The sequence below is a fragment of the Amaranthus tricolor genome, chromosome 12 (genome assembly GCF_026212465.1).
Source record: "Amaranthus tricolor cultivar Red isolate AtriRed21 chromosome 12, ASM2621246v1, whole genome shotgun sequence".
Classification (NCBI taxonomy): domain Eukaryota; kingdom Viridiplantae; phylum Streptophyta; class Magnoliopsida; order Caryophyllales; family Amaranthaceae; genus Amaranthus; species Amaranthus tricolor.
The window spans coordinates 13,657,899-13,729,987 of record NC_080058.1 but is presented as its reverse complement, the minus strand read 5'-3'; the positions used below and the strand labels follow the sequence as shown (position 1 = coordinate 13,729,987).

The 72,089-nt window shown below is 32.8% G+C and overlaps 5 protein-coding genes across 5 annotated transcripts; all 5 read right to left on the bottom strand.

The window, feature by feature from the left end:
* Nucleotides 1–15,345: 15,345 nt before the first annotated feature.
* On the bottom strand, nt 15,346–16,622 carry LOC130828806 (syntaxin-123-like). Its single transcript, XM_057694811.1, has one exon. The coding sequence runs from the start codon at nt 16,396–16,398 to the stop codon at nt 15,481–15,483; it is 918 nt and encodes a 305-aa protein (XP_057550794.1). The 5' UTR covers nt 16,399–16,622; the 3' UTR covers nt 15,346–15,480.
* A 5,376-nt stretch (nt 16,623–21,998) lies between these two features.
* On the bottom strand, nt 21,999–40,759 carry LOC130828805 (DNA repair protein recA homolog 1, chloroplastic). The gene is made up of 13 exons (XM_057694810.1): nt 40,408–40,759; nt 37,523–37,614; nt 37,211–37,286; nt 35,774–35,836; nt 35,532–35,661; nt 32,097–32,182; nt 31,737–31,862; nt 30,908–31,012; nt 30,757–30,813; nt 27,938–28,000; nt 27,756–27,832; nt 27,469–27,541; nt 21,999–22,429 (listed from the first exon to the last, which is right to left on the bottom strand). Exons 1-13 carry the CDS (start codon nt 40,606–40,608, stop codon nt 22,322–22,324), a joined length of 1,257 nt encoding a protein of 418 aa, XP_057550793.1. The 5' UTR covers nt 40,609–40,759; the 3' UTR covers nt 21,999–22,321.
* Nucleotides 40,760–50,232: 9,473 nt separating this feature from the next.
* LOC130828804 (uncharacterized) lies at nt 50,233–53,525 on the bottom strand. The gene is made up of 2 exons (XM_057694809.1): nt 52,058–53,525; nt 50,233–51,600 (listed from the first exon to the last, which is right to left on the bottom strand). The coding sequence occupies exon 2, from the start codon at nt 51,501–51,503 to the stop codon at nt 50,568–50,570; it is 936 nt and encodes a 311-aa protein (XP_057550792.1). The 5' UTR covers nt 51,504–51,600; nt 52,058–53,525; the 3' UTR covers nt 50,233–50,567.
* A 4,930-nt stretch (nt 53,526–58,455) lies between these two features.
* Nucleotides 58,456–60,656, bottom strand: LOC130828803 (uncharacterized). The gene is made up of 2 exons (XM_057694808.1): nt 60,213–60,656; nt 58,456–59,794 (listed from the first exon to the last, which is right to left on the bottom strand). Exon 2 carries the CDS (start codon nt 59,694–59,696, stop codon nt 58,764–58,766), a length of 933 nt encoding a protein of 310 aa, XP_057550791.1. The 5' UTR covers nt 59,697–59,794; nt 60,213–60,656; the 3' UTR covers nt 58,456–58,763.
* Nucleotides 60,130–61,819, bottom strand: LOC130828600 (uncharacterized). Its single transcript, XM_057694564.1, has 4 exons — nt 61,726–61,819; nt 61,532–61,653; nt 60,917–61,462; nt 60,130–60,144 (listed from the first exon to the last, which is right to left on the bottom strand). The coding sequence occupies exons 1-4, from the start codon at nt 61,817–61,819 to the stop codon at nt 60,130–60,132; spliced, it is 777 nt and encodes a 258-aa protein (XP_057550547.1).
* Nucleotides 61,820–72,089: the final 10,270 nt, after the last annotated feature.

The window sequence follows — 72,089 nt, the reverse complement described above, 5'->3', positions numbered from 1 at the left end:
AAAAAGCATCCTTGGTATAGGTGATGTTGAGGATGAGGAAGAATATGAAGCTTTTGAAGACTCCCCTCCCTTTATCAATCCAAAATCAGTGGATCAAGATGATGTAGATGTTGGTTATATGCGTGTAGATCACACGGAAGGAATACATTTGAATTAAGTGATTCACAAGGTATGAATTTAAAGCTTTTTAAAGTTTTTTTGGCACTTGGTTTGTTTTGCATGAAACTTTGCACATAACACTATTTGTTATATATTATTGTGTTGAACGTATTAGAATTGTAAATCATAGTCATATTCTTAATATTACTTAGCTTATGTTCTAATATATTTCTATTTATACTCTTTCAGCTACTGATATACAATGCATCTATTCAGAGAAGAAATTGTCTCCGAGATTGAGACCTCAGATAATGAGCATCGTAGTTATGACAGCGAAGAGGACCAAATTGTGAGATACGAGCGTATGGCTGAAGACGCTCCACCGATTGACAATGATTTTGAGACTGAAGACGCCCCACCAATGGATGCTCCCACTACCAATAAGAAAAGAAAAGGACGAGGTCCTACGAAAAACCTCAAAGTCACAGAACCCATGCATTTGGAATACAATGTATTGGGTCAACCCTGCGGAAAATGGCGTAGGCAATATGGAAAACAAGTGGGTCTATGTATCCGCAAGCTTTCCATATTGCACGCATGGAACGAGGTTCTAGAGGGTTTGAAGAACTCTCTATGGAATGATACTGTGGTAAGCAACTTTACTATTTTTACTCATTTAGTTTCATTTTAAAATTAATTTGATTGACAGTAATAAATATAAATTTTTTTTGTAGAATCTTTTCCACATCGAGAGCGATGAGGACTAGAAGAATGTGTTTCTTTCAGCTGTTGCTGAAAGATTCAGAGATTTCAAATCCAAGCTAGTAATTGGTTGGATTACGAAGAGGCGTGGCCGTACGACCAAAAAGGTCAAAACGGGAAACGAAGGTGGAGAGCAATCACCTTCGAAGATGCCCTACGAAATATGGGGTCACATATCGAAGAGGGATTGGGAGGCCTTTGTTGCCAAAAGAACAACTCCCATAGAAGTTGTAAGTATTTCATATTATATTATAGTTTACCAATTTGAATTTACTTCTTTTGATTCAGTCATTAAACTAATACATGACATTTGATTTCTATTGATTAATTAGGAAAAGCGTGGTAAAGCTTCTGATTCTGCAAGCAAAAGGAAGTTTTACCATCGCTTGGGCCAGAAAACGTATGATGAGGTCCGAAAAGAGTGAGTGGATGCGGGTTTATACCCCAATCAAAGTTCATCCACGCCCTCATCTACGACTACCTCCGCATCCGTGTATACTCCTGCTGGAGATCGGGTGCGTGATTGGTATTGCGGGTTTCATTCCCGAGATGCAAGTGGTAAATTTACCATTAATGATCCGGGAATGAAGAAGGTTGCTGATGCTGTGGTCAGTTTTGAAATTATTAAGTATATTCTTGATTTGTTTTGTATTCTTTGGCTTTGATGTACTTATACTAATTGCTATATATGTCACTTTTTTATTTGAACAGATGTGCTGGAAGGAAAAAGAGGCAATGTTGAAGCATTGCATATGGTCTTAGGGAAAGACCACTGTGGGCGGGTAGTCAGAAAAGGAGGTGTCCGCGTGGGGTTACAGAAGGCATTCGGCAAAGAGTGTGTTGCTACTCAATCCTGAATGGCGCTGCGGGATGAAGTAGCAACCCTCCGAGCGGAGATTACGAAGGACGTTCTCGCCAAGCTGGCCGCCGTGTTGCAGAAGATGGGAGCACCCATTGTTGACTTGGCAAACCTGATTGTCGAGGATCAGGAAAGTCAACATGGGGATCCTAACGCTTCGGTCGAGCCAACACCTGAGCCCATTACCCCCGTAGCACCTCAGCTCATTACTAATACCCCTGAAGAGGAAAACCCCACACCGGAGAACATAAACTCCATTGCTCAAAATCCAGAGCCAACTCCAGAGCCAGTGCTACAGGTACATAGTTTCTAAATATATAAGCACTTATTAATTTAAACTGCAACGCGTTTTAATATTTTATTATGATTCTTATTTTACTAAACGACACAATTTTCAGGAGGCGACTCCTTGTTCTCTTTTGCTGCCTCAGTTAGGTGTTGCTAGTGATGGCGACTTAACTGTGGTTGCATATGGTGTGGCCCAGTCAAACAAAGAGGGCCAAACAGTGCATTCAATGCCTGTTACAAGTGGCCACATCAGTGTGGCCGTGGAAACTATTGTAAAGGGGTTTGAAGATTTCTCACTCCCGGTTCCAATGCCAGCATGGAGCCTTGAGAAACTCTCACACGCTCTAGGTAGTTTCATCACATGGACATATGCTTGGGTCCGATTCACTAACATGGTAAGAGTCATTTGTATCTTATTTTTTTATATTTTTTTAATTGCATGCTCACACTAATTTAATTGTATAAATTGAAATAGCAAAAGAGTCCAAAGAGATCTTGGAGAGAGGTAGGTTCCTCAGCAAAGGTGTCGACTGGGTCAAAGTCGATGCCAAGCACTCCAATTTTGACTGATGAGGAGCTAAAAGATCTCTCTCAAGATTGCAAATGGCTGCATTATTGTGCATTTCGCATAAGTGAGGAGGACCCACTCATTCTGAACCTGTTGAAGGAGCAATACTGCTTTTTAGAGAGCCCGTTTGTAATTATTGGTCCTAGTGACATCGGACAATTTTTGAAAGGAGAGATGTTGAACGTAGCTCTTTTCCATGTCTACATGAGGTGATGTTCATTATCTTACAAGTTAGGCATTGTTGTTTAATTGTTTTAATAACCGAATTACTAACAAAATTTTCTTATTTGTGAGTTTAGTGCGGCTTACGAGGAGCTAAATTCTTGCAAACCTCCAATAAAAATTGGATGGTTTTGTCCTGAGTCGATTTCGGGTAGTAAATTTGTAAATGATCCAGATGACGTCAGAGCATACATTCAGACTGCTTTGACTAATTCCCTTGCATCTAAACACACGTTCATTCTGGCTCCATATATGGAAGAGTAAGTTTTATTTTTGAAATTGAACTTATCTTTTGATTTTTAAAGCACCTAATCTCTAATTTGTTGATTTTAAATTTGTGTTTGTAGTTTGCATTGGATACTTTAGGTCATATGTCCTTTAACGAACACTGTGCACGTCTTCGACTCATTACAAAAACCTCAAAGCCCGCCTCGCAACACAAAATTAAAAGCGTTGTTGAATGCGTACGTAATATTAATTATTTTACCAATTTTATTTAATTAAGTGTTATATAGATATATAAATAGTATTACTTTTCCCATGCGTTTCAGCACAATGAAAAAAGTGCGTGGACAAATGGGATCTACATCCAGAGCCACATTTCCAAAATGGACAGCAATAAAGGTACACAAATTCGATTTTATGCGTTTTTAACCGTTTTTAACACTTTTGCGCATAAAGTAGCTCAAACTTGGTTTTGATGCGAAACCGGGGCTTATTAAGGCCTTGGTTATGCAAGGATTAATGTTGTGCGGAAGCTTTGATTAATGACAGAGACAAAAACTACAAATGATCATGAAAAGAACACAAAACAACCACAAACACTTAGACAATTCTGATCTAGCAAACTGTCGAGCAGCCCTCCTTCAGCTCAGCTTCTAGGAGTCCACGGGGATTGTTAGAATGGTTTTAGGACCTTGATAGCTAGATCCAAGTACCAAGAATCCATTTCCACTTTAGCCTAGGTCCTGGATGCATAGGTTTGGTCTCTACGTGTCGTGCAAGGTGGTCTGGTCACTAGTTTGCTGCTGTGTCGTGAGGTCTGTATGCAGTCTTGTGTGGGCTCCTTTGGTATCTTCATTTCATACAACCACATTTGTATCAGATTTGCACGAAACTTGGCACACAACACTCTTTGGTATATATTATTGTGTAGAAGTGGATAGAATTGAAAATCATAGTCATATGCTAGAAATTACGTATTAAGTTGCAATTTTATGCGTTTTTAACCGTTTTTGGCACTTTCGCGCGTAAAGTAGCTCAAACTTGGTTTTGATGCGAAACCGGGGCTGATTAAGGCCTTGGTTATGCAAGGATTAATGTTGTGCGGAAGCTTTGATTAATGACACAGACAAAAACTACAAATGATCATGAAAAGAACACGAAACAACCACAAACACTTAGACAATTCTAATCTAGCAAACTGTCGAGCAGCCCTCCTTCAGCTCAGCTTCTAGGAGTCCACGGGGATTGTTAGAATGGTTTTAGGACCTTGATAGCTAGATCCAAATACCAAGATTCCATTTCCACTTTAGCTTAGGTCCTAGATGCATAGGTTTAGTCTCCACGTGTCGTGCAAGGTGGTCTGGTCACTAGTTTGTTGCTGTGTCGTGAGGTCTGTATGCAGCCTTGTGTGGGCTCCTTTGGTATCTTCATTTCATACAACCACATTTGTATCAGATTTGCACGAAACTTGGCACACAACACTCTTTGGTATATATTATTGTGTTGAAGTGGATAGAATTGAAAATCATAGTCATATGCTAGAAATTACGTGTTAAGTTGCGATTTTATGCGTTTTTAACCGTTTTTGTCAATTTCGCGCGTAAAGTAGCTCAAACTTGGTTTGTTATGCACGAAACTTGGCACACAAAACTATTTTGTATATATTATTGTGTTGAAGTGGTTAGAATTGAAAATCATAGTCATATGCAAGAAATTACGTGTTAAGTTGCGATTTTAAGCGTTTTTAAGCGTTTTTGTCAATTTCGCGCGTAAAGTAGCTCAAACTTGGTTTGTTATGCACGAAACTTGGCACACAACACTATTTGGTATACATTATTGTGTTGAAGTGGTTAGAATTGAAAATCATAGTCATATGCTAGAAATTACGTGTTAAGTTGCGATTTTATGCGTTTTTAACCGTTTTTGGCACTTTCGCGCGTAAAGTAGCTCAAACTTGGTTGGTTTTGCACGAAACTTGGCACACAACACTATTTAGTATATATTATTGTGTTGAAGTGGTTAGAATTGAAAATCGTAGTCATATGCTAGAAATTACGTGTTAAGTTGCGATTTTATGCGTTTTTAACCGTTTTTGACACTAACATCTATTTTCTCTTAGTGCTTTCAACAACCTTCTTCTTCCGTTGAATGCGGCTACTACTCGCTGAAGTACATGGACGATATTATAAAATCCGTGAAGGAGTTTGGAGTCGAAAATATAGATGCCGTAAGTATTTGTTACGTTCTTAAATAATTATTGGTAAAATCTAATGTTTATATATTAATCTTTTATTTTTATATTAAATTATAGGCTTTAAACGACATTCCGAGGGAAACACGCCCTTTAAGAAGTGGAGAGATGCGCGAATTAAAAGACAAGATTGCCGCGTATCTTGCTAATATTTGTCCTTGATAAATTGTAATTAGTATAGATTATTTTTTAGGACTTTAATGTATATTATATATATATATATATATATATATATATATATATATATATATATATAAATACATACATATATATATATATATATATATATATATATATATATATATATATATATATATATATATATATATATATATAAATACATACATATATATATACATATATATATATATATATATATATATATATATATATATATATATATATATATATATATATATATATATATATATATATATATATATATATATATATATATATATATATATATATATATGTACGTACATAATATTATATTATATATATGAGCGAGAGTTTATTATTACAAAAAGATTATTGTTGATTATCATTGGATTAATCACTGTTATTACATTGTATTATTATTGGATTATTATAAGGATGAAACGAAAAAAGAAAAAAAATAGAAGTATTTGCTGCGGTCAGAGGCAAAACCGCAGCAAATAATGCCCTCCTTATTTGCTGCGGTTTTGCCTCTGACTGCAGCAAATACCCCTTCTTATTTGCTGCGGTTTTGCCTCTGACCACTGCAAATACCCCTTCTTATTTGCTGCGGTTTTGCCTCTGGCCGCAGCAAATAATGCCCTTTTTTGCTGCGGTTTTGAACCGCAGCATTTAAAGTAAGACATTTGTTGCTATCACTACCGCAGCAAAAAATGGCCAAAAAACCGCAGCAAACGAGGTTTTTTCCACTATTGTAAGCTTTGGTCACAGAAGATAAAGTTGAGTTGAGTTTACCTTCAAAATTGACCAAAGCTGAGCCAACTTTGAAAGATGTTTCAAAGATCTGAAAACAAAATCAAAAGCCAAAATGACTTTTCTACCTGATCAAGAGAAAGTTGACTCGACTAGCTTTGTTTCGAGAGCATTTGTTCTTAACTCTTTTTTTAGTTCATGTTAGTATTAGTAGGTATGTAAATACCCCTACTACACTTGATCAGGGTGGTTATTTACTTACTTATTATTCTCTCTCCCTCTCAAAATTTATTCCTCTTTGACCCTTTTTCTTTCTCTTCTCTAACTCTCTTTGAAATCACATTGTGCCTCTCTATTAAAGCTTTAGGAAAGCTTGTTCTTAATGTCAATGGAACACCTAGGTTAGGAAGGATGTAGCCCACATTAGTTGAGTGTCAGTTAGTGTGTGTGTGTGTGTGAATTGATTAACTGTTATTTAATTCTTACAATTGTCCATCTCTTATATTAGCGTTTTCAATCTTGAAATTTTCCAAATCAATCGAAAATCTAATTATTGATCCTAGAGGCACTATTATGTGTTCTAGTTGACTTAAGACATTCGGAAACAACAATTGATATCAAAGCTATAGGTTCTAAATGATTATGTTTGAGTGCTTTATTGGGTACTTGGGTTAAAAATGGTATCCATGGAGTTGGATATTGATAATGATGAGTGATACCAAATATATGACTTTTTGAAAAACTCTCAAAATTAAAGGCATTAATCACCTAAGAAGGAGTGCATAAAGCTTTGAATGTGATTTTCAAGATGCCAATGTAAAATGCAATTGCAAGATAAAGGATATTGATTTAAAGTTTCATTGTGCAAATCAAATTGTGCATCTCAGATGAAGTATTGAGAAATGTTGCCAGGGAAGGCTATTCAATTATAGCTTATTTAGTTATTGTTGAATAGTTTTGATGTACTTGCATTATGTTGATTTGATTCTTAATGTAGAGGAGTTGATCATGTCATGTGTTCTTTTTGTATTATGGTGTAGAGTTTTGATCGATGAATAAATTATCATTTAAAACACAAGACATGAATGTGATTTTTTTGGGGATATGATTAATGATATTAATTCTTGTGGTGATGCCAAAACCAATGATATGTCAAAATCTATGGGTTTTAACAAGGATAAGACTTGCTATTATTGCAATTTGATGGAACATGAAACAAGAGCGGCAATCCCGAAACATCATTAACATTTAATAATAATGTAATACAAAAATATGCGGAAGTCTCAAAATGTCGAACTGTTAAAAACTTAAAATCATAAAAACTAAAACTGTTTAAAACAAAAGTAAAATATTACATCTGATAAGAAATATTGTTTGCTCAAAATGAAAAAAAACATCATCATCAAGTCATCGATAAAGGTACAAAAAGCAGCTAAGCTCTCGATAAATAGTAATTGCTGTGGCCTGAATCGAAACCTGAAACTAAATCATGCAAAATGTTGCCATCCATGATACGGATGACGATCGAATCGGTCAGCGCTTAACGCCGAGCATAACTTCCTATCCAGCTCAAAATAAATATGCTACATTTACAAAATAATAATTTAAGTACGAACTTATAATTAATTGACACCACCGTATACTTTTACTATATTCTTATTCTGTTCCATACTTTTAAGTCATTAAAATACCATTATCAATCCTGATAGAAGTACTTTACTGCCACTTATACGATTCCGTAATCATAGCACTTAAGTAAGTTCATTTGGATAATACTCATAACCGTACCATGCATCATAGCATCAACACTAATCAAGTTTATCACTGATCAACAAGCACATCAATATGACACCTGATATATATAAGGGTCTGGTTAGGTGAGGACCGTAGTCCTAAACCCTAACTGTGGTGGGAGTCGTCACCCCTCTAATACAATTTATGCTCAAGCTCTACAGGATAGGTAGCTAGCTCCCTATCTTACACCGCATTTTACGTGCCGGCCAACACGGGGCCCGGGATTTTACATGTCGGTCCATGGTTCGATATTACCTTACTATCAAGGTCAATCAATATTCATTCACACAAGCACATTACAATTTTATTACTACAATTTGACTTTGACTTTGACTTTGATTAACTTAGGTGATAACCTCTTTTATTTAATAAAATTCTTAATCATAACGTAAAATTAACCTTTATGTCTTTATACATTCATTATTAAATTTTAACACATTAAATTTTATTTATAACTTTATTTTTAATAGTTTGCTAAATTCAGACTAATAACTTAATATTCTATTAATAGTCTTCAAATTAATACATTCAACAAGTAACTACTAAAATTTAGTTCTCTTTAAATAAGTTCCCAAAATCAACATTTTTTAACTTTACAATAAATAAAACTTTATTCTCTTCAAAAAAAAAATCAAATATTCTAATTAAAATTCAAGTTAAAATTGCATCATTTGGATAAGTTTCCAAAATTCTACAAGTTCACCAAAAAATAATATTTCAAGTTTAGAAAAATAAGTAAACTTATTAGGTTTGCAAAAATCAATATTCTAGCTATAAAACAAATAAAACTTACAATTTCACAAAAATCAATATTTCTAGTTTTAAAACAAGTCAAACTTATAGTTTTCACAAAAGTCAATATTTCTAATTATAAAACAAGTAAAACTTGTAATCTCACAAAATCAATATTTTACAGATAGTTTGAGCGGCAAGTGTACTAAAAATACTTTTACATCATTTTACATAAATTTTGGTCAAATAGTTAGCAAATAAAATATTTTGTACTAAATAGTGATTAAAAGTTACTTTTTTTTATTTATGAAATCTCATATATTCAAGAAAAACACTTCAATATTTAATAACTTATAAAAATTTCTCAAAAATATCTTTTTAAATTGTTATTTTATTACCATCGCAAAAATAGCTTGTAATAATTTAAAATGGTAAATCAAACCCTTTTTTTTATGATATTGGTCGAATGGTCTATGAGTATTTTGGGGCCTTTTCACATAAAAAACGACTTAATATAATTTATCATACTAAATCCTAGATTTAAATAATTAGCATAACCACTTAAAAAATATTCTTAATATAACCATACTTAATAAAAAAATACGTTCATAAAATAACTTACTACCTTATAAACTAGTTTGAAGGCTAACATAAACATATTAATAAAAATTCTAACATAAAAAAATCTTTAATATAATAACATTCCTAATGTAACACATAACTCATAAACATACTAGCACTAGTTTATAACATAAATAATACTTAATATCACTAAAATATAATTTTGCACCCAACTTCCTAAACTTATTCAAAGATTATTAAATTAACGTACTAAAAATACTTTTAGCATACACATACTTAATATAATCTTAATCATAATTTCATTAAACTAACTTCCTACTATAACATATCAACATATTTCATCCTTTGCATATTATAAAGTAAATATAATGTAAAATTCCACAAAAAGAATAGGGTAAGAAGTTATACCATACTAACAACAAGGATTAGTACTAAGTACTAATTTGGAAAATAATATGAAATAAGACCCTCCAAGATAGATAATAATGCTCCAAAGATAATTAATCCAAAATCCTAAAATAATGATGATCTTCTAAGCTCCCAAAATAAATAAATTCAAACTTCAAAAATAATGATGTATTAAGTACCTAAAGTAATAACCCAATAATGTTCTGAAAATGATGATGATTTAAGCCAAATAAAGAGTGTTCTAAGCTCCATCTTCTTGAATTTCTTCAACTAATAAAATAAAGGTTTTAAGATAGTAAGATTTTAATGAAGTGAAAATATAAGAAGGAATGTTAGAAAGATTTGATGATGGTGGTGTAAATGATCTCATGGCTAAGGGGTATTTATAATGGGTTTGGGCAACTTTGTAGTTCATTAAATTGTATGAAAAAGAGTGTTAGAAGTATAGAAGAAGGTTAACTTGTGTAAGTGATTTAGAGTGTGTAAGTGAATATGTAAGAGTTGGAGTGTGTAAGCGAATTTGTAAGAGTTTGGAGTGTAGAAGGTTAGCTCGTGTAAGGAAATGGTGATAGCTTGTGTAAGTGATGAACATCATGGGTTACTATGGAAAGGATTTTGATTCATTAAATTTATGTTCTAGTATGTACAAGTGAATATACTTTTAAATAATGAGTAAATTTGATCATGAAAATATGTAGTTTACTTAGAAAATTTTGCTTAAACTATACTTAAAGTTTATAATAAAAATACTACTCATTTTTATGTATAAAATAATTAAATCAAAGTTATAAGGTTAAAATAATAAGTAGTGATATTAGTTTAAGGAAGAAAGGTAAAATGTAACGTTTTACAAAACCGTGAATATAATAATAAAATTTTACTTTTCGTAATATAAAATAATAAATAATACTTTAGTCCTTACAAAAAGATTTTAAACAAAATAATATTTTAAAGTTGAATATTTGAAAGAAATTACAAAATCGAAAAAGGTTTAGGAATTAAAGATGGTTTGAAATGGATAACCAAAGGATCCATAAATTTGAATTGAAAATTCAGAATAATTAATTGGAAGATTAAGATTAAGAGTTTTGAGTCTGTTATATAATACATCAAGAAGGTTTATTGGAAATGAAAGGAAGTGTGTTCTAACAAGAAGGGTTGCATGTAGGATACTACATTCGGTTCTAGTAAATTTAACCATGTTCATAATAATGATGATGTGCGTAAGCTTGTGGCTACTCATGGGTATAACGGAAATATTGTTTAGATTCAAGATTTAGAGTGATATTATTACATGACTCTTAATAGAGACTTTTTTTCTATGAAAAAATAGGTGGATGATGGGAGTGTTACCATGGGTGATGTTAAATCAATGGTGTTGGGAGTGTCTACATTGAATTTTGTGATGGGATGATTTGATAATTGAATGATGTAAGGCTTGTTCTAGGTATTTGAAGATGAGTCACTTTTATTTAGGTATTTCTTTGGATTTGGATGGGTGTAGGTATAGTTGTATAGGTGGAGTGATAAAGATCGTGAGGCTCTCTTGTAATGTTAATGGGACACATGATTGCGAGGTTGTATGTTATAAAAGGCTCAATGATTACCGGCTCGACAAAACTCTCCTCCAGTACAATGTTTGATTATGATACCAAATTTTTGGTTTTTAGGCTTTGTCACATAGGTGAATATGAAATGTTTGGGTTGAGCAAGTTAAGTATGTTTGACGGTTGGAAGCTAAGAAATCTCTCACTTTACTAGCATAGGGATTTTGGTAAGCATAGGAGGATAAGCTTCAAGGTCAAAGTACATAACACAAGGGGATATTTTTTTATATACATTAGGACATATAGCATCCATCTTGGTAGATATCTTTTGGTGGACGTAACTTCTTGCTCATTTTCATTGAAGATTACTTAAGATAAATTGGTGTTACTTCATTAAAACGAAAGGATAAAGTAACTAGTGCAGACCATGTTTGAGAGAATAATAGATATAAGCGTCCAGACATTGGGGATCGATAATGGGCTTGAGTTTGTTGAAAAAGAATTTCTCAATGTATGCTCCAAAGATGAGATTATTATGCATCATAATTGTATAAGTAGGCCGCATTTAAGTGGGGTGGTTGAGAGGATAAACTAGACATTGTTGGTATTGAAGCAAACAAAGTTAGAATATCTTTTTGAGCCAAGCTGATTTCCACGACGTGTTACTTGGTCTAATGTTCTTCACACCCGCACTTAACCTCAAGTGCCTCAAGAGTTATAGTTTAACTAGTATAGAATCCCGTGCAATGCACAGAGTTTAGTATAAAGACATACTAAAATTACTTTAGATGACAATATAACTTACTAAAATACTCTTTTTTTAAGAAAAATACGCAAATACTATATTTTTTAATAAAATAATTACTTTAGATGACAATATAACTTACTAAAATTTTTAATCTAATTTAGCTCTTAAATTTTACTAAAAGATATTTTTGATGGTTTTCTAAAATTCAATAAAATAAGATAAACTAACTATTTATGAATGAATTGAGTTTGTTTTAAGTCAATTCAAATTAATTTATTTGTTTTAATTTTAACCTAATTCAAACAACATTTAATAATATAAATGAACATATTTTTTAAAAATAATTTCTTACTTACGTATAAAATATTTTTTTTTCAAATAAGTAATTTCTTAAAGATTGTTATTTTGGTATAAAGAATTGATGTAATGACATCTTTTAAATACTTATCTTAATTTAAAATTTTTTAGGGAAAATAACTTTCCACGCAATCAATTATGGCCTTAGGAAATAAATACATTTGGTAAGACTCTATGAAGTTGTCAATTGCTATTTTCCATCTCTTTTTATTAATATTCATGATTACGATGATTATTTAAATCAATATGTTTTTCAAAAATAATTTCTTACTTACGTGTAAAATATTTTTTTTGAAACAGTTAATCTCTTCAAGACTCTTATTTAGATATAAAAATTAATGTAAAATATGTTTAAATACTTAATTTAACTTTAAATTTATTTAGGAAAATATATTATTGTAATGCATTCAATCAATTATAGTCCTATTGAATTAATACTTCTATATTTGGCAAAACTCTAAAAAAAGTCCATGAGTTATTTTCCGGTTCTTTTATTAGCATTTATGGTTTGTTAGTTTGTTTATTCTATTTAAATATTTGTTATCCGACATATATACATATGAGTAAAAGGAGAAACTTAAACCTTGAGCTTGAAATGCATTTTCATGGGCTTTTCGATGGAATGTTAAGAGTTGTTGGATGCGTTGTGAGATACCTAAAAGTATTTTAACTTCTATAGATGCTATATTAGAATTATCATCAATGCTCGGACTTTTTAGTTGTTTTTATCACTAAAAATGTAGATTGAACACGGGGTTCTTATGAGGAGTGGAGCCTCTTAGAGCTTCGAAAGCTCCTAGAATTGAGAATGATATATATCAACAAAAGGAAATCATCGTCCTCTAATGTGCAGTAGTCCTAGAGGTGAAAAAGTACAAAGAAGTTTTTAATTACGTGGTCTTTGCACTAACATTGCAAGTGAAGTAGAACAAATGAATGATCCCGACTCATACAATGAAACAATGGGTTCGATAGGTGAAAGATTAATTGCTTGGAGCTATGAGGTAAGAGAAGAAGTCTGTTAATGGCTATAAATCTTAGTCTATTATGAAGGCGACAGAAAACAAATGGGTTTGTTGGGTTTTTATGGGTCTTCAAGAAGAAGGAATGATTATTAAAATATTATGGCCCTATCTATAAAGCTCAAGTAGTTGCAAACAATTGTTCTAAAGTTGAAGGCTTTATCCTCTATGAGATACTCTCTTCAGTGGTGATGCTTTCTTCAATTAGAGGCCTCCTAGTTTTTTGGTGTGATGGTGGACTTGTTCTCTCCATGGGATTTGGGGGTCTATATATACACAAAGCAATCAAAAGATTTGAGATAGTGAGTAAGGAAGATCTTGTGTGTAGCTTGAAAAAGGTTCTTTATGGGTTTAAGCAATCATCAAGACTTTGGTATAAAAGTTAATTGGTAACTTTGTTGTTTCAGATGGTTTTGCACAAAGGTCTTACGGTGGTTGGGACTACATGAAGGGTTTTTGTGCATCTTGTTTTATCTCATGCAGCTGGTTGCGTGTAGTGTGTTTTGCTGAGGTGGAGGCTTTGATAACGATTTTTTTGAAGTTTTTCGATATGAATAATCTTGATGAGGCGTCCAAAGATTTGCAGCCACTTACAAAGCAAAAGTACAACGTTCTATGCACATGTTGCGGGTAGTATGAGGCACTTCATGGTGCGTATTGAGTTTCATCTTTATTCAAATTATGAGCATGGTAAGTATGTTTTGGCTAATGCAGGAAAATTACATTGGGATGTGGTGCTGTATTTTTTTGAGGTACTTAATGGGTGCTTGAAGTATCCTATTTGAAGTTTTGTGACTCGATTTATGGCATTGATTTAGAGAATTGCCTTCAGATTTCATATTTACTTTGGGTAATATAATGTATAGTTGGCTATCTTCTTTGCAAGATATTAAAACCATGTAATGTTTGAAGCGATTTTTCTATGGCCATTGTGGAGCCTTAAAGAAGCAAAGTGTTTAACGGTTTCATAGGGATTTGATATCAAGTCTAGATTTGACATGTTTACTTTGTAAAAGCTAAAGAGTGATTCATTTGATTGTTTGGACAACAAATACATTGAAATAAAAAAAATCTCTTCATTTAGTATGATTTTGAGATAAAGTTGTTGAATTTGGTGAAGAAAGTCCTGGAAGACAATTCGTTATGTATGATGATCAAGACTTTACCAACCAATAAGTTCAAGCTATGTGCTGACTTGGTTTGGCTTCCCTTTTGTGATTGTTAATGTTCTTGAAGAGTAGTGTTGGACATGAATAATGAGAAACGCTTTAAGAAGGTGTGCATGTGATTCGCACAATAAAGGAGAATGTGAGTTTCTCGAGAAGAATTCAATTGTAAATAAATTAAAAAACCGTTGACACCACCCATAGCATACCTACAAAATCCACGCATGAGAAAATACATTTAGCAAGGAAACATACGTTCAAAGTAGAGATGTTTAACATGGTAGGTCACATTGGGTTGGGTCACATTTTTATGGGTCACTAGCGGGTTGGGTCATTTATGGGCCTTGGTGTAAAAAGCCGGGCCGGGTCGGATAATTATATGAATTAATTGGGAAATTTTTTTACCACTTTTATTTATATTATTATATGATATTATTATATACATAGGTGGGCTGACCCAACGAGCCTTACAGTAGAATAAAAAAACTATTATATGAACTTATAAAATGCGGATCAAAGTGAGTCGGGTTTAAATGGACTTCACCCGCCCCGACCCGTTTAATTTGACATGACCCGGCCCATTTAATTTTTGACCCGACTCGCCCCGACCCTGCTCGTTGAACGCCTCTATTTCGAAGTCAATTAAAATGGATTAAATTTTCACGAACTTTAAAGTCAATTAAAGGTCATTATATCATTACAAATACAGTTCAAATTTATCAATTGAAAACGAACTACACTCACTGGAAAGATTTTTTTTTTTTTTTTTTTTCGAAAGAAACTGGAAAGATATTATAGATTAACATTGTAAGATACATCACAAAACTAGTGAAAAAAAGAATCACATCCTAATACTCTCAAGTAAAAAGGATTCACTTGAATATTTGAAAGAAACCTCAAAAATGATCTCCTACTCAAGCTTGATAAACAAAATGCGACTAATGGGGCACTATAAGAGTTGTATACAAGATGGGAAACACAATTACAATAACAAGAACAATTGCAAGAATCAGGGCAATACAAGTCCATTTTCGAGTATTCTTCTGGTGATCCTTGGCAGTTACAAGCTCACTAACACCTAAGCTCACGAACGAACGAGCCCTATTCACATTGCTGGCTATATCATTAAGCTGCTGTCCTTGAGCTTCCACAAGTGCAGCCATATCCAAAAAAACTTGATGTAACTCCAGCAAATTCCTCTCAATTTCCTTAATCGCGTCATGCCTTTCTTGTATCTCCTTCACCGTATCCATAATCTGACCTCGCCCTTGTTCTTGTATCGCCTTTTGTAAAAACAATTCGCTTTCTCCACTCGAGATCAATTTCTCAATAGTTTCCTCATCTGCCTTTTCCCCTGTTACTGTGAAATACCTTCTTTCGACAGTTTCTTTATACTCATCCGACATTTTTCCTCTTAGTTTTTGGAACCCATCCATGACGTCCTTAAGCTTCTGGCCTAAACCACTGACTACTGATGTACGTGTGCGATCAGCAGAAGACCCTGGGCCACACCCTGGGAGCCTCCTATGAGCCACATTCGACTTGTTGAGAGATTCAAGCTTGGTTTTAATGACCTTGGCTCGCTTCAAAACTTGCTCCACATCGGTATCCATTAATGCTCGTGTTTCTTTTACTGCCTTTGCATTTGTCGCAACCTTGCATTGTTCATTCGATTCTTGGAGCCTTTTGTAGAGCTTTTCTACCTCGGCCATGATTTTCTTGATAACATCCACCTCTTCGAAGAACTTGTCGAGGTTTGGTGTAGTCTGATTATTCCCTGCTTCCAAATCATCATGGTGTGCTTGGTCCTTGAGGTTTGCATACCTCTTAAACGAGCTCGAAAATAAGTCGTTCATCGCCTTTGTGTTATATTACTCGATCGATAGATCGTACGTTTTTTGGTTTTGGAATTGGAATGCTGAAGGACTTAAAGAAAGGAAAGTTCAGGTATTAATGGGGAGCTCGTTGTGTTTGTAGAATCTAAGGATCATGGAGATATTCCTCTACAATTAATCCATTTGACTCCCTCAATACATAATATGATCATAAATTATCCAATAATGTCATGTTACTTAGATGACATTCACTCCTTTTTATTCTTTTCATTTGTTAGTTGATAATGATGTGAATGTTGATATCTGTTGACTAATTTCAAATGCTTGGGATTTATAATTTTTTCTTGGAAAATTTCATATGGTCACTTGAGTTTTCGATTTTTTCCCGTGATAGATAAACTTTTTCTAATCCACATGGTAATCTTGCGATTTCAACTTTTTTCATGTAGTAGATAAAAAGTTAAGTTTTTTGTTAAATTAATTACTTTTTTCGAACAAATCTTTGAAAAATATGTCTATAAGGGTGATCTTAACATCTATTTTTATGAAAAGTTCATTATGATGGTTAATAATGACGTAAATTTAACAAAAAATCCCAACATTTTGCCAATTAAGTAGAAAACTTAAAAGCTTAGAGAGACTACACGAATTTAAAAAAAAACGTTTGTCTACCATATAAAAAAGTTAAAAATTAGGGTCACCAGATAAAATTATCTTTTTTATAATTTGGGGTATGTCAGAAATTCCCGACAAAAGAAAATTAATCTTTGATGTACATAGTGAAACTTGCAATGCATTTAAAAAAGTGAAAAAAAAGGTAAAAAGCTCTAAATCATTTTACTTTTTCAATTTGGATTCTTGGTTGTTTGAATTGGTAAAAATATAAGACGTATATTTCCCCGAGTGGTCACCTACCAAACAGACAATGTAATATCAACTAAGAAATCTTAATTGATGAAGGATGACATGGAAACCACTACGTATTGAGGCAAGTCTAGATTGACAATTTTTTTGTGTTTGTGGTCAGCCATTAACTTTTATTATTTGCCAAAAAATACTACGAGTTTTTTCCAATTAATCCGAGGTAATGATAATCAAACCAGATTTATGGTTTTAATTATTGTGGACTTGGACTTCATCTGAATTTCAGAAAGGATTTGTATCAATCATATATATATATATATATATATCACTATTATTAAGGTTTTTCGTAATTCACAGCTTAAAATGATTAATAAATGTATTTTTTTTTTCAAAACTTAATAGACGAAGTCAAATAAATTTTTATTTACGTAGACATTAAAACTTTAAAAAAACAGATATAATAAATAATCAGTTATTCAAATTACACATTAATACATATTTGTAGGATCACATCATTCTTTAATCTTATTCTATCGATTTCAATTATATCTCTTCCATGATCCTAGGTAAAGTCTTGATCGTAACAACCTTAATAGCAATAGAGTAGTTCACTAATAAAGTATTAATAAAGTGGGACTTTACTAAATTCTTTTAACAAAACCACGCTAGACTATTGTTTCTATTTTTATTTCTAAAAAGAATTAATCTTATAAAACTTTTATTTGAACATGAAGATTGAAATAATTGTCGTGTTATTATCATTAATAGCTAACAAATTATTTATTCTATCAAAATAGCTAAAAAATACATACACAAGATTATAGTTCCACCAAATATCTAACAAATTATTTTACAATAATATTTATTCTATCACACCCTCATTTTCGTATTGGGTGGTTTGTACACGTCAAGACTGTCTCAAAAATTGTCAAAGGGAGTAGGGGAAGCTATTTCAGTAAAAATATCAGTAGTTTGGTATCTTGACACAATATGAAAAACACAAATTTCACCACGTTTAAATTGTAGATATTTATAGATACTTAAATGCAGAATAAATAACGACAATTATTAAAAGTTTAAACATCTATACCCAAGAAAACATGGATTATTAAATATGAATCAAAAAGTGTGTAAAGAAATAATAAGTATTGATGCCTGACTTGTACAATTTTGTATAGAACGTACTTCCTCCGTTCCGAAATACTTGCTACATTTTGTTTTGGGCACTATTCATCGTTCAAGCTTATTTTGTATATTGTGGCTAATATGTATGTAAAAATATAGTCAAGTGGGATCTTTTTCGAATCGTCTAATCGTATACTTTCATAATATTAACTTTTTATAATTTTTAAAAGTATATAAGTCAACATATAAAATGAACAAAATAGCACATTAGATTGCGTAAAAAGTCAAATGTAACAATTATAATGAAACGGAGGAAGTATACTACAAAGTACTATTATCTTAATGATTAATTAGCATCAAAATAGATACCTCTAGTTAGTATACTTAATTCCGAATCAATATTGTGCTAGTACCGAGAAAACATGGAACGAAAAAAGCACAAAACTCACGTTGCCTTTTCTTTTTATTTTTCTCAGTCAATTATCCTATTACTGACTACTACGTCTTATTATTAAAAAAAAGTCAAAAATTCATTTAGAAAACCCTTTTCGAATAAACTCTAATGTCATTTATTGAGGGTAATTGAATCTTTGCCTTGATTATATATACCTGATCAATAATTGATCCTTAATTTATTTTGTGTGATCTTTTAGGATTATACAGTACTTTATGTGGCATAATTTCATTGGTCTAAAACCATACCTTATTCTCTAGCAGGTATCATTTGTACATTAAATGTATAATTTATACCTCTATATTAAACATAATGTATTTTATGTATTTTTAGTAAATAAGATGACAATACTAGAATTCATTATGTCTGATGATATCATATTTTACCATTATAGCTACTCCTTATATACTAACACCAATGAAAACATCCTTAATTGCTGCGGTTTTTTGGCCACTATATGCTGCGGTTTTGACCCTAAGCATTGGTGATGGCAGCGGATTGGCTTTTATTAAATGGTGCGATTCAAAACCGCAGCACAAAAATACATTATATGTTGTGATACTAAGGGAACCACAGCATATAGTATGTTTTTTTCAAATTCAAAAAACTACACTACATGTTGTGGTTCCCATAGAACGCGGTTCCTATAGAACCGCAACATGTAGGTAGTATTGTTTATTTTATTTTATGTTATTTTTTGCTTTTTTTCGTTTTATTAATAATCCAATGCATAATATTTATTTCTAATATACACAATTGCAATCACCAAATAATCACCATAAATTCATCACTAATATATTCCCTATCATTATAATAAACATATATATATATATATATATATATATATATATATATATATATATATATATATACATATATATATATATACACACACACACACACTTATTAAAATCTAACAATAATTTAATTATATATAAACACATAAATTAGATAGATACACAACCACATTGCTCTTCAATTCACGCATTTACTCTTTTGTCAAAGTGCATGTTTGCCTTGAAGTGTCATCTAAAACCTAAATGTTATATGAAATAATTAAAAAAAGTCTATATAATAATACATATACATTAGATTTTATAAATTGTTACTACAAAATTCTTTCATTTTCTTTTTGAGTTTGAACTAATTTTATTTAAGTTACAAATTAGCTCAGAACGTATGGTCATACTTTAATTTTTAGTTCTCACTTACAAGTGGCCCATAACAAGATAGAATGACTTATTTAATTTTGTAAACAAACGTTTGTACATTAAAATGTTGAATCGGTATATGACGTTCTTATACTTTATTTATGTTATGTAGACTATTTTGGTAAATCCGTACGAACTAAATAAAGATCGTCTTCCAGTATCTAAGACATAAAGCAGGATCTGCTTTCAAGACCTTGTCTACTAATGACTAAAAGTATCTCATTACCGGTGCATTTGAACTATGCACATCCTTATTAGTGTCATCCCCGTCCTTAATTTTTTCGAAAAAACTGATTAATGTCATCTAAATATACAACAACATGTTTAGTCTCACATACGTGCAGCAAAAAGGTGCAATGTAATACATGAGAACTTTGATGACTATAACTACATCTTTCAAACACATAATCTCCTAAATCTACTTTATAATTATGCTCTCGTTAAAGAATTGACAAAAGCAAGATGTGATATGTTATAAGATGGTGGTATGATGCAGCGGAAACGTAACAATCACGAAATCCTGCTCATATTTAGATAGTCCTTTGGTGCTTATCTTATCATGGCTTGTTGATTTGCTATTTGTACATCCATCCTTTTAAATAGGATATAAAAAAGCTACTACCGCAACCAAGGTAGTATTTGAAACACGAATTTGGCTTTCAACTCCTACTGATAGTTGATTATGCTTGATCAATGTTGTTGTTATATTATGAATGGACTTTCTTTTCTCCTAAACAAATTAAGCATGTATTGTTCTCCAACAATGTTCATAATCAGCAACTTTGCAGCAGCTAACTATATAATTCCATTGCGTATACCTAAAAATCTCTCCTTGCTTGGTTTTTATCATCGCATAATCTATTGACCATGTTCTTATCATTATTTGACATGTGTCATACACATAACAAATGTCTAATGCCTGAAAATATTATAGATAGCTAGGAATAATCCTTCATCTCTATCACTCAAAATTACATTAGGAGTTTAATACCCCCAAGCAAATCTTGAAACCTCTCCATCAACCAAGATTAAGAGACTTTAACCTCATATAAGTAATCTCACATGGTGGTGAATTCTTGTTGTTGGTCTTGTATGAAGTGTTGATCATGACAACATGAGGCCATGTATGCAAAAACTTAACAAATGTATTAGTCAGTTGTGCACCAGCATCCGTCTAAAACATGTACTTATGCTTAGTATATAAATATAAACAATGTTGTATTAAAGACTTACCATCTATCGCTTCCAGTTTGATACCCTCCCTCACTTCCAGTTTGATAGCCCCCCTCAGGTAGTGTATATTATCCATGCTAGCATAAAATTCAAAATAATTTTATCTGATGGAGGTCAAAAAAAGGCATATTGCCTATCAATCTCACTAAATTGTCTGATTTGATCTTGAATGTCATTTGAAAGTCTATTTATTTTATTACGATCCTCCAAAAAACTATAAAGGGTGGTCGTGTCTTGAATTATCACCAACACACACTTTTACCTTACAAGGTTGTTTGTCAGGTTTACGGCAATATCCAATAATCATTAACAAACAACCACATACCCTAGTTTTTGTTTCTAGTAGACCCATATTCTCTAAGTCTGCAAGTGTCCTCCAAACCTACCATATTAATGACAATGTGAATCAATACTAATTGTGAATGAGCTTGTTTTTTGTTCGTAAGAAGCTCGATTGAAATGAATCTAATGGGATTAACTATCTCATTAGCAAAAGCATACAATTTATCTACTGATTTAAAGTGCCAATTTATAAGATACTACTAAGAATAATCTACTTCATCATCGCTAGTTAGCTCAAGATTTTTGAAATCAAATTCGTCTTCCATATTGCTTTGATATTGAGATGGCTTAAGTTAATTTAGAGAGAAGTTGAAGAGATTACCAAAATCATACAACAGTTCTACCTAACACTCAATTGCCAAACAGATCCCAAGTCACTGATGTAGACGTAATTGAAGAAAAAGCAGGATTTAATTTAAAAGGATTTAGCTTAAAAGTAAGAAAAATAAATAAATTTCATATTACAAGAAAAAAGCACTGCAGATACACACCAAAAACTACACACATCCTACTTCATCTAATTCCATTAAATTTCCTAGTCAAAAAGGATGAATTAATTATCTATCTCAGCTTGTTCATAGTTCGCACTGGAAACAGGGCACCAAGTTGCACGGCCATTACAGGAGTGGAATTTGATTCTCCAAACCTTGCAGTCCACCAATTCAAGTTTGATTCAATAACGTTTCAAAATTGCCCAGAGGTTGTTGGTTTTGTTTCATTGCACCTCTTCAAAAAATTCTTCTTCTTGTTCTGGCAATGTTGGGTATCTTGTATTATGAGGACTAGCTTGCGTAATCCCTTCAGCCATCAAGGGCCTCACTGCCTGCAATTTTTTAACTTACAAAGCTTAATTATCCAAGTAACGCCAAATTCAAAGACAAACCACCAACACCAAGATAACAATGCTCATACATATAACCACAACTCTAAAACTTAGTGTAGTATTATGTCTAGTGATCATAAAAACTTCAGCTTGCTAATAGATCCTTTATCTCTTTGATTTTTCTATAATAGCATAAAGTTGTTTTATTAATTTGTAGTGAAAGAACAAGACAAGATACTAATAGATTGAAAAAACATGCGGACTAGATGAGAACATAAAACGAGTTCGTTGAAGAGATTAAGAAAATATGTGTGGAAAAATAGAAAATTAAAAAGAATGGCTCAATATAAAGTGTAGCAAAACCAATGAAACAAATGGAGCTAGTTATTCATATAGTAAATTCAATAATAATCGACTGTAACACTTCCCTATTTCAAGAAAATCATCCAGAAACTTCGGTTTACAGTCGATTATAACGGTAAAATTCGATAAGCAAAGTGACGGTACTCACGAAATGGTTAGCAAATATCACATGAAAAATAATACATGGTCCTAAACAAGAATCTTTGAGTCTTACCATATGTAGGCAATCTTCTCAATATATGGCTACTAAAATATTTGGCAGTCTTCTCAAATCAAATACTAGAATTTAGAAGAAAAAAAAAACTATATTTTTATGTATAGCGATAATCCTAGATATTTAATCTTTCATATACTCCTCCATCCTAATTTAGATAACAATTTAGTTAACGCGTTTCAATCTTAGAAACTATTCAATATTTATACTCGAAGACTAATAATAGCATGCTATTTCATCTCACTTAATTCTTAAAAACATTATGGTACAATTTATGTTAGATTTTTCATAACAGATAATTTCGATATTTTGAACTCTGTAATTTGAATTTTTATATAATTAAATGTATTAAACTATTTACGCTTCTTATTTATGTGAATTTACAAATGATGTTTGCAATCAAATGGTCAATAAGAAGCAATATCTATGTTACTATAAGAGTAAAATTGTGCATATTTAATCCCCCCAAACCCGACTTTAAATGGATTCACTTGGCATTGGGGTAATGGCACCCTATTATATAATTTAAGATATTAATGGCCAAATTTAAAATTTAGCAAAGTGCAGACTCTAATTTTGACAGAACAAGTATTGGAAATTCATCATACAAATAAGTCATGAAATGACCAAGCATTAAGTTTATGTTATGCAGAAGGTAGTTTCAAATTATGAATGGTCAAAATTTTACTAGGTAACTTTTTTATGTTATAGGTACATTTGGTAGTAAGATTGTAATTAGTTATAAGTGGGTATTAGTGATAGCTTAGTAGTTAGTACTATAAAAGGGGTATAAGGGTGTATAGATTTTATGAAATATAATGAAATAAAACAATCTTCTTCTCCTCTTCTAAATTTCTTCTCTTCTCCTTCTCTTTCCTATTCACATGGTTGCTTGAGATTCAACAACCATAACATTGGTATTGGAGTCATTCTTTCCTTGGCACTAATAGCAATATTATTTCTCTTCTATTCTTCTAATTGAAATTACCCATAATTTTTCCATTGTCAAATCTTGCACACAACTTGTTTGTGAAAATACATTACCATGTTCCTTTTGAGTTCTTGGTGTTTTTCCCCAAACTAGAGAGTTCTTTTAGTGGTTGCAAAGATGAGAAGTGAAGAGTTTTACAAAATCATACAATTTGAAGAACCAATTATCCCACAACTTGAAGAAGCCAAACAAAAGAAGGTTATTCAATCTTTTAAAAAACTTTTGAAAAATGATTGTTTTGATAGTTGGGATAAAAGATTGTGTGAATGGAGTAATGAACCAATTCCTGATCATAATTGCCAACATAATAGTGATAATTGGGGATTTATTGTAGTATATGACGAAGGAAATGATTATGTGATTGCATTAGAGATGTTCGATAACATGCTTGATGTAAATACCATACAAGAATTAGCAACGTGTAATTTAAAAATTGACACACGAGAATCTTTAAATGTTGATCACATGAATTCATGTGTAAAAAGTAAGTTGGGTTCTAAAGGCTTTGTTCATATGGATGGTGATTTGGTTAATTGTGTGATTGATGACATGAGTGAACATGATTTAGTTAAAAATCATGAATGTTTTGTGAAAATTGAACCAGAAAATTTATTTTCAACATGTGGGGATATTCTTGAAGTTCATTCAATTGAAAGTTCTATTCTCCAAACTAAGAATCTGCTAAGAGAAAGTCATCAATGAGGTACTTTGTCAAGAGTACAATCAAGATCCAAGAAGGTTAAAAGAAGTTGAGATGTACGAGAAAAAGAGAAAAGTTTGGGCAGAATATACTAAAGTAGTGCTTGACCCACCTTAGTTGTTAAAAATCAAAAAACCGAAGATTTCTATGCATGTTTTTAGTTTTATTCATGAAGTGATGAATAAGTACAATAAAGATGCCTTGTTACTTGATCATTATCAACAATCCGAGTCTCAAAATCACAATGTTACTCTTAAAATTCAAGCAAGTGTTGGGGAAAATGGAAGTACTGTAGCACAATTTTCAACGCAAATGATGTTGCTTGGTCATTTATTGGCAAAGAAGATTCGACTAATAATGAGTTTCAAATCTGGTGCTCAAACTAATTTGGCATGGAATCAGAAATTACCGATATTGATCTTACTTCATTTCTCACTATTTTGGGCATTTTTTATAGTGTTTAGTTTTAGTTAAAAATTATCTTGTATTTTTGTTTAGATTTCTTAACATAGACTTGAGGACAAATCTTTTAAAGGGGGAAAGTATGTTATAGGTACATTTGGTTGTAAGATTGTAATTAGATATTAGTGATAGGCTTAGTAGTTAGTACTATAAAAGGGTTATAAGGGTGTATTAGATTTTATGAAATATAATGAAATAAAACAATAATGTTATAGTTGTTAAATCTCAAGCAACCATGTGAATAGAAAAAGAAAGGGAGAAGAGAAAAAATTTAGAAGAGGAGAAAAAGATTGTTTTATTTCATTATATTTCATAAAATCTAATACACCCTTATACCCCTTTTATAGTACTAACTAAAATACTATCACTAATACCCGATTATAACTAATTACAATCTTACTACCAAATGTACCTATAACATTTTAGTTGTAGTGATTATATCACTTACATTATATTTGGGAAGGAAATGAAGGAAAAGAAAGGGGAGGGAAATAGAGGGATAGTATTTCTTTCATTTGGATACCAGTTGAGAAGGAAGGGAAAAGGAAGGTTGGGGATTGAAAGGAAGAACTCCGTCACATTTTTAACAAAATAAATCCTTCCAACATAGGAAAGATTTGAAAAGAAAACGCGCCAATTTCCTCGACTTCCCCTCCATTTCCCTTCCCTTCCTTTTCTTTCCTTTCAAAAATTTTATCCAAAAATAGAAAGTAGAACAAAAAGAGGTAAATGAAGTAGCGAACCTAAAAACATGGACAAATATTGGTCATCTCAAAATACAATCGCAAGATGAAATTGTTGGGTCATAGAATCATAGAATTAGATAAAGATCCCAAGACTCATGTTTTTACGAAGTAGGATGGTTAGAACCCAAAAGTGTTAAGATGATACATATCAACCACTTGTTTTGATATTGTAGGATCGTCAATCAGAATCGTGATCTTACAAACCATGGTAAACACTCAACATCTTTAAGCATTTGTCGTGTTCAAATGTAACAAGTTTTTTAAACTCAGATGTCAATAGGCAGTCCATATCGTCCTACATGTCTAATAGCATTTTATCTCAAATGAAATATGATCAACTTGAAAGTGAGTTTTCTAGAATATGGAATCTTAATATTATAGACCTCTCATAAAAGCTTCAACATTACATCCTACATTGCTACTCTATTGATCAGTCCTCTAAGGGCACTTGGTCACATAATATTTTGGTTAGAGCTCTCCATTTGAGCTAGCCGTACTATTCCTATGATTTACATCTTGGTCAATACCTTCGTTCTCGTGTAAAATTGATAAGGTACTTAAAAATCTCACTTGGAAAGAGCTCCTTCATGTATAGTTTTACAACGCCTCTTACCGGCCAAAATAATATTTTATATACTTTGTCTTACTTCAACATAGTTTAAAACTTTTTGATACTAACGAATAGCTCCAGACCTTTGCAACAAATAAGAGTGGATGTGAGTCTCATTACCATACTCCAAATAGCTTTTATGTGTGTCTTGAAGGTGTCACATTAGAGCTTGATTTTTTGTGTGTCTTGATTAAGTAGCCTAAGATCCCGTAGGAGATAAGTGTGTCTTGTTTTAGTTGTTCTTATGTTAAAATCAATTTGAGTCACCTATTCATGATCAAAACTCAACCTAATTTAAAACCTTTACCTTTTATGAAGTGTTTACATGAAAAAAAAAATCTAGCTCCGGTGCTCCTCCATCAAGATACTGTTACATCATTCATTTCAGTCTAGTTCTAGTTACTCATGAGAACACATGTGGTTGTCATCATTTTTAATTCACTCCATATGAGTTCTCTTTGGCCTGCCTTGGACAGTTTTACCCTTTGAAATATCTACATTACACTTTTCAGTTTTCATCACGATGCATCAATGGTTGGCACTTGGCGATGCACATGTCCGGAGCAACATAGCCAATTCTCCTGTATATCATCCATATTATCTGCAATTACAACCTTTTTCGGACATCCTCTTTTGGACCCTTGAGTGAAAACCTAAATTTTGTGTTTTCTTGAGCGCTTTCTAAGCATTATGAGTTAACAAGGGGCCTCCTTCAACTAGTCAGCCATACATGGATTTATATAGGCCTCTTTGTAAAGATCAAAAAAAAAATGCGAGAAGCTTTGCAGCTATGGAGGATATAAATACACACACACGAGGAAAGTTCTTAAACATGTATATCAGCTGACGATCATAGAAAGTGGAAAACATGAAGAAAAAAAATTGAAAAAAAAAACCAAAAAAAAAAAAAAAAAAAAAACAAGAAACGCACTGAAAAAAGATAAGTGACAAACCTGCTCAATCTCAGCAGACAACTGAGAGTTCTCCCTCAAGTATTGTAATGCTCTGTCTCTTCCTTGTCCTAACCTATAAAATGAATGATCAATAGGTAAAAAAAGTCATTATTCATCCATAATTCAGAATTAGGCACCTCACAATTCAATAAGCACCCCAAATTTTTCATCCTATAATATATTCCATTTCTACAGACAAGGACAAAGGAAAAAGCATGCAAAAGCTAATGTGCATACAAATGAAACCCAATTTTAGAACCACATGGCTGCGTAGTGAAATGATGTACCTTTGATCCTTGTAGCTATACCATGAACCCTTCTTTATAACAACATTAAACATTTCTGCACAATCCAAAATGCAACCCTGGATATGTAAGAAAAGAAAGCAAGAGTTTTTAGAAAAAATAAATAAATAAAGTGCATGCCTTAGTAACACAAATAACATTCTGCAGTTAATCACAATACTCACCAATTTACTTACACCCTCCCCAAATATAATCTCAAACTCAGCTTGTTTGTACGGCCTTGACACCTGCAAATAATTAATAGATGATCAAAAGAATTTTTTTTCCCAATGTCTTGCGGGGTAAAACATCAGAGTTACTTGAACCAGAAACTAGAGAAGATCCAAGCCCATTAATATCAAGATAATAGATGCACATCAGACTAACTTAGTAAAAGCAAAGAACAAAGTCTCTCAAAGAAAGAAATATACGGAGGTTTGATTGAGTTGGAGTGCTACATGAATTTTACATAGTAAAGAACCACATAAAGAGGTGAAAAAAGACAAACTTGTCACCTTTTCCTTTTTTCAATATAATTCTAAAAGTAGTGCATGAATTACAGTTAACCAAATAGATAAGACGACCAACAAAAAGAGATTTTAAGTGAAAAACTCAACGACACAAGAACATAAAAGAAAAAAAAGGGGGAGGAAGATTATGAAAAGGTAAACAAATATACATAATTTATGGCATAATTAGCATGAATACTTGTCACTGTATTGCTCAGTGGTAAACTATACGATTCAACCTTAGACCTCTACAAAGCAAGTTCCTCAAAACCTTCTTGTTCATTGTAAAAATACAACCATCATTCACCACTAATGAGGTGCTATCAAGTGGTTAAGAGGAAGAACAAATGTTTAGTTATGAGTTTCACTAAATGCCATGCAGCCAAGTTTTTACTCATTTTTACAATTGTCATTAAGTTGCTTCCACTGATCAGGAATTGGGGTGAAAATGAACACAACCTAAACTCTCTAATAAAAAAGAGTTGTTTCTTATTGATCCTTGATTACAAACAATTCTCCAACTTCACATAAAAAAGGTACACATAATATAATGAAGCACTATATTAAAATGTTTATGATTTGGTCAAGTCAAGTTTTAAAAAAAAAAAAAAAAAAAAAAAATTCTATCCTTTCAGCTAAATCAACAAACTCCAAGATTCCTTGGCCTCTAATCCAAATCATAATGCTACTCTAATTTGGATTCATCTAAACAAGGTTATCTAAATTGGATTCTACTTTGGATCGATGAGGGGTCGTATCATTGAATCGTTGGATCGGATCGTAGACCTACGAATTAATTGTAATTTAAAAAAAAGTATATAATGTATATATGTTAAAATTAATTCATATTGTGAGATTAAGAAATCTAGATATGAAAAATAAATTAATTATAATAATGTTGAATTATAAAGATAATAATAGGTATAACATATTCATTGACATTAATACATTAGTAATTAAGTTATTATATTCTTCAAATGTATAGGATAATAATAATAAATAATAAATATATAAAAATAGATAAGAATTTAATATTTTATGCTTATGATTATCAATGTTATTACATTGTAATCATATTTTGCTTACTTAATACAAGTTCAAAAGGAAAAAAGAAACAAAAAAAAAAGCAAAAAAAAGTTGTTTGTAGAAACCGCGGATCCTGGGGGATCCTATATCGATTTTGACAGGTCATGTTCCTATTTTGACTCTGACTTAGTCTATGCTTGCCTCGAATCTATGATCGAATTAGATTGTTTCGGGATTTCAAGATCCTAAGAGTGTACAATCCTACGATCCGGTTTACGATTCCAACAACTATGCATCTAAACTTACATATAGCACCCAATTTGTATACGCAGTAGTATATTAGTAGGGAGAGACCATAAGTGCAAAAGAAAAAAGGATTTGAAGAAAAGGTTCATCACTTGTGGAAATGAAGGAAGATATTTATCAACTAATTTATAAAAGGAAGGAGAAGGGTCAAGTATCCTAGACCTTGATAGTTTTCTTTCTCTTAATTTTTGATTTTTTATATAACATCAAAGAACCACCACCCCCCCCTCCCCCCAATATTACAAATTGGTTTACGTGCCTCCAGGACACAATAAAAGCCAAACGACAATGCATCTCTCACCTTGTAAGAGTTAGCTTAAGAAATGCAACTCAACACCCTCGCAAATGGATGGCTATGTTGAATAAACAATCACCTTTTGACACTTTGACCTTCTGGAAACAATCGCTCACAGAAGACGCCACGTTTGGGGAGAGGGGTGGGGGATATTAAATAGCAACCATAGTTATCAGAATCCCGATTCTGATCTACGATTCTACGATCTTACGATCCAAAAATAGGCGAACGATCCAGATCGTAGTTAGGATCTTAATGTGATAGAATCGTGCGGTCCTATTTAGCTCAAGAATTTAGGTGGTAGGATCATAACACGATTCTACGATCCTACGATCTAACAATCCGATCCTATATGAGTAGTTTCAAACGTAAAATACTTTCATATGATACAAATTTCACTTACATATAAATATATATTTAAAATAATTATATCAATACCTTTATAAATTTCAAGCTTTTCTTGATTTGTTGTTTAAAAATGATTATTAAAAGTATCTTTCTTTCAAAACTTAATAGATGAAGTCAAATAAGTTTTTACTTACACCTTAAAACATAAAAAGAGAACAAATGTAATTGAAAATAAGTAATTCAAAGCACATTAATGCATATTTGAAGGATCACACGATCCTACGATCCGATTCTACCAATTTTGATCCTGCCCCCTCAATGATCTTAGGTAGAATCGCGATCCTAATAACTTTGATAGCAACACAAAAAGTTTTGTGGTGTTTGCAATTTATTACTTTATTCTCCTCCATCCTGAAAATATTAACACTTGATAAATTTGTTTCCTCTTGACTTCGATTATATTCCCTTTTATTGAATAATTTTCGATTTATATAGCTTATCATAGACATTAGCATCTTACTTTACTCTTTTGCACTCTAACACGGACCCGCAATCCAATATCTTCATCACCTTTAACCTGTAAAAGGAATATGTAAGAAAGGTTATTTTCTTGTCAACAATCAACATTAGATAAAAACATAGTCGAAAGGACATAGATGTGAGATTCTTACAGATTTAACTTTCCCAATAGGACGTATCTCAAGGCGTAGTGATGCAAAAAATTTCAAAGCAATCCCTCCACTAGTGACTTCAGGATTTCCATAATACACGCCAATCTTCAAAATTTGGAAGAAAGTATCACTAAATTAGCAAGAGAAAGCTGGGAAAATCAACCACAATAGCACATGCAAAAAAATAACATCATATTATGCACAATGTTACAACCATCGGAGGATCCATAAAGGTTATTGTGGTGGAAGTGTAACCTAAAGGATTGTATAAGGATCAAATCCTGAAACTTTACCTGGTGATGCAAATTAATAGCAAAGACTATTTCCATCAGGCCATAGATCAGAAACAAACAAATTCAGGAAAAAAAAAGGATAGAATACAATTTTATGAGAAAATGATTACCCAATTATCCGACCCATAAGCTTTTAATTGACTATTACACCCAAAAAGTATTCATTGTGCTAAATCAAAGGGTAATTTATAAAAATCAAAGAAAAAGAAAAACTCAATCCATTAAAATAAATGATTTATTTCCTACGGTAACCATTCAATGGGAAATAAAAAAGTTTCTACAGGAATCATTTAAGTACTCCCTCTGCTGATAAGTTGGTTCCATTCTCCTTCTTGAGAAGTCTTCGTAAGTTTTTGTCCCATAGGTATTCTTGGTAAAGTAGCCAATCAGCCCACCTCATTTCTCTCCTTCCCAAATGCTTGCCCCACCTTCTTTATCTCTATCTCTCACCTTCCCCATGATATAGTAAAATATGTAGTTGAGCAAAAACTAGGAAATAGGAGTAAGTAGTAACAAAACACTTTCATATTGTATACCTTATGTCTTATCTGATTCAGAAACATGAGAGTACAGCCAGCCTTCGACGCATTTCCAGACATTTTACGTAAAGCTTGGCTCATTAGACGTGCTTGCAAGCCCATTTGCTGCATTCCAATCTCGCCCTATACAGTAGCATGATAATGAGTCAGCAATTTGTCAATTCCATGTTCTGTAGTTTAGTCAGACACATAAGAGATCATGGCATTACCCCAATGCGATTAACTCTCTCCCACCTAGGTGGAGTTTTAGGGAATCAGAAGTACCACCTTACACTTGTTAATCATATCAAAATGATTGTTTGCATACGACTCTATCAGAAACAAGGGCAACAAAAAAACAAATAAATAAATGGTGACCTCTATCTCGGCCCGAGGGGTAAGAGCAGATACAGAATCTATACATATCAGATCTACTGCACCAGATCTACACATGCGATCTGCAACTGCAACAAAGAAAAGTCAATCATTGACATGAGAAATGAACCAAAAAATATATAACCTATATACATTCGCGATATTACAGAAACACATATCAAAGACCAAAACATTCAGAACATATCTTAAGATAGATAAAGATAGAAGAGTAATAAGTTTACGACAAGATGCCATTTATACAAGGAAACGAAGGGACTCGCAGATTTCCCCAATCCAACAATATCCAAAAGTAAAACCATAATGAATCATGTCAATGTAGTGGCATAAAGAGACTCTTGCTAAACCTTTATGAATCATATACTAGAAAAAAAATAAAAATAAAAAAAAAATCTTCGTAGACAACCCATTATAAAGAACTGGGCACGTAAAGCTCTCAAAAACTATCGGCACGTAAAGCTCTCAAAAACTATCTAGCCAAGTACATGAAAAGATAGCATATAAACAACTGCATCAAGAAGGATCTTCTTACCTATCTAAGCCTAATTAAATATACACCTCCATAGAAGAGCTGGTCAAACCATGCTTCCATACCTATTAGTTTTCCAATAGTGTTCTACAAATTGCATCCACAATGACTATGAAATAGGCATAGATTTCAGTGGGGAATAAATATTATGAGTGTATTGGCATGAGAAAAAAGAGTTGGAGACAACTCTATCAATAATCTAGAACTCAACACTTAGAGCACTCAAGCAATTAACTTCCAACTCAGCACCTTTCTTCTTTTCAAACTTGTAAAGCGCTAAGGTTTTGGAAACTCTGCGTTCATTCTTTGGACATCTAGCCTAATAAAATCCACTATTTTATGCTGCCCAAAACGCTCACTTCCCCACTCCTATTGTCATTGAATATGCTTCACCTCTTAAGATTTGGAACACCTTAAGGCTTGTCTTTCATTTCATTTGTTATTGCAGCTACAATAGTGTTAACACCATTGTAGGAGGATTTTCCAACTTAGGAGCATGTGGTTCAAAAAATTCCAATATTAATAATGGTTTTACAACTTGTAAATGAAAATAACAAAAGTCCTCAAAATGGGTTTATAAACGCAAACGAAGGTGGGTTTGGTTGATTCCAAGACTTATGCTTTCAAGGAGAGAGAGAGAGAGAAGAAGGGAGGGATACATTGAGGACCAGTAGTTCCAATGCAACAAGTTGCTTTGTTTTCCCGGAAAATCTATTCCTCCCCCAAGACCTCTCTGTTATCTATAATATGTTCTTTACAGTGATGTAGAACAAATTCCAGCAGATTATTGATAATACGCAAACTATTGTGTTAGTTGATTGATAATTAACATGTCCCTCCAACTTCCATAGAACATATAACATGTCAATTTTCATCTAAGACTCTTCATAACTGGCCATGTCATATTTTCATTTTAATTGGCTAGAAGACATTATCACCTTGGCAATACTAGCAAGATTTTACCCACCTCTTCCTTATTCGTATAAGCAGGAATATAAATGCTTTGTTTCCTTGTCAGGATTTAAATGACAGGGGATACTCAAAAGAACTTGTAATCTGCATTATCACTTTTGTAGACCAACAAAACTACAACGCCACCAAGCTTAGTATTATTATCATTCAAGTTGCAGGCCATAGACTAATAGTTTATAAATGGAGATTGACGTAAAGAAGCATTGTGGATAATATTCTCACCCAAAAGGCCTGAATATATTTTTAAACAACATGATACCGAAAAATAACAATGTTCTATCTTTGGACCACATACTAAGCAGCAGTGCATCAAGTGGAGACTTCTACTATTTCTCCCTACCTTATCCCCAAAGATCCCTAATAAACTTCTCATGTCTCTCTGTGCCACACTCACTCAGATCTCAAAAGGTGTAAACACCAATAAGAAGACTCTCAAAAACTACAATATGCCACATGGATATGTTTTCTCCGTTGTCTTCTGTAATATATCCCCCACCTATTACATATTAACTACCCTCAACATCAGATTCAGGTCTTTTCTTTCTAGCTCTAAACCACTCAATAAGTGTATCCATAATAACTTTCCCATTAGCGTGAATGAAGAAACTGATTCCTCAAGTAAAGACTTACATATTGATTCCATATCCATAGAATTTCATTTTCCAGAATTTTTGGGTGTTTGCATACCATCTTAAAGTATCTAGATGATAAAATGATAAAACCGCTCGAGTAAAGATAATTATTACAGCTACAGACGACAAAATATCCCCAAAAAAAGGGAAAGAAAAATCATAGATTATTGCAATTATGTTGTAGTATAAGTATAGCAGAAATATAACCTCCATGGGTTTGCTGAAAGACTTAAATTAAAACAAAGAACATCGACCTTCCCAAATTAAGTTTTTGGTATAGTCTGAAATTATAAGAGCTTTATCCCAGGAAAAAAAATACCAACATATTGCAAAATTGCATCACACCACAGCCATTGTTCTTTATCTTAATAAGACCGATACATGAATCCAGCAGAAGATTCATGTAAATGGCAAGCTAGTCCACACCGCTTTAAATAGTTCATCAACTCCATATCCCCAATGCTCAAGAAATGGATCAATTGCATTAAGAAACTCCTTTCTTAATACCAAAAGTCACATAATATCCTTCAATGCAGTAACATGGCTTCAATCTACACAACCAGGTAATGCATAGCAGAGAGAGCACCAAACCTCAACAAATGTCGAGGCTATTGCAAAACATTAAAAGCTCTAAATAGTGGCTGCATCACCGTCGTATTGTAAAGGTTTTTGAGTTTACCACAACCGAGCCGCATTGACGCCGACATCATTTGTATTGGCCGTGAAATCCGTTTCTCGACCATTACCGCAAATGAAAACGTATTTTTGCACTATGAATCTAATGGACAAAACTCAAGGACAATTATCACTTGAAAGAATCCTAAGGAAAGCAACTTCTTATACGAAGGAATCTATGGTAACCAAGTTGGAATAGGACACTTTCCCTTCCTTAAGAATGCAAACTGAATAAAACAACAATTTTGCCATAGCTTGGGTATTACTAGAAACAAAAACCAAAACAATTCATTAATTTTACGATTTTTAAATATGTTAACAAGAAATTGGACTTAATGACGCTCTATCACGCACGTTCTCTCAGTTCAAATTCTTGTATTTTACTTTTTCACAGACAAATAACTTAATATACGCAAGAATTTTAGGAAGTAGAAAATCAGGGTAAGATGTTGGCTAGATTTGAAAATCAATACAAATTACTAAAGAAAATCATTCAGCATTTTCTAAGCATGAGAAACAAACTTATAAGCATATTCTGAACACATTCATAGTCTTAGCCAAAACAAGTAAAATAGAGTGGCGATTTGACGATTAGCGATATAATTTTCTTACTCTCTAATGCCATTTCCCCATTATCCGGTTGGCAAACAATTAAATTCTCTACATCCACTCCCAGAGATTTTGAATATGCTGCATCAAATGCATGTTCTGCATCAACAAGCATTGCATTTCCTCCCAATTGCTGAATATAAACAAAAAACAAAATTTTATAATATTCTCAATATGAAAGTAACTAGTGTACTTCCCACAAGTTAAAATCTGAAATTGAAAATGATTAGACACTCGTAAACAACCTGGATTTCTGCAATTGCATGTAAAGCAAGAGTTGTCTTCCCACTACTTTCTGGTCCATATATCTGGGAAACATTCCAATAATGTTAAAAGGATTCCAGTATACAAATAATAGTCTCTTGCTCTCAGTTTCTTAGTTTCATGCATTCTTCCTTGCCACATGTTGGACTCCACATAAACTAAAACAAATGTATAATTCTGAAAAATATGTTTCGATAATGAAACAAGAATGACAGAATAATGAGTAAGAAAACATTATTGAAATATTAAAATGTCCTTTCTTAGTATAGCCCATTTAGAAGAGTTTAAATTGTTACTGAGGAATCAGGATGGAGATACTTCTAAATTGGGTTTTGAGAGCTGCTTTCATCAAAATGTTCTTATAAATCTAAAAACAACAATGTCGAAGCCTTAATCCCAACATATGGGGTTGCGCACATTTAACAAAACAATTAATCTGACAGATCATCAATTACAAAAATTATACTTTATTCGAACCCTATATTATAATAATCTACAACTAAGAAAATTAATTTCAATGATCCACCATACACTATTCCTCCTACAACCATTCCAATCAATTGTCATATACTGCTGCAAATCGCAACTCTTCATGTTAATTCTTCACTCCTACTATCAAGGCCTGCCTATTCCTCTTTCTAAACTCCTCAAAGTTTTAACTATTCACTTTTAACTAATGGATTTTTAGATCTTATTTGACATAAACAGCTTTTTCTATCAAGACCCTTTCTTATGCTATCAATTTGTGTTACATAATCTCCACTTGTTTATGAATTATAAAATGGGAAAAGTTATTTAGTTAAATTACAACATACAAGTATTTGATAATTTGAAAATTTAGATATAGAGTGTGAATTAAAATTTTGAAATTTGCTTTGCTACCCTTGCCCCATTTGAATTTTTTCCCATCAATGTATTCACGGAACATAAACTAGCCTTACCCAGAATATCGCATATATCTAAAGCTGTAATTATTGAAAAGGCTATCTCAAGGAGATGTGAAAAAAAAAAAAAGCAACATAATGAGATCACCATCTAATTAAAAAGAGTAAATAAAGGGTGGCCCAAAAAAAATCATATCAATACAACGCCTCTATTAAGTCTCCCTTTAGGTTTTCATGATATGGAGAGGGTCCAATGGGCATAGCCTTTATCCTTCGAGGTTGTAAACACAAGATTGTGCTGCATTGTTTGACTAAAAAGCAATGCCTTAATGAACCATCCAATTCAGAAATAAATAAAAACATTTCAGGCATCGCAAACAAAGTAGACAAATGTTGATCCCATTCAACTTTGTTCATAAAACAAAATTATCCACTTACAATAAAATGTTCGATTAAAGAAATAATTTATTAAAAAATCATCAAACAAACTTCAATTGAAGATCGCGATGAATGAAAAATACAAGTATTTGATACCTCTACAATTCTTCCTTTTGGAAGACCTCCACCAAGAGCAAAGTCCAATGTCAAGCACCCACTAGGAAAAGTTTCACTACATCAAGAAAAGGAAGAAGTCAATAGATTTACAAAGATATTGCAGCAAGCAAGGATTAGTTAAAAGATGACAATCAAGTTTAATTTGAAGAACTTTAACGGTGAGCCCCTACATATTCATGAGTTGGACACTTCCCTACATAGTTAATTCTTTCACATAGATTGGAACAAGTATCGAACATGATTTTCAATAAATTAAAAGAGGTAAAAGTGACACCGAAATAAGTTACATACACCAAAGCTCCACCAGCACTGCCCAATCTCGTGACACTTCCTTTACCAAAAGAACAGTTTATGTCATGCATTGCTGCTTCTAGTGCCTTTTGCTGAAAGTAACTAACACATTTAGAAATTGAAGCTTGGCAATAGCTATAATTATGTTGTAAATTAATAAGTAAAAAAGCAAATTATACTCCAATGCATTTCAAAAGCAATGCACAAAATAATATTTCATCACACCTCCCTTACACTCAAGACATTTTTCTATCATGGAAAGTCTAGCTTATTGAGCAGACATCAGACAATGTGCAGCCAAAACATAAGAAAGCTCAGTAGGAAAAAATGTTTTTAGCTTTTCAAGTAAATAAAAGATGCCAAAAATGTAATGCTCAAGTAGACAAGAGTTGAAAACTCAAATATAAAATATGAGTTTGACAAGGTATAGTCTCAACAAAGTTAACAAATTTATCCTTCTTAACCTATATGCTCTCACTTTCACTTTCACATCTGGTCATTTTACTTTTTTTCTTAGAAAACTATTTCTCGGTGTGAATTTCACACTATCCTCCAATAAAGCCTACAAAAAAATATAAATATGCGTTTCCAAGCCTAACATTCAACATATTAGGTAGATCACAACCAAAAACTCTTTAATACATAAGTCAAGAGTCGAAATCAAGTGACCACCAACTATAAAGGCCCTCCTATACATAAGGCCTACACGAGTAACAACTAGGCTGGAATTGAGATCAAAAGTAGGAACCTCACATTCCAGCACATTCAAACACATAATTAGCACCCTTTTCTAGAAAACAAATGACAACAATATGAAATAATAAATAACCCAATTATTCACAATAATCTCTACAACTACTAGACAATAAACTTTCCCCTAAATGATCAACAACCTATAATTTCCTAAATCTTCAGTTTTTATTTTTCTATATATGTGTACAATCTCAAGTTCTAAAGGCTAAAGCAACAAGAAAAAAAATTAAATACATGAGAAATACACCCTAACACACTTGAATAAAACGTTGTACTCCTTAGTCCGTGTCAGCTATAAACAAAGGCATTTTTTTAAGAGCTTTCCAAGAGCATACTATAAGCCCCCAAAAAGGATCTCTAGGTCAAAAGTATGAGCCTTCAAAGTTGAAGCGCTAATAGGTGACAATTGGCTTGTTCCAAACCTTAATATTCATAAACCACTTTGTTTTCATCATAAGCAACAATACCATTCTATTATTCCATTGCCACATAGTAGCTCCCACCTAGGTTAAACATTATTAGATGTACGCAACGATACCCTTGTAATAACAAAAAGGTTACCGAGAATGACTCTAAATCATAGAACAAAACTCGCCAGTTACGACTGTCATGTAACTTATTAGAGAGTTGTTGCGACATTGAACCTTGGTATATAATGGTGCATAAATTTCACGGTCAAAATGTCAAGTTTGCAATTACATGACGTGTAGCACCCAATATTTCACGTTAAAATTTCATTTATGGAAAAGCATTTACAAACTATTTCTTCCAACATCTCCCCAAACTGTAGAGTATCTAGAGAATATTTTTTTTACTATATTTATATATCACACGATATCAGCTATTACAACCACATTGTAAAGGTTTTCGAAGTTACTGCAATCTAAGTACGCAGAGATAACCACAAAGCCATTCTGTGACATAGGTGAAACAAAAAACATGATAGCATTTTAAGCTACTAGGCAAGGAAATTAAAGCATTTTCCTCTAAATAGTACAAAAATTATAAGGCGGAACTTCATTACATTAGGACTTCAAAGTCCTATAAAGATAGGAATACCACCATCAAAGAAAGGCGATGAATCAAAAGCTTCACTATTAGCACATAGCTAATCCGCATAATATTTCGAGCTAGTCTTTGAATAGTTGTACGAGTAAAATTAAGAAATACTGGGCCAATCTGAAGTAAGTAAATATGAAAAAGCGAAGGCAATTTCCATGGTAAGAGTGATTTGCACCACTTACACAAATCACTAGATTTTGTCTCCCTATATTTTGACTTGTCCATTTTTGTCTATCAATTTGAAAGCTTTTAAATGGTGGTTTCAACTTTCAAGATATGGTTCCTCTTTGCCATTGTAACCATTATTGGCTTCTCCGTGTATCTTGGAAAATTGTGTATCTTTAAACTCTCAATTAAGTCCACAATTAAGAGAAATATGGATTCTACCACATAGAGAAATTGCTCTTAAAGCATTGTAATCAAGCACGTCAGAGAAGCTCATGTACGTTCCACATAGATGTTGAGTTCGTCCCGCAAGAATTACAAGTGAAATTAAAATTACAAAACTTAGTCCAATTGTTAGGTTAAAATCACAACATTTTACATTCTATCTTCCTAATACAATTAAACGGCTCATACCCAAATAGGGGTTTAGGGGTTGAATGTAGTTAACCTTACCTTGTCATAACAAAGAGGCTGCCTATACCAAACATCTCCTACTTCACTAAGAACTGCACAGCACTTAATGAATCATGTAAGATTATAATCAAAGAATAAATAAATAAATAAATAAATAAATAAATATATATATATATATATATATATATATATATATATATATATATATATACACACACACACACCTAAAATCTTGAATGTCAATGAGATTTTCAACTTAAACATAATGATCCCCGTAAGTGACAGTGTATAAATATGTTCATGTAATGAATATTTGAAATAATAACAAGCTCAAAGACAACATTTCAAAATGACAATTCACAATATAAAAAATACATAATCAATGAGCTAATAACATTGCAAAATAACAATTCACAATCTCAAAAATGTCAACTTATAATAATGGAAACGCAGGAAAATTAGAGAGGGACAGAGAGAGAGGTACACCGTACACGGTCCATTAAACGAGGGTCAGTATCACCAGAAAGAGCCCCATTGAATTTTCCATTGAATTCAGAACGAACCCTTAATTTCTTGAGTGCAGACTGTACAGAGAGACGTTGAGTTGTTCTACAGAGAAATTGTGGGTTTAACTTCAATTTTGCGGGGTAAAAGTGCAGATTTGGGGGAAGTTTTAACAACTCCATGACCATCTCGCTGAGACTCCAGACACCGCAAAGTTGTAAGGCAACTCAACAGCAGCCTTCAGGGAAGGAAGAAATCACCAATCACCAATCAATAATCAATAAATAATCAATTATCAATGATAAATAATCAATTATCAATAATCATCAATCAATAAAATATACTGTTGAAGAAACAACTTCAGACACGTGTCATATTCTCATTTATATATTATATTATATTTTATATTCAGTTTCTATATTTTATTATTCTTTTAAAAATATTTTATAATCATACATTTATTTGATTATTGTCCATAAATTATTGTCCATATATGATTTTGCAAAAAACTCTTTAAAACAAATATGTTTGATACTTACCACAATATGTACACAATTTTCCACAATATATACAAAGTTTGCCGCAATATGTACACAAATAATGGAACTCTTGGTGTAAATGCAAATAATGATGTAAAGGTTATAATGATGATGATGTAAAAGCAAAAAATACATTTTACACATAATGTAGAATTTGATAAAGTGTGTACCATGTTTATCACAATATATACTCAGTTTACCACAATATGTATAAATTGTGCCCAATATAAAGTTAAAATTACATTTAATTCTTAGTGTAGAATTTCACACTCTTATTAGACTTATCAAAACGTTTTTTCTTTCTTTTTTTTTTTGAATTAATTTTCAGTAAATTAGATTTTCTCTCTTCTTTCTTAAAGTTTTTTTGTCTTTTTGGATTTTTCTTTACTTTGTTGTATGGAGAAATCAATAAAGGAAAAGAATCCTCGAGTTTCACAAGAAAACTCAACACTTTCTTTGCGAAAAAGAATAAAAATCATAGAAGGGTAGTGCAAAATTAAAGCGTCTACAATTTTTTTTTTCAAAAAATCATATCATATCATACAGTCTCTTAGAAACAATGGAATAGTTCATATGAAATTCTCATCGTAAATTGTCATATTGAACAAAATTTTACCAAAGTCTTTGGACATTAGATATTGATTATAATGAAATTCTTTTAATATGGCACCTTGCTACCGACATTTGCTATTGGACTACCTATCAAACTAAGAATACAACACCAGTTGATTATCAAAGTATAAGCAAGTCGATTACAGATTACATGTCATATCTTTTACTGAGGCGAAAAACATTAATGTCTTTCGTTGCGGGTATGGCAGATAATCAATTTAAAGATACTTGTGCGGATGCGGAGAAGTTCATGAACCATAAAAGAATCAACATCCGTTGGATGTCAGAATGTTGGTCTAATACGAAGAACTTCATCTGTGGTTGTTGTCATACATATAATGAGGCTCATTCTAAAAGTGTGGAGGACCAGTTCTTCAAGCAGTTTAGTAAGAAGGTTCTAGATGTAAAAGCAGATGTACAGCCTATAATAGCAAAAAGGGATAAGTGTAAATCAATGTTGTTTGATGCCTTTCGTTTTGCGAAACAATTGGAGATGTTTAGGGAAGATAAATGGATGATAACGAGCAAAGTATGGGTAGAATTGCTTTGTTATGCTATTGTACGTTGCTCGCCAAGATCGCATATAGCACAGTTAAGCAAAGGTGGAGAGCATATAACACTGGTATGGCTTTTCTATGGTTGATCTTAGGTTAGAAGAACCTTTCTTGCAAAACCAAGGTTTTGGGTGGACTAATCTCTAAGGTAAACTGTCAGGGAAAATCTACTTTATGATTTACCTTAGAGATTCACCTGCACTTGTCTGGTGTTATTTATTGGGGAACTTCAAGTTGTTATGGTTAAATTTGTTTCAAAGATTTGTTATTGTTTATGTGAATTTCCTATATGCATAAGTGATCTTACACTAAGTTTGATTCTTTATTATTGGCACTTGTATTTTGCATGAGCTTTTTAGGTTCAAGGGATTCACTTAATCCATTTTATTGCTTCCACTTTTTCTCAATTGAAAGAATTGGACGGAAGGAAAGGATTCGAAGACATACCATTTTCTTTGTTTTAATAATAAATTTGGAAGAGACGGATTTGGAAAGAAGAGATTAATTCTCTTAATTTTGTTGACGACCTATCTCTTCAAAAGTGAAAATTAATTAAAGGAAATTAATTTCTCTCCCTCTCCCTTTCTCTCCTTAACACTCAGGGCCGGCCCTGGGGGTATGTCTAAAGGGCAACCGCCCAGGGCCCAAGATTTATAGGTAGAATTATGCTGTGAAGAGGGGCCCCATGTGAAATGCATGTTTTTCCACCAAAAATTTAAAAAAAAAAAAAAAAGCCTATAAAATTAATTTAAAGGAAAAGTAGAATATTAGTCTTTCAGACTTTTCTCTTCAAACCCCAAGAAACGAATAAAATTCTATAAAATTAATTTAATTGATAATTATCATGCATTATGAGGAAGTGGTGAAAAATTCTATATGTGGATTTTGTTGAAATTTGTAAAAGATCCTACCTATGATTAACCCAAACAATTTATAAAAATCAAAAGTAAACCTACACCGTACATGACAGGCACGGGTATAATCCAGTAAAAATAAACTCCACAAATAAATCTATGTGTTTTATATGAAAACCATAGTATTACTACATCGCCATTTAGCAAGAAGAAATTAAAAATTATAAAACCCCAAAAATTCAAAGTGAACAACGCACAATTTTATCAAAAATAAAAATTTGTGTATAATTCAAATGAAACGAATAAAACCCTAGATCATATAAAGATGTGTGTGATTTTAACTTTTAAGAGAATAATAATTCAAATTCAAATATATAAGTTATATTTATCAAGTTTAAATTTTATTCATAAAAATGTGATAATTTCTTTAATAATAATGTATTAATTAATTTGAGCTTAGGGATTCAGATGTGTAGAAGAATATAAGTAGACCTATACATTAATGCAATCAACTCTTTTTATTAATCTAATTAAATTCCAAACAAATATTCAACCAATTTTAAATTTCAAAAGATTACTAAACAACACCTTTTTTATTTATGATTCATGTCTAACTTACTACTTATATTGTTTTTTGGGTGCAAAAAATAGATAGTGATATCAATGTTACATAGTCATTTATTATGATTGTGATATCATCACAATTAAGATAATCTTTCATAAAATTAGCACACTATTACCTAAATCATTGCTTTAATTATGCAATAAATTGATATGACTAGATGTGATATTATATTAATTAAGATTCATAGAATTATATTTCTTTTGAATTCAAGCTTTGTTTTCATAATTACGAATTAAATTGATATGAAAACATGTAATGTATATTAATGAATCACTCATTAAAATAAGCTTTGAGGTTTAGGTCATTTATTAAATTAAAATTGACAAGCATTGTAATCATCTTTTAATCACATGGAAATAAAATAATTTGCTAATCTGTAAAATGACCTTTGACCAAATCAATTTACTTTTGACCCTTATTCCAACCTAGTTAGTCCAACCCATCTTTGTGTTCTTTCCTATCTAACTCATCTCTAGCCTATATATATTTATAGGATTTAGATAATGTGAAAGCTCATTAAAGTGGTAAAAACTGAAAATAAGGGTACATAAAAACTTAAATTATGTACATATTTGGATAACAATTTTGTAAATAATTGGAATTTGCTAAAAGGTGTACATACATGTTTAAAAGGTGTATATATTCGGATAGAATTTCTATGAATAATATGAACTTTTTCATTCACAAAAATATGTACACCCTATAAGAAAATATGTACATATTTTGCCCCGATATGAATATCTCAGTCTGTTTTTCGTTTTTTATGGCTCTAGTTTAGATTTGGTAGCTCCAAGCCACTATGTCGAAGTAAGATTAGCCATTGTTGTTACATAAATCGTAGTTTCCTCTTTATTTAATGAAAGGATTTCATGACTTTCATGAATGTGTTAACCATCCATAGGCTTCCATGGTAGGTTTTATTATTCCTACAAGTCCTACAACTAGGACAATCTCATCATTATTTACAACCAGAGGCAATATTATTCATAAGCTCCCACTAGAGAAGCAATACTCCCAATAAAGGAGTATTTTGTGATTGATCATCTTCAACTTCTTCAAAATGTATCTTTACTCCTGAGAAATACACTTTCTTTCCAAAATACACCTTCACAATTAAACCAAAATATTTTTGCTTGCTAGGATTGTAGAAGTAATATCCTTGGTCACTTTGATAACCCATAAAGAAGACATTATCAGTATACCAGGCTATAAACATTGTACATATGCTTGATAACTAAATGTTATATATTTAGAATCTAATTTCAATTCTTTAAATTCCAATGATTAAAATATATATATAATCAATATTTATTAATTGATTATATATATATATATATATATATATATATATATATATATATATATATATATATATATATATATATATATATATAATGTTAATTTTAAAGTTATATTAATATTATTGTGTTCCAGAAAAAATGAGAGGTGTGAAATTGCAATTTAATATTTTTTAAATTGTAACATTATCATATATTGAGCTCCAAAAATTTTTATTTGTTGAATTACATATCAAGATGACCATGTGTACAAACCCTGTGAAATTTACTAAACCATGATACATTGTAGTAAGAAATTGAGGCTTGAATTGTAATTCTCTGAGATTAGAAAAAAAAAAGATAAACAAAATATTATAGCATTAATAGTGAGAGTAAATCTTGTTAATTGGTTGATAAATTACATAATTCATTTTGTTAAATAACAAATTAATTTATCTCATCATCCATCATGATCATGTATAACGCAGTTCCTTTATCTTGTCCCTTATCTATATCTTCCATTAATTTCCATGTATATGTGAACTTAGCCTTAATTTCAAATAAACCCTTTGATTCTTTAATCTCATAAAGTTTTTTAAATGGTAAAGTCATTTTTGCATCAATATATAAATTTTGAGTTGTGATTTGAGCAATATTTTAAGTGGTTACTAGTATATAATATTATCATGTAATGAGTGTATATTTATAGTGGTATAATCATTCATTGTTGCACTTCATAATAATAGTACTAAATGTTAGTATCAATAATACTAAATGTTGGTATGAATAAGAATTATATTATAGTAATATTGCGTTGTGAAGAGGAAAAGAATTAAAATTAAAAAGAAAAAATGAAAGGAGTACTTCAAAGGGTAGTTCTAATATTATTAATGTGGATGCTATATATATATATATGATGTACATAAAGTAGGTGAAGGAGAAGAGTAGTTTAATAATAATAAGAAGAAAATGCAAAAATACACAGGGTCGTCTATTATGTTGATGATGAATTGTTATTGTTTGACTAAATGGATGAGTTAAGTAGTTGCAATTTAATTTAGAAATGCAAGAATACTGAGTGAGTAAATGCAAGAATACATAAATTTGTACATTTAAGCATGTGAAGGTCTTATTAAAAGGAGTGACATGACATTTGGCATCACAAATGCTTATATGAATTTACACTTGATACAAATAGTTATATGAAATGACACTTGACAGCACAAATGCTAGTATAAAGTGACACTTGGAACAAATGTTTATATGAAGTGACAAATGACACAAATGCTTATGAATTAGTAGATTGTTTGATGATGATATGATGATGTTTTTAATTTACTAATTAACACATACAATAATTCATGTAATAGATTTTAAATTAATCAAATGTCTTTTATCTCCATAATTCATCCCATTTATATATAGTGAGTGCACTCGGACAAAGGACACTCGTTTCCTTCAACCGACTCATGGACAAACTCATCATCCATACAAGGAGCCCAAATAAAAAAAGTAAGTGTTTTAATATTCAAAGTCTTACTTAGTCTAATTTAGAACTATCTCACAGTAAGACCGTCTTAAATAATTAAGAATTTTCGGTCGACCTATAAAGAAAATTAGTGAGCAACTCTATAACTAGATAGCTTTTGATGAATATTAAAGTGAACAACTCTTATATGAGATCGTGTTACAACGAGACAAGTTTATAGTTGTTCTTCCAAGTTTATAGTTGCTCATTGCTAATAACAACGAACGATTGTTGGACTGACTTTTTGACTCAATTTAGTAATCGCCTGTCATTAGTAACATCATACGATTATTGGGCTAACTTTTTGACTTAGTTTACTAATTGTTCGCTATTAGTAACAACGAATAATATTAATCCTCAAATTCGGACTGAAAGACGCTTATTTTAGGAAATAAAATGATTACACCACCTTTTCAATTTTCTAGCTAGGCTGCTACTGCATACCATAAATTTGAGTCTTTTCCCAAAATATTGCCCAAAAACAAACTAATTCCCACTTTGCATTAATTGGGAAAATATTTCCCACAATACCGTCCACGTAGGATAGGTTTGGAATTTTTTTTTTTTTAACATAACCGCTAGTTGAAATAGCGGTTTTGTTTAGGAATCTTAAGTAAACCGCTATATGAAATGGCGGTTTACATGAATTTCAATTTATAAAAAAATAAATAAATAAATAATATAGCAAACCGCCACTTGAAGTGGCGGTTTTGTAGCTGTACAAAACGGCTGCTTCTGTTTTTATTTGGTCACTTCATCTCACTTGTTCTTCCTTCCTCCTTGCTGCCGGTTCTGATTTAAAAAAAAAATTTTCTTCAATCCTCATTTACTCCATATTCACAATTCCTCTCATTCAACTAAATTAATCAACTACATTCTCATATTCTCCTTCTTTACTTGTTCATTTTCATCATCATTTAAGGTATTAATATAAACCCTAATTTATTTCAATTTGCAAAATGAATATTGTGTTCATTATTGTTGTCATTTGAAGTTATAAATACATTGATTGTTTGTTACATTCTATTGATTTCATGATTTAAGCTTACGTTTTACACATGTGTAATTGAATTTTATGATTTGGTTTGTATGAATATAAAGTGTTTGATGAAATGCTTCAATGAATACATTGATTGATTGTTTGATGAGCTCATAACATATCATAGGATGCTTTTGTGGACCCTTCATTTTGCACTACAAAATACGTATCGACATATAAGAAGACTTTCATGCCCGTTCCAGACATGTTCACCTGCGATCCTTGGAACGGTCCTACAGTTGTTCCAGATCCCTCAACGAAGCGTGGAAAGGGTCGTCTGCGATCAACTCGTATACGGAACGCAATGGATGCACAGTTGACGCGTCCTCGTAACACGTGTAGCTTTTGTGGATTTAATGGTCATAATAAGAAAACATGCCCTCGAAGGTCAACAAAGTATGTTTTTTTTTTATAATTTTGTAATAACATGTTGAGTCTGATAATATTTATATGATTTTTATAACACTTATGTATGTAACAGCGATCATGGCGATGCCGGGCCCAGTTGATTCATCAGTGCTTACGCTTCAGGCGACACACAGGAGCGTAGCTGCGTGGGAGGGCTCCACTGCCCAATTGGTTACTCGTTAGCACTACCAGACGAGTACGTTACAGTGGGAGGTGGATGACAAGGTATTATACTTTGTATATTCTTATATGACTTGAACTTCTTGTATGACTTTCCATAATTATAATATATCTTTGCATTATTTTCATAATTAATGTTTTCAAATCAAGCCGGTTCGTAATTGATTATTATGGAATAGATGGTATTGAACTAATTTAATGCATGTTGCGTTCACTATTTTAAAATGAAAGAAAAAAAAAATTTCAGGCCACAAGCAAACCGCCACATGAAGTGGCGGTTTACCAGGGACCAAACCGCCACTTGAGATGGCGGTTTTCCTTGACCAAACCGCCACTTCATGTGGCGGTTTGGTGCTTAAGGCAAACCGCCATTTCAAGTGGCGGTTTTGTCTGGAAAAAAAAAAACAAATTTCCACGTGGATGGTATTGTGGGAAATACTTTCCCACATAATGCAAAGTGGAAATTATTTTTTTTTAGCCATAATATGGGAAAAGCCATAAATTTTCAACATGTTATGTGTATTTCATTAACACCTCCTAGGCCGCTACACTCCCTAGCATATGGAGTATCCATGTTTTAAGTGACGAATAAACAAATTCATCATCATTCAATTGGTAACAATATAACAAAAGGTGTTTAAAAAAGATTTGATACGAAATAATACCCGATTTCGTATACAAACATTAACCCAACTTCAAAAATTCATTTACATAATATAAAAAATAATGTAAATAACAAAATCCAATTTTAACCCAAATCAAAAGACTTGACCCTAATAAACACCTTACACAACTGTATTCATTATTAGTTTTTGATGGCTGAATTACTCATTTTAACAGATTTTGTCCATCGGGTCAATTTACATAGAGCGACACATTAAAATTTTTAAGAATTTTAGAAAAATTTGAGCAAAAAAATTAAAAAAAATTAAGCAAATAAGCGAAATTCTAAACATTTCCCAAAAGTAAGCGTCCGAACCCCAAAGCTGTGCTTTGGAGCTGTTCGCAGTTACTAACTGCGAACAAGTCAAAAAAAGACAAAATAGCTGTTCGCAGTTACTAACTGCGAATAGAAATTTTTTTTTTTTTTTTTTTTTTTTTTTTTTTTTTTTCTGTTCGCAGTTAGTAACTGCGAACAGCTATTTTGTCTTTTTGCTGTTCGCAGTCTAACTGCGAACAGCTATTTTGTGTTTTTTGAACTGTTCGCAGTTACTAACTGCGAACAGCTCTTTTGTCTTTTATAGCTGTTCGCAGTTAGTAACTGCGAACAGCTCCAAAGCACAGCTTTGGGGTTCGGACGCTTACTTTTGGGAAATGTTTAGAATTTCGCTTATTTGCTTAATTTTTTTAATTTTTTCGCTCAAATTTTTCTAAAATTCAATTTTTAAATGGCATGGCTCATTATGTTTTTTAAATGGCTTAGCACAACCCGCCCCATTAAAAATTGCTCGCCCCCCCTCGGCCCATTAAAGTATACAAACATAATGAAAAAACATATATGAGACTAAAGGACCAAGAAGTACTTGTATACATTGGACGGACCAAAGAGAAAATGCAAAGCCTCAAACTAAGCATGTCTGCATGTGTAACATACGAACAAAACACATCCAGTAAATCTCTTTAGTCCACAAAGATTATGATAAGAACAGTGCAAAATATATTTTTTTTCAACTTAGCAACCCAACTAAAAAGTTTGAACATATATATTATAGCAGGCAATATTCCCATGCCATTCACCGCCCAAATATCTACTTCGATCTAGAAGAAGAGACCAGCAAGCTATAATATTGCACTTGCCCAACTTCAATTTTCTATCAAAGACTAGACTTAAATGCTATTCTACTGAATTTGACCCAACCGCCAACTCCAGTTGATAAAGATGGTGGTCCAGTTCAATAGAAATAAATAAAAAAAAAAAACATCCTGCTCTGATAATATCTGTCAAAACTTTGTCCTCTATCTTGTGACATAGACAAGTGTGTGGATGGTACTAATGATTCAGATCTAGAATCTATGTTCCATCAAATTGAATTCTGTGAATAACAAGGGAGGTTTTATCAAGTTGAAATCAAAACGAACCAATATCAGGAATGAGATTAATGAGAACTTAGAACGATGATAACTCATGCACCATTAAGCTCTGGATGCATTATGTTGACAGTTTAAAACGTAATGCGATTCCATCAATTCTACAGATAAAATGATACCAAAGAATCTTATTCCTTATCGGTCAAACATCGAATTGAGTCTCATACAGAATAGCTTTGCCTTAAATGCACACCACAAACGAATAAAGAGATAATGAGGAAGTCTAGCAATCTAAACAAAATGCTATCTACACCAGTACTTTCTGTATTGTTCAAACTGGAATCAGAAACCTGTCCAACAAGCAATTCTAGAATGTAACGACTAGGAGGAAGAAACACCAACCAAAAAGAGGTGTGGAATCAGAAGAATGTGACTGCAGAAATTGGGATATATGTATGTAAATGGAAGGAGGGAAAAGCTTGTACAATTGCAAAAGGAAGGGTTTAAGGAGCATATTCAGTCTCAAGAATCGGTTGTGTCCTTGTTACTGTAGCTGCCGGTGCTTTAGCACTTCCTACTGAAGTCATTCTTAGGGTTTCACCAACCTCGGAAGCCTTCTCCATATGCTCCATTTTCTTCTGCTGGCATTTTCTCAACCATGCCAGCAAAATTGCCGATAATACCAGCAGCAAGACTCCACCCATCACTGATCCTACAATTATCCAGACCTTCTTCATATTTTTCTTTTTCTTTTTCTTATGAGAGCCTGGGGATGGAGTAGGAGCTGAAGGGGCAGGGGAAGGAGCAGGACTCTCAACCACCAAGGCAAAATGCCCCTGTTGAGTAGTCGAACAAGTATGCTTTGATAACTCATTGCTGAAATTGACATTACCATTGAGATCAAACCAAACACACATTGGCACAGACCCATCTGGCACAGATTTAACATTTGAGAAGTGAATTTCAATGGGATTTACCGATGCCCTGATACCCAAATTAGATAAATTGGTAGCTGATAAGTTCACAGCATCATAAGCAAGCAATCCAAGAATAGGAGATAAATAAGTATGCCCAGGCAAAGGGTAGTACAGATTAGACCAGTTACCCAAATTCTGATAAATCAAAACAAGCCTCTTCACATACGGCCGAACAATAACACCTGTAGGAATCTCAAACTCCTTGTAAGATGGAACACCATGAGTCCTCAGGCTACCACTCCTCAGCCTCATACCTGAAATCTTAATCCCTGTCAAATTGGAAGGAACTGTCCCATCAAATACAACACCAGTTTTCGGATGAACAAATGCCCTGTAAGCATAATCTTGGAGGATTGCATCAAGAACACGAGCAGAATGCATAGGTTTTTGTGCCGCAATAATCAGTAGGCAAGGTGACCACAATAATAAAAGCACCATGAGACTTCGAAGTAGAAGCCCCATTGATGCAGAAAGATTAAAAGCTCACAACAATTTGTCAGATGCTCAAATAATTTGCTATTATAATCTGCAAATGATACCTATTAACCATGTCAAACACCTGAAACATTGAAAATTTTAATCCTTGAGATCCCAATCAATGAGTTGAACAAGTCACCAAATTCTAGAATAAAAAAGGCATTCGCAGCAAGGAAATGCAGAAAAAGGATAACCCAGAACTGGGCATTTGGCTGAAATAACAAAAATAAATACTATTCTGGATTAACAATGGCATACATTTTGTCTAATTGTTGACGTTGCGAAAAAAAAGAAAATTCGTTTACTTATTACTTTTTGTTCCTTTGGAATCCTTCAAAAAGGGCATGGTTTGAGAAATAATTGTAATACTCTATTCTTAAAACCCTAAAATAATACTGCGATATCAGATGAAAACATCTTCAACAATCAGTTATTATTTCGCTCAATCAAATGCAGTCTTCCCATAAATTTATGAACGTGAAACACCAAACTCAGATTGAATAGAAATCATAAAAAAAGAAAGCAAGAAATGTATGTACCTGGGGTTAAAGATAAACCTAAATGGCGGAAGAACATAAGGATTCTGTACACTGAAATTCCAAAAGCAATAAAACAGATAACGATACAGGATTATAATAGACGAGTGACAAGAATCTAAAGAAAGTGGGGAATAAGGACACCGTATAATGCAGGTAACTCCAAAATAATGCAAACAAAAGTAAAACCCAGCAGCAGATTTTATTCACTGAATGTAAAACCCTAATTGAGGTTTGAGTGATTAATGTAATGGCGACAATATGGAAATATTGAAATCGTTTGATAATAATTGTCTTAAAAGGGAATCAATTACGGCGACGACAAATAGTTTCCCAAGAATTTGATTAGAAGGAGTAGCGTAGCCTGAGTAGAGATTGTAGAAGATGAACACAATGTGGAAGATTTTAGAGAGAGAAAAAGAGTAATTGAGGCAGCAATTCACGATAAAAGGAGAGAGAAAGTGAGTGAGAAAAAGGGAAATGGAGGAAAGAGAAGATGGGTAGTACAGCTAGACTGTTTGGCTTAACAAACTCCCCACCACCCACACTGTACAACACCACTAGACAGTCCCAAGCTAATCTTAAATCTTAATTAATCTACTGGGTTATTATGCTAATTTGAGTCCCTGTCCTATTGTCAATTTCCGATCAACCATCAAATCAAAAAAACAAAAAAAAAATCTTTAAAATTAACATTTGAAAAGTAAAAGTGATGATTCACATGTCTGCAAATTATTCAACATTATGAAGCGTTTAAGTCTAATTAAGACGGTTTTTAACATTTTAAATATTCTCAGGAAAATAAGGATTAGAGGTCTCTAAAAGTTGAAAATTTTTCAAATACATAAAATAATAAAAGTATTAACAACTCGTCTTGGATAATACTGTTTCATTATGAGACGGATCTATACTAAAGGTCTATTAATCATAAAAACATAATGAAAATTGAATAACTATTTATACAAACAACAATTTTTTAAAACATATTTTGGACTAACCCAAGTAAAGTTATCTCACGGTGAGACTACCTCAATAAAAAAATAATGAAGTATATATTAAACAGAATAGTTAAAAAATTATTAAACTTTAAAATTACACTAAATCAACAATTATTAATCATAAGTTAACAATTGCAAAGAACCAAGATATTGTTTCTCTTCTAACCTTTTTCTATCATCAATTTTAGAAAAACAAAGCAATAGCAAGCATTAATCACAAAATATTTATCTATTTCCATGGCTCCTCTTCTTTATGCTTTTAATTTCTAAATTCTTTCTATTGGTAGCTTGATTAAGGATTAATCAATTTTTTGTCAACCCCCTCTCAAATCAATTCATTAAGAATGGGATCACAACTTAATGATAATGTTGAGTAATTGAAGAAAAATTAAGGAGCTTGATGATGAAAAGATTGAGATATATATTGGTGGTTTGGTGATTTGGGAAAGAAGCAAGATGAAGAAATATGAGCTTTGAACAATGAGGAAGAAGGAGAGGCCCTTTAAATATTTATGCCCTGAGGAGTTGCCCGAAATTTTGAAATACATAGGCTAAAAAAAAATTAATTAAATAAACTCAAAATCAAACTATTTCCAAAACTAAGCGTGAAAATTCTAAACCTATGGTTTGGAGCTGTTCATAGTTAATAACTGCGAACAGCCATGAAAGACAAAATAGACGTTCGCAGTTACTAACTGCGAACAGCTAGTTTGTCTTATTTGCTGTTCGCAGTTAGTAACTGCGACAGCTAGTTAATATTTTGTTTTTCCTTTATTTTTGAGTTGTTGTTTGTTGCACTAGAGATATTAAAATAGGTAATTATAAGTCGATGTATCTTTAAGGCGGCATGATTCATCGCCAAAACTCCGATCATTCATAAGTCAAAGTTTGGAGGCTATGATAAAGTAATTAAGCATATATATACAATAAAATATATACACATGTTTGAAATATACAACTCAAGTAAAAAATATATATATGTACATAGTCGATTCAAATACACAAAAGATAAACGTCAACGCTCACGAACCCTCATCTACCCTATCCAACTGAGTTGGTCTCCTTCGCCTCCTACGATAGTAAGAGGCGTTCAGGTGTCGCTCTGGCAGTGAAGGGGACTGGTACTGTGATGGCCCAGTCTGCGAGGTCCCCGCAGCGTCAACGGGGTATGAGTGATCCATCTCCTCCAAATGGTAGTCATAAGCAAGAGATGAGACGTGCGTATGGGCTGTAGTCGTTGAGGACTCTGCAGCGACTTCCAGTATGAAGTGCTGGAACTGCGAGCCGACGAGCATACCATGCGCAATCTCCCTCACGAGCTCCTCGTGGCTGTACCGCATCACGTCTGCCGCACCTTGTGCCTGCAATTAATATTTAGTTAATGTAACATTATATTATTTAATTGGCAACTTAATCATATAAATGCAAATGAAGACTTACAAATTGGATCATCGTAGGCGTAGCAGGTGCGTAATGTGCTGCTGCGAAGATGGCACGTGGTGTCATCCATCGACGCGTGATGGAGAGGAACCACGGCATGTAGTCTGGTGTAGTAGGTGCACCATGAACATCGATTGGCACACCTTGTGCCAGCAGCTCAAGTCTTCGATCCCAACGAGCAATGTGATGCTAGTTGATCTCCATCCAGTTCGCCCCAGCCTGATTTTTCCGCGAAATCAGGTGCAGCTGGGGTTCTGTTTCACAAGGCGGTGGAATGCTTTGTACCAACCCATATTGGCGCATTACGCGCTTTGGTAGATGTACTTCGACAATGTCGAAGCATATGAGTGGCATAGAAGCCCTCCACGCCCCTGAATGAATCCCCGAGTGTTCGGGTACAACTGCATAGGCTTCCGCAGGGTATGGGTCCCACTAAAACTAAAATACATGTTATGAAAATGTAAGTAATATGTTAATTAAATTGTACCAATGTTAATGAGTGCTGAAAACGTTTAAAGTGGTTCAAATCCATGTTCGAATTGCAAGCAAACAACTTACGTCTTCCCCCAACATAATGAACTTTGCCACTATTTTCTTGAATACAACCATTCCAAAAACATACTATAATCACGCGAAATGATGCCATTTTCTACATTAATACAAAGAAAATCAACATCAACATCAACTCATGCCCATACAAGTACATTATATTCATTTGATTATAATCTTTTTTGGTCTAAAAATTATTCAAATCCATAATGTAGCTAAGTTCATACATATATAATACACATAAAATCCAAATAATAAATCAATTCATAAGTTCACAAATAATATTTCTAATACCAACATCAACATCAACATTTCTAATAATATTCAACTAATTCAACAACATTACTTCAAAATCCAACATAAAGCTATAAAAACAATTAAAAATTACCTTCAATGCTTATTGATGATTAAGAATAGTCTTGATTTAACAACTACAAACTTACATTTGAAAAAATAAACAAATTTAGTTAAAACCCTAAAAACAAAAATATACACAAAAAACACAAAAAAAATTTATCTTTGAACAAACTAGAGAATCCAACACTAATTTTGAAGTGCCAAATTGAAAGAGGAATGCAAGATTTGAAGGAATGAATCAATGATTTTAGAGGGAGAATGTCGAATGAATTTAGGGTTTGTGAAATGGGAAATTTGAGAAAAACAGAAACCGATTTCTGTTTTTGTAGAGCAGGTCTGTTCGCAGTTAGTAACTGCGAACAGCAAATAAGACAAATAAGCTGTTCGCAGTTACTAACTGCGAACAACTAGTTTGTCTTATTTGCTGTTCGCAGTTACTAACTGCGAACAGACCCAAACCTATAGTTTGAGATTTTCACGCTTACTTTTGGGATTTTTTTAAAAGTAGGTTTATTTAATTTTTTTTTTTTTTTTTTGCTTAACAATTTCAAATTTTCTAGTTGCTCAGGGAGCTCCTCTCTCTAACCGGGCTTGAGCCCAATTAGGTTGGACCGGGTCGAACCATAAATTTATTGGGCCAGTTGAGCTATTAACCCTTCTGACCTCTCCCGTTTAATTTATTTTATATATTTATTTGTAATTTTGTCTAATTGAATGATTCATTTCACTTCCTCCTTCTCTAAATAATCTGGATCTCATTCTACTCAAACGTATGTTTACTAACATGAAAATGCATTATATAAACATGGATGTCCTTAAAGCATAAGAAGGAAGAGATAACTTTTTTTGATCTTGCTTAACATCTTTTTATGTTGATTGTTGAGGATTATATATATAAGAGAACAAGAAAGTTCTAAGGTACAAAATTCCAACTTATCAACCATTAACATGGTGAAAGATGAAGAATAAGCATCATCAAGCAGAGACAAGAGAAAGAAACACGGTGGTTTTAAAGGCAAATCCAATTACAACAAAATGTCTAATAACACTGGTTTTTTTAGGAATTGAGTGTTTAGAAAAGAAGGCAAAAGGTCATGCTTCTACAAACAAAGGTACTCCTACTAAAAGTGATCTTGTAATTTTGAATAAACTTTAGATTGTTTTTCAATAGATTCTAATTTGAATGTCATGTCGTAGTGGATCGATTTCAAGGCATCTAGATCATGTTCAACAATAAACAAATGTTCAACCTATTTAAATAAGAGTTATTTAATGACATCGAAATAATAAAAAATTATTGTTGTAATTTTAAACAAAATTAACTATTAGACTAAAATTAAAATTTGGCGTTAGATAGGTTTTTAGTGAATTTTGCTTGTTGGCAACCATTTTTCAATATTATACTTCCCTCGTTCCATTATTTGCTATATTTGACTTTTTACACAATCTAATGTGTTATTTTGTTAATTTATATGTTTAATTGTATACATTTAAAAATTATAAAAAGTTAATATTATGAAAATACATGATTATACGATTCAAACAAGATCCAATATGACTATATTTTTACTTACACATTAGCCACAATATATAAATATTAATAATCAAAATATAGAAGAGAAGTACATCCAATGAACAATAGTTAACTTTTGCCAAAAGTCTCTGAATTGCTTTCAAATCAAAAAAAACATTTCAAACTTGTAAAAAAAATCAAATAAATAAATCAACAATCGACAAGTCGACATCAATTTGCGAAACAAACTACCTACTACTCCCGATATTTATTTAAGTGTCTCATTTACTTTATATATTCTATCCAATGCACTTATACAGTTTTAAAATATTTAATTATATATAACTAAAAAATATACAAAATTAATATTAATAAACTTTACATTCAAACGATTCAAATAAGATCACACATGACTATATCATATAGATTAATAACAAAATACAATTTAAAAGTGATAGTTGAATAACATTGTAAAAGTAAATAGGACACCTAAAATAAATAGGAGGGAGTATTTGTTTTCCATGCTCCCCTTTTATGAGCACATTCCATCAAATTTATGAATTTGGAAAACAATACCGAACACAAAATAAAAGAAAAAAGTGTGGATTGGTTAAAGTTGATAATCACGTGACAACAAAGGTGTCAAATATTCCAACTAATACTTCAGTGAATATCACCAAAGAATCCTAAGACAATGAACAGTTGAACACTACAAGGATTTTAGCCAACTATCAATACAAATTCCCACTCACTTTTACTCATCCAACACCTTCCCCTGCAACAAAAATTGTGCTTCCGATTATTCTTCCAGGTGATGGAATGATTTTAACAATGTAAATCATCAAAACCATCTCCAGTCCACAGAGATTATACCAAAAGATAAGTGCAAAGTCCACTTCTTTCGACTACTTAGCAACCCAACTGATTTTTGCACACTTATCAGCGCTAGCTGTATTTTCATGCCGCCAGCCAAAATATCTATTTCTACCTGGAAGAAGAGATCATCATCATTCCAATGAGTCCCGCTCTGAGACAAGATTTAGGGAGGGTCGGAAAGAATGTAACCCATACCCTCATCATGAGAAGGTCACCATGAAAGAAGATATCAGTTATCTATAATTTTGCACTAGCACAAGTTCAACTTTCTATGGCGGACTAGAATTAAATACTACTCTACTGTATTTGACTCAACTGCCAACTCCAGATAGTCAACTTCTATGACAGTAATTGCTTAATAGAAGTAGAAAAAAAATCCTGCTCTAATCATCTCTGTCAAAACTGTTTCCTCTGCCTTATGACAGTGACAAGTGTTTGGATGGTAGTGGACTAATGGTACTGCTGATCCAAAACTAGAATCTATGTTCCATCAGACAAAGTAAATGAATAACATGGGAAAATAAAACCAAAATTGGTATCGGATTATTAACTAAGAATAATGATAGCTCTTGCACCATGGAGCTCTGGATTCGTCATTCACTACATGGACAAATTAGAATATCAGTCTAGAAATTGGATTTACTGTGACTCAAAATCAATTCTGCAGATAAAAGAATACCAAAGAATATTATTCTTTAACGGTTAAATACCGAATTCAGTCTCATACAGAATCTTTTTACCCTGAATGCACACCACAAACAAATGAAGAGACTATGGGGAAGCCTAGCAATCTAAATAAAATACTATCTACACCAGTAATTTCTGTATTGTTCACACTAAAATGAGAAACCTGCCCAACAAGGAGGAAGAATCACCAACCAAAAAGAGTGTGGAATCAGAAGAATGTGAATGCAGGAATTGGAAAATGTATGTGAATGGCAGGAGGGGGAGCTTGTAGAAGTGCACAAGGAAAGGTTTACGGTGCATTTTCAGCCTCAAGAGTCGGTTTTGTCCTTGTTACCATAGCTGCAGGTGCTTTAGCACTGCCTACTGTCGTCATTCTAAAGGTTTCACCAATCTCTGAGGCCTTCTCCATATTTTCCATTTTCTTCTTCTGCTGGCATTTTCTCAACGATGCCAGCAACATTGCCAATAACACCAACAGCAAGACTCCACCCAACACTGATCCTACAATTATCCAGACCTTCTTCATATTTTTCTTTTTCTTATGAGAGCCTGGGGATGGTGTAGGTTCTGAAGGAGCAGGGGAAGGAGCAAGACTCCCAACCACCAAGGCAAAATGCCCCTGTTGGGAGGTTGAACAAGTATGCTTTGATACCTCATTGCTGAAATTGACATTACCACTAAGATCAAACCAAGCACACATTGCGACAGACCCATGTGGCACGGATTTAACATTTGAGAAGTGAATTTTAATGGGATTTGTTGACGCCCTGATATCCAAATTAGATAAATTGGTAGCTAATAAGTTCACAGCATCATAAGCAAGCAATCCAAGAATAGGAGATAAATAGGTGTGCCCAGGCAAAGGGTAATACAGATTAGACCAGTTTCCCAGATTCTGATAAACCAAAACAAGCCTCTCTACATATGGCCGAACAATAACACCTTTAGGAATCTCAAACTCTTTGTACGATTGAACACCCCTAGTTCTCAAGCTACCACTCCTCAGCCTTATACCCGAAACCTTGATCCCTGTCATGTTGGAAGGTACTGACCCATCATATACAATACCAGTCCTCGGACGAATGAATGCCCTATAAGCATAATCTTGGAGAATTGCATCCAGAACACGAGCAGATTGCGTAGATTTCTGCGCCGCAATAATCGATAGCCAAGCCAACCATAACAATAAAAGCATCATGAGACTTCGAAGAAGAAGCCCCATTGATGCAGAAAGGTATATAAACTCACAACAACTTGTCAGATTCTCAAATAATTTGTTGGTAAGATCTCCAAAGGATAACTACTAACCATTTCAATGACCTGAAACATTTAAAATTTCATTCCTTGAGATCCCAATCAATGAGTTGAACAGGTCACGAAATGGGAATGACAGAAAAATGGAATTACGCAAATGGGAATCCGGTAAAAAGGAAAAAAACAAAAAAAAAAGCGACGAATTCTTGATTGATATCATACTGCAAAATAATAACGTTGCAAAAAATGAAACGTGGTTTACTTTTTCCGCTTGTTCCTTTAGAATCCTTCAAAAAGGGAATAATAAGGAATAATTGTAATACTCAGCTTAAAACCCTAAAATAATACTACTATATCAGATGAAAACGTCTACAAGACTACAACATTGAATTATAATTTGCTCAATCAAATGCATTCTATCCAGAAATTAAAAAACATATTCAGATTGAATAAAAATGTAAAAGAAAGGAAAAAGTGTATGTACCTGAGATTAAAGAGACCCAAATGGTAATGGAAATGGCAATGGGAGTAATAATAGAAGAGGGATAAAATTCTAAAGGAGATGGGGAATAAAAGTAAAAACAGCGTACAATGCAGGTAACTCCAAAACGCTGCAAACAAAAGTGAGACCCAGCAGCAGTATTTTATTCATTGAACGTAAACCCTAATTGAGGTTTAGAGATTAATGCAATGGCGGCAAATATGGAAATTGATATTAAATTGTAGAAAAGTTAATAAATTACGGCGGAGAAAAAAGTTAGCCTTAAGCAGCAATGAGCAATTTGGTTAAAAATAGTAGTGTACTCTGGTTTGTGAGTAGCTAGTAGAAGATGAACAGAATGTGAAAGGTTTTAGAGAGAGAAAAAGAGTAATCCAGACAGCTGTACACTCACGTATACGCTTGGAGGAGAGAGAAATTGAGTAAAAAATACTCACTGAGTTCTTTCCCACATGGATTTGTTTAAGGTAATTTAGAAAAAACAAAATCTTTCATATAGTGTGAATTACTTCCTCCCTTTCTAATACTCTACATTTTAATACTAGAAAATTTAGGATTTTAATATGTAATTTTTATAAATTTTCGATCGTCGAGCTCAAAGGCCAACCGTATGAACGCCTGCAAAGGAACGATTATTAAAGAAATCTGGAAGCAAAAATAATCATATTACTGAGTTTAAAAGTTATTACCTCCGCCGCCGAAGCTTGTGCTTGACGCACCCTATCACGGGGGGGCATAGATTCTAAAAGGTCGACGTCCACTTTGCTGATTAAGTTGGACGTCGCCCTGTTAAAGCGGACTACTAAGCCCTTATGCCTCAGCTCCGGAAAGGGTGTGTCGCGTCGAAAAGGGGAAACCTCCCGGCGACGGTAAACCTCGGCATATTGAGAGGAGGGAGCCGCGGAAGATTCCCCCATTTTCTCCTTCCCTTTATCTGAAGATGGCCGTGGAGAGTCTTGAAGGGGCGAGGTCTCCTCTTCAACTGGCCTTATTTGGAGGGGCCGGGCGGTAGGGACCGCGCCCCCGGAGGGCCTCTTTGCCGACTTCTCCTTGTGGGAAGAAGAATCCCGCTTCCTCTTCTTCTTCCCACTCTTTTTTGTCGCACCCCTCGTCTGGGGAGGAACCACCCTCTCAGATTCATCGGGGATATGAACCTGCTTTCTTTCTTCAAGAAGTCGGAGAGCCTCTTGCTCCGAAGGCACGTCCTCCAGACCCTTCTCCACGGTTGCCGAGTCCTACAAAAGAAGAAGTTAGGAAGAATCAACAAAAATCTTTTTTCAACAGAACTTTGTATAGAGATATACCTTTGGAGGAAGGGGAAGAGGCTTATCCTCGGCCCGCTGGATGGCCCCTGAAGCAAGTCTCAGAACGCTGAATTTCTTCATTAGTTCAGGACTCTTGGCTCGAAGATTTTGCTTGGCTATCCCTGTAGAAGCATGAGTTAGCAACAGTCAAACGTACTATAGAAAAGGAAAGGAAGAAACTCGGCAACTCTTACTCCGATCGATAGCCAAGCTAATGCCGAAGGCTGAGAGGAGGTTCTCATTCTCCAGCTCAGGACGACCAGGTATCCAATTAAGTTGGACGTTCATTGGTTTCCTTCCCAATTGAACGTCCATCTTTGCATATTCTATGATCACCGCATCGTTAAAGGAACATTGCGGGATCCCATTATTAAAACCCGAGAGATTGGGCTTTATATCAAAAGAGGTCTTGATATTCCATCCCTCTGAGTTGTATAAGTATGCGAATTTTGTCCTATACCCCTTCTGGTTATCGGGGAGGTCTTGGACTATCTTCAGTCCTCGACGGTGGGTGAAAGTAATCCAGCCACAGCCGTATGATTGGGAATTACATAGGCGGGCTCTGAATATATATCTAAAAGCTGTGAGTGTTGGTGGCACGGCCAAAACTTTACACAAGATCAAAAAGGCCACCATACAACCCCAGGCGTTCGGGTATAACTCGGGCACTGAGACGTCCAAAAACTCTAACACCTCTCTAAAAAACGGGTGAAGAGGAAATCTAAGCCCTAATTCAAAAGAAGGGAAGTATACGGCTATACAATGTGGAGGGGGAAACCTAACGGTGTCATAATTCCCCGGGGTAATAATATTTATGTTATCTTTTAAACCCCATTTTTGAGAGATGGCCTCCCGACGGTTGTCTAGATCTCTCTTAGTCTGTACGTCAATAAAGTAATTTAGAGGCCCGCCGTCTGGAATGTAGAATGGAGGAGGAGCTGGCGCCGCACTCTCTCTTCCTGAAGACTCGGCTGATCCTTCAAGGTTTTCCATATCTACATACAATAACCCTTCTAGGTCAGGATTTATTCGCGGCAAGTAATTTGGAAAGAAAGCAATGCTCACTTCCCAAGGAGCAGTTTTCATAATCTCCGGAGGGTATATAGGAGATACGAACGACTCATCCCCAGCTTTTATTGGTTCATAATGGGGGGTAATTCTCACTGAACTACTTTCATCCGAGTCACCCATTGGTAAACCCTTTTTATTAAGACGCCTACGTACTATCAAAGGAGTTTCCGGCAAGTTAGTAGGGTTGGTGTCTGAGTTAGTAGTCGCGACATCCATGATAATAATAAAGTAAAAGCCGAAACTTGTAAAGAATGGAGACTAGATTCATAAACAAATTCAAAGTTCTAGGCTAGCATTCATGAACAGATTGAAGATATTCAAGAAATTCGAGAACAGTTTGAAGAATAACTTGAAGAAATTCGAAAAATCTGGGAAAAGTTTGAATACCTTAGAGAAATATGAAGATTCGTCAGAAATTTGATGAAGATCTGTCAGAAACCTTGAAGATCTTCGAAGGATTTGTCAGAAGTTTGAAGGAGGGATGAGGATTGTCTGAGCGTTTCTCTCTACTTTCTCTCTTGCAATTTGAAGATTTGAAAAGAGTTAATGAAGATTAGGTAAGATGGAACTATTCCAACTAACCTATTTATAACAGCAATAAATGCTTCACTTTGGGTTTGAACAGTTGAAAGAAAACTTGAAATTCCAAATAAAAGCTGGGAAGTCGATAAGTCGGACTCCCGATGAGGGGAAACCAACAGATTTCTTCTCAAGTGTTTAAAAATGTCCGTGAGGTCTATTAGTCGGACCCTAGTTGAAGGGGTGATTTTGCAAATTTTGTCTAAGTGTTAAATCCTTGAATTTAGCTGGGAGGTCGAAAAGTCGGACCCTCAATTAAAGAGCAAACATCATCAATTTGTTTAAGTATCAAACCATCCAGCCGGTGAGTCGATAAGTCGGACTCCCAGGGAAGGGTAGAATATGTATAATTATTCTAAGTCCTTCAGACAATGTCCGGAGGATCGATAAGTCTGACCCTAAATTGAATCTCCTGAAAGAGAAATCATTTGAAGAATGAAGGTCACACGTTCAGCTGTCCGATTTATGGACACGACAAATGAAATAAACATAAAAATTTCTCAAGAGGATTTCCGTATGGTCGATAAGTCGGACCCCCAAATGACCCTAATCCAAGTAAAAAAAAAAAAAAAAAAAAAAAAAAAAAAGAGAAAAAATTTTTCTAAGTATAGAACCTCTCATGTGTGTCCGTGGGATCGAAGATGCGAGTTCTGGGGCTCATTCCGTATCATGCTGGAATAAAGAGGGTTGCTTGGACCAAGTACTGAATATTTTTAAAGATATCCGTGTGGTCGATAAGTCGGACCCCCAGGTGGTCCTTCTCTTTCTCAAAATGTTCTAAGTATTGAAGGAGGATTCCCGTGCTGAACTTACGAATGAAGACGCAAACTATTAGTTCGCGGCATAGTTCAACCATAGGGGTAAAAATGTTGAGAAGAATGAAATGCCGCGTCATTACCAAGAATTTGATTCGTGAATACCCTTGACGTTACGCGGTATCAGTTCAAAACAGACAGTTGATCCGCACAGTCGATAAGTCGGACCCTCCTTGGGTGTTTTGTTGAAAACCTGATTTCTGTAATATCAGTGAAAGCAAGGGCCGAAATATGATGTCGCGGAATCTAGATCCCGCATTCACCATTTCGCTGATGTATTAACACGTCTGGGGCTACTTCGCGGCATACTTCAAGCCGCGGCTTCATATGTCCGTTTGCCCCGTATTCAATGTGTTTTTGCCTGACAAGTTTAAAAGGTCATATCTTTTTCGTTACAATTCGGAATTTGGCATATGAACAGTCGATTCAAAGCTTTCAAGCTCAACTTTCATGATTCATCAGAAAATTCGCCTGATTGGGCATGTGTTCATCCTCATGGGGCTTTCGCATGTTCTCTATGATCGTGTCCCTTCACTAAATCAATTACGATGGGTGCATATTTATCCGCATAAAGGAAGATATTTCAGGGCGTCGGGACTCTCCCCTCATATTGTCCTTCATGCGTGGGGCTAAATGTCATGGTATTGTTTTTAACTAAAATCATATCCCTAAAATACCCTTTGACCTTTCGGGATTTGACTTTGACTTTTAGTCAATAGGCTTTTTGGCTGGACCTCTTTTCTTCTTTGGCAGGCCCATAGGTTTTTACCTCCAGAATACTTAAATCCTTTGCCATCCCTCTCCTGTGGCTATCCTCCTTTTAAGGAGAATAACCACCCACCACCTTCCACTCTTCATACATGCTTGGCTCACCTTGCTTCAGATGAATAACTGTCCATTCTTCCCCTGACCAGTCCCCCTCCCATTACTCCCACTACTCCCATGTTAGTCCACTTCTCCTCAGAAATAACTCCCCTTCTTCACCATTATAAATAGAAGCTACCATCAAGGAGGGAGGATCATCTGAAATAGCTTTCCTAGTATCCATGCTTACATTACTTCCTTAGCCTTCCTAAACTCTAGCACTAGCACTAGCAATCCCAATCCCGACCTTCTTTCTTGCATTCATTCTACAATCTATCATTCATTAATTTCCGATTTACGTTCTAACTTGAGCGTCGGAGGGGTTTTCCGGGAGATCACCCCCCGGACAAGGCTAACGTGTTGTATTGCAGGAATTCAAGTCGCTTTCTCTTATAAACCGTTTCACTTGATCACTCTTCCATCAATCTCCAGGTATTTTAAGTGTCTTTTGCACTTCCTCGTTTCATTACCGAAACAAAAGATATTAATATTAAAATATATACTCTCTCCTATTCAGTTTATGTGTCCCATTTTCTTTTATGGTCAAGTCATTTTAATTGTCCCATTTCTATTTTTGGTATGGGTTTTTGCCTGGCCTTAATAACTTTATCCTATTTTCAATTATACCCTCTATTACCCATACTAATTTTCCTCCCTTACATTAAAAACCCATAATACCACTTTCTTTCCTACCGTTAGGGTCCCACTTTTGACTCTTTTTAAAATCCGTGAAAAGTCAAATGAGACTCCTAAGATGAATAGAAGGGAGTAACGGAAAAAATATTATTTTATTGATTAGTAGATTTAATAGAGTAAAAGTGAAGATTATAAATATTAAAAAAATATTAAATGAAAGTTGATAGAGAAAATACAAAAACTATAACTAATAAAAAAATATTTTTATAAAATTAACGTTAAATATATAAAGTTATAAGATATACAAAAAGGTAAAAATAAAATTAGTAGAAAAAATAAGAATTTTTAAAATATTAAATTAAAAATAAATAAGAATAATTTTATTTGAAATTCATGATATAAATAATTTATTTAAAGAATAGAGGTACTACTACTTCCTAAAGAAAAAGGAGTAGTGAAAGAAAACGAAGATAGTCCTACTCCCCACTATTGAAGAATACAGCTAGACTGATGGGCGTAACAAACTCCCCACCACCACCACTCACATAATTTCACTCTTTCTCTCTCTTCACTACCCAGTCTTCTTTTTTTCATTATTTATTATTCATTCGTGCTATAATTTCATCTTCTTCAAAAAGTAATTAAATCAAGTTAATAGGAAAACAAAAATCGAGCCAAAAGATTTAGTGGATCTTAGTAAAAAACATTAAAATAGAGTAAAATTTATGATATCACTAAAAATGAAATATAGTGGATTAACTCAATCATTAATATATCAAATTATATATAATAAAAAATTATAAAAATAGGATATTAATAATGTTTGCGTTGAGATGAATCAAATGAGATCCTACTTAATTATGTTTTAACTTATTGATTAAACACTAATCACAAACTAAGGATGATGAATGAATAGTGCAATATTCCTAACGGTGCGAGTAATTCAGAACGGTGGAAGTATAAGAGAGTTGGGAAGATTTTTCAATTTTACCAATAAATGAATTTTGATTGGAATTATTTTTAAACTTAATTATTTTTGAATTGGTTAATTTTAAGTTTGATTGAATTTCGGTCATCTTGGTCATAACGTGTAGGGTGTGCAAAAAATCCGATCCGAATAATTCGGTAACGGGTTTCCAAAACGGATAATTTACTCGGTTTTCGCAAATCGAATAATTCAGATCGGGTTTAAAGTTTTTAAACCGGATACCGGATCTGGGTCACATATTTTTGGAAATCGGATATCCGGTATCCGGTTTTATTTATTTATTTATTTATTTCTTTTATTTACTTTTTTCGTAAATGAAATCGGATAATTTATTTATTTTTTTTTTACTTTTTTTGTAAAATAAAACCGGATCACGTTTTTAGGTTTCCGAAAAACCGGATTTCCGGATCCGGGTCGACCCAATATCCGGTTTTGAACACCCCTGATAACGGGTTAAGAAATTTTAAATTATTTTGCTATGTCTTTTTATATTTTCATCAAATACCCCATTAACAATTATTTTTAATTTACTTGTGAATTTCTAATAAAAAAAGATCATGTGAAACTTAAAACGATGACGCTTAGTCACAACTCACAATTTGTTGAGATTACAATTAAGTTTCACTTATTTATGTTTTCTTTTTTTTGAGACGAGTTATATTTAGGACATGGTACATAATTTTCGAGTTACTCCATTTATTCCTTTCAATTAGCCTTATATTTTTATTTTAGTTCTTAGTATTAAATTTCCTCATTTTTTTTTGTTATGACTTATAAATTTTTAGGGAAAAGTGTTAAAAGTACCTAATAAAAAAAAATTCCAAAAAGTTCCTAATAAAAAAAGTTTTGTTAAAAAATAATTAACAAAATTTTTTTTTTCCAAAGATTACCAATTAACGTTTTCCTTCAATTGACCGTCAATATAACGGTTGACTGGTCAAAATAAAAAATTCTTCTTCCTTATTTTCAATTTCTTTTCCAATTCAATTCCCTCACCCTCTTTTTCCTCTACTTTTTACTCTAAATCGAATTTAAATTGGAAAAGAAATTGAATATGAGAAAAAAAAAAATTTCGATTTTGAGCAGTCAACCATTATATATAACGGTCACCTAAAGAAAAACGTCACTTGGTACTCTTTGGAAAAGAAAAAATTTTTATTAGGTACTTTTAGGAAAAAAAAATTTTATTAGGTACTTTTTGACAATTATCTCTAATCTTTATTTGTTTCTCTATGTATTTAACTTACTTTTTCATCACATTTGTACATTTATCTCACTTTCTCATAAAATATAGTGCTAATAATTCCTCCAATTTTTTAGTTGCTCACAAAACCAATCTTTACATTGTTTATCATTCTATAGTATTTTACATATTGCATAGGTATTCTAAATAGATTCAATGACCCAATATTTATCCGACTGTATAACCAAATCTAATTTGACTCAACCTCAAAAATGAATTTATTTTAATATAAAAAGAAACATAGACACAAAACTCAACTTTGTACCAACCTAAAACACCTAATCCAAAATCGATTGATGATGCGAATGAATACCTCTACGACTAGTATACAAAAAAAATGCCATGTAGGATATTGTTTTATTCGTCTCGCTGCTAATTTTTATAGTATGAAATTTTTCAAAAATTTTTATTTCTTCAAATATAAATAACGTGACAAACACATTCAAATATAAAAAATGTGTTTAAAAACTTTTTTACCACTTTTATTTGCTTTTTGTTATTTTGCATACCAATCACAGTTGGGGTTTATTTCAATCCAACTAAGGAGTATAACTTACTAATTTTAGATGGAAACAAAAATTTATTGAGCTAATGATCATTATTTATATAGACTATTGTCAATATGCAATCAATCACCATAGCAATAAAGCAAAAAACTTCTTAAAAAATTAAAACGAACATAAACAGAAATGATTTACAGATGTGCAAATCACTTAGCATGAAGTGTATGAGTCCCCCACACATATACTTTATTTTGTCCATATCTTCTGCTTTAATACACTATTAATACTTGGATTTTTTTATCACTCACTAGTTTGGTTGTTTTTTGTTTGTTTTTAGTTGTTTTTATTGAAATACTCTTATAATTTTATACTTGTATAAGAGGTCTTATTTAATTTTGCCATGTCTTTAAAAAAAAAACCCTTATTATATTAAAACTATTAGTATTCATAAGGAGTATATAAATACTACCTCCAATTCAAAAAAGTTAATAATGTCTTATTTGTTTTTTTTACCTTTGCAAATACACTAATTCAATTCATATTATAGTATCTATAATTGTGTATAATTGTAATTATTAAAAAGTTGATAAACTTTCATATTGAGACGAATCAAACAAGATATCATTTGACTATATTTACACCTTTATATTAAAAATTAAATACAAATTAAGAGCGAAATGTAAATAGTATCAAAAAAATATATGAAACTTTAATTCTGAATGAGAGAGGATATATGATTTTCAAATGATGATATATATCATCATTATCAAGTTAAAAAATTTCTCTTATCAATAATTAATAAAATATACTAATGAAGAAACGACTTAAAACACGTATTAATTGTCATTAAATATTTTTTCGCTTTTTTTCTATCATTGTGACAGAGAACTTTTGATATTTGACTTGATATTTTAGGAAATAATCAACTCATTAAAACATGTAATATTTATAAATTGACTATAACTATATGTGATGATCTATTGGAATACTTTTCTTATATAAACAAAAAAAAAATACATGTAAATCTTTATTTTAACTTAGATAATACTCTCTTTCGTTTATTTTTGTTTGTCTACTTTATTTTTTTACGTATTTTCAACTCAAATTTTGAGCCTTGATATCTCATACTACGCATAATAAAAAATTGTAAAAATTATACATTAAAATTCTTTGGATCAAGAAGAATCTAACAGATTCCACATAATTATATTTTGTTTTGAATATATACTTCAAAAACCAAATTTAAATTTCTAACTCATAAAGTAGAAAAACTTAAAGTGGACAAACAAAAAGAAAGGGAGAGAGTAAATCATTATTACATAATGAATAAACTAATTAATTTGGCTATTTTTGCAACTAAATCCTCCATCCTATCTATCATGGTTTAAAACTTTTAAATTTTAATTGTCTTAATTATCAATAATTACGATGAGTATATGTTTTAATATTGTTATAATAAATTAATTATTCACTTTGGTAATGATAATATCATAAAAAATGCAAAGGTTTAATAATTAAGTTCAAGTCATAAATGAATTAATTTTGTAAAATAATATTATTATTTATATCGGTTTATATTTATTGCATTCGTGTTTTACACAGGTTTCTATCTAGTAATATAATAATTCATATAAAATGATATTGCCTTTACAATCTCTCTTTTACTTTAAAAAATACTCCTTGTGCTCCTTAATGGAACTCCCAAAAGTAATGTCACAGGAATTAAAAAAAAATACAATTTTTTAAATAGTATATTATTTTATTAGAAAAATTATTAGAAAATACCTTTTAAATTTTTTTCCCAGAAAGAACCTATCAAACATTTTTTTGCCAATAAAAACCTAACTGTTAAAAGGTAGGGAGAATATAAGGAGAAAAGTAGTACAAGAGATAAGCTTATATCAGTTTTCTTCTATTTCATTATATGTTATATATCAGTACTACACAACCTTGCACATATATATAGCACAAGGAACATGAAAAGGAACAAATGTAGTACTATTGGAAATGATAGATGAATCCACATTTCAATGCATTCATTGTGTGGTTACATCAATCACAACACTCCCCCTTGAATGCATTACATATATGTGGAAATTTTATTATGACATTCATAATCCTAAAACTGTCTCATTAAAAACCTTTATCAGGAAAATCCAGTGGGAAAAACAAACTGATTAAAGGAAAAAAGAGTACAGTGAGCATATTTCTCCCCCTGAAGTTAGCATGTGTCTCGAAATCGGCACATCCCAATCTTGCGTACCAAATACTCGAATTGCTTTGACGGGAGTGACTTTGTGAATAAATCAGCGGGGTTTTCAGATGATTGAATTTCTTGGACTTTCATCATTTTATCTCTCTGTAGATCATGTGCGAAGAATAATTTTGGTGACAAGTGTTTTGTTCTGTCTCCCCTGATGTATCCTTCTCTGACTTGGTTGATACATGCATCATTATCTTCATAAACTGTAGTTGGTGCCCTAGTTTTATCGTTTAAGCCACAATCCTTTTGGAGTTGGCCGATCATGGACCTCAACCATACACACTCTCGGCTGGCTTCATATAAAGCTATCAGTTCTGCATGATTTGAGGATATAGCCGTTAGAGTTTGTTTTGTTGATTTCCAAGATATTATGGTTTCTGCATATGTAAATACATATCCAGTTTATGACTTGGCCGTATGTGGATCAGATAGATACCCTGCATCAGCATACCCAGTGAGTATGACATCATTTCCTGACTGGAAAAATAATCCAAAGTCTATAGTTCCCTTTAGGTATCGAAACAGATGTTTTATCCCATTCCAATGTCTTTCTGTTGGTGCATTGCTATACCTAGCTAATAAATTTACAGAAAATGCTATATCAGGTCTTGTTTATTTGCTAAGTACATTAAAGCACCAATGACACTCAAGTATGACACTTTCGGGCCTAAAATTTCTTCGTCTTCTTCTTGTGGGCGGAATGGGTCATCTTTTATATTTAGTGATCGTACCACCATTGGGGAACTTAGTGGATGAGCCTTGTCCATGTAAAATCGTTTCAAAACTTTCTCAGTATAATTGCTCTGATGGACAAATAATCCACTTTTCAAATGTTCAATTTGTGACCAAGACAGAATTTAGTTTTTCCTAAATCCTTCATCTCAAATTCTCTCATCAAATATTAAGCTGTTATCTCAATTTCTCTTGGGGTTCCAATCAGATTTAAGTCATCTACATACATAGCAATTATTACGAAACCGACTTGAGATCGTTTGATGAATACACATGGGCTAATTTGCTTGTTTCTGAATCCTGCTTTCATAAGATATTCACTCAAACGATTATACCACATTCGCCCAGATTGCTTTAACCCATACAATGATTTCTTTAATTTTATAGAAAACATTTCTCTGGGTACATTTTTTATTGGTAAGTTTAGCCCTTCAGGGACCTTCATATAGATGTCTGTGTCGAGTGACCCATATAAATACGCAGTTACGACATTCATCAATCTCATGTGTAGGGATTGAGAAACCGTTAAACTTACCAAAAATCTGAGTGTGGTTGCATCAACTACTGGGGAATATGTTTCCTCATAATCAACTCCTGGCATTTGAGAAAAACCTTGAGCTACAAGTCTTGCCTTGTATCTAACGATTTCATTTTTCTCATTTCTTTTTCTTACAAATACCCATTTGAAGCCTACGAGTTTTATGCCTTTTAAAGTTTGTAAAATTTGCCCAAAAACTTCCCTTTTTTAATGATTTTAATTATGCCTCAATTGCTTCTTTTCATCTTGGCCAATCAGGTCTTTTTCTGCATTCATTTATTGATATTGGCTCAAGATCATTTTCATCATTTATAATTTCAATAGCT

Bases quoted from the DNA above. Each gene is read 5' to 3' on its own strand.
- LOC130828803 (XM_057694808.1), bottom strand. From the start codon at position 59,696: ATGGGGCTTCTTCTTCGAAGTCTCATGATGCTTTTATTGTTATGGTTG.
- LOC130828600 (XM_057694564.1), bottom strand. From the start codon at position 61,819: ATGAACGTCCAACTTAATTGGATACCTGGTCGTCCTGAGCTGGAGAAT. The intron at 61,654-61,725 runs GTAAGAGTTGCC...ATGCTTCTACAG, and splicing joins TAGCTTGGCTATCGATCGGA to GGATAGCCAAGCAAAATCTT. The intron at 61,463-61,531 runs GTATATCTCTAT...CTTCTTTTGTAG, and splicing joins CTCTTCCCCTTCCTCCAAAG to GACTCGGCAACCGTGGAGAA.
- LOC130828806 (XM_057694811.1), bottom strand. From the start codon at position 16,398: ATGAACGACTTATTTTCGAGCTCGTTTAAGAGGTATGCAAACCTCAAG.
- LOC130828804 (XM_057694809.1), bottom strand. From the start codon at position 51,503: ATGGGGCTTCTACTTCGAAGTCTCATGGTGCTTTTATTATTGTGGTCA.
- LOC130828805 (XM_057694810.1), bottom strand. From the start codon at position 40,608: ATGGTCATGGAGTTGTTAAAACTTCCCCCAAATCTGCACTTTTACCCC. The intron at 31,013-31,736 runs GTATACAATATG...CAAATTTTGAAG, and splicing joins TGAATCAGATAAGACATAAG to ATTGGCGTGTATTATGGAAA. The intron at 22,430-27,468 runs GTTTGTCACTTA...AAAAAATTGCAG, and splicing joins TGTCTGCTGAGATTGAGCAG to GCAGTGAGGCCCTTGATGGC.